Source organism: Onychomys torridus, chromosome 10, assembly GCF_903995425.1.
Source record: "Onychomys torridus chromosome 10, mOncTor1.1, whole genome shotgun sequence".
Lineage (NCBI taxonomy): Eukaryota > Metazoa > Chordata > Mammalia > Rodentia > Cricetidae > Onychomys > Onychomys torridus.
The window spans coordinates 27,733,884-27,798,274 of NC_050452.1; the positions used below are offsets into that span (position 1 = coordinate 27,733,884).

Here is a 64,391-nt window from a genome sequence, read left to right on the forward strand (position 1 = left end):
AGCCCAGATCTATCTTCCCTCTCTTACATGTGCGGGTCTGGTATTTCAGTCATGGTGACCAAGGTCTGACAAATACAGAAAATGTTGCCTGAGAGGTTCTTATAATAAACCCGACCACATGGTTCTTAGGCCTTTGGAAATGGCTTGTGGGAGGAATGTGGAAGCATTTGGCATGTGGGCTAGAGAAGACTGTGGATGCTACGAGCAGAAGCCAGTGGGCAATCCTGGTGGGAGCTCAGAGAAGAACACTGGCAGAAATGTGACCAGTGCATTCTGCACTCATGAGGCTTCTGATGGGGACAGGGACACTACCAGGAACCAGGCTGGAGGCCACTCCTGTTACACTCTGGCAAAGTTATGCTCTTGTCACCCACATCCTGAAATGCTGTGAGTCCAAAAGTGCCGGCTTCCTTATAGAGGAAGCGTCTGGGCAATGTGGCTCTCCAAGTGTGCCACACTTATTTCTGGACACCAGGTTCACAGAGAGAGTCAGGAAAAATCAGAGACTTGGAACTCTTGCAGTTTGGTCAGAAAAGTCTGTAGCAGTGAGGCTAAAGAAGGCACAGTCACCTTTTTTTTTCCGCATGAAAAACCCAAGTGCTGGGAATACAGCTCAGTGATAGAGCGCTTGCTTGCTGTAAACCCAATTCTCAGCATGGGGCATGGGGAGGAGCTAAAGGTTTTGCTTCAGGACAACAGGAAATACGCTTTGAGGGTATCTCAGGAACCAGGTAGAGACCCACTGCAGGCTCCACGGCAGAACATTATGAACTCATTTAAAAGGCTTTTCTTTGAGAAGAGAGCTACCCCCAGGACACCCCGTCACACAGGGAAGCCTGGGAAGTGTTTTCCCATTTCAGCCATCAGGCACTTAGAAATCACAAAAGCTATGGGTCTAAGGGGACCCAGCTCAGGCTGTCAGCAGACTCTGACATCACTCACATGATGCTGGGCCTGTGTACATGCAGACTGTAGGGGCTATGGGGTCACAGAGGCAATCAAGACAGTAGAATCTAGACACACACCTCTGCTCAGAGGGGCAAGAACAGAGGACACAGAGAGCTATGGGGTCTGCACACACAGTCAATTACTTGTGACAAGACATTAATGCTCTTTAATAGAGTAAGGATGGACTCTCCTCAGACCAGTGCTGCAGGAATCAGTTCATGATCTGCAGAGGATGAACATCAGTGCCTTTCCACGGCAACCGAATATGAACTCAGACCTCACTCCAAAAGCTTATGATTCTTCTGGAAATTTCTCAAAATGCCTCCATAGCTCTGGGTCATTCGCTGACTTGGTGAGTATCTTGGGCACATTGTGGCTGCAGATGTCTGTAGCTGCTTACATACCATGTACCACAGCTCTTTGCTGCCAGCGTTGTGCCGTCTGAGTGAAGTGTGGGAACGTCATCAGTGTCCCTTTGCCTGCCCCACTCCACGCAGATGTCTCAGCCTCTGTCAGGACTTGTGTGAAAGCACATCTGATTTTTGCCTCCAGTCCCATGCAGCCTCTAGACCAGCGGTTCTCAACCTTCCTAAGGCTGTGACCCTTTAATACAATTCCTCATGTTGTGGTGACCCCCAACCATAAAATTATTTTCATTGCTACTTTATAACTGTAATTTTGCTACTGTTAGGAATCATAAAGTGAGTATCTTGTGTTTTCCAATGGTCTTAGGCAACGGTCATTCAACTCCTGTGAAAAATGGTTCCCAAAGGGAGCAGCACAATTAGGAGGTGTGGCTTTGTTGGAGTGGGTGTGGCTTTATTAGAAGATGTGTGTCACTGTGGAGGCAGGCTTTGAGGTCTCATATATGCTCAAGCCACACTCATTGTCTCAGACCACTTCCATATTGCCTGCTGGGGTCAAGATGTAGGGCTCTCAGCTCCTGCTCCAGCACCATGTCTGCCTGCGTGTCACCATGTCCCACCATGATGATAGTGGGCTAAACCTCTAAAAATGTAAGTCACTCCATTTAAATGTTTTTTCTCTATAAGAGTTGCTGCAGTCATGGTGTCTGTTCACAGCTATAGAAACCCCAACTAAGACAACCCCTAAAAAGGCCAAGACCTTCATGTTGAGAACCTCTGCTCTAGAGTGCTCTCAAGGATGAAGAGGTCAAAGCATTCATCAATCACTGGCTCCTTCTCCACAGCCCAAGCTTCCTTCTCTTCTCACTCTTACCTCTTTCCAGGGACAGCATTAGCTGCTCTTCCAGATGGTCTGCCAGTCACCATCTCTTGGCTTCTTGTCACCTGGAATCATCTTGATATACTGAAAGATAGCATCATGAGATGTCAATTCCTGTAGATACACCCTTCCATCAGCATCATGGGATGTCACTTCCTGTATATATATCTTCCATCAGCATCATGGGATGTCACTTCCTGTAGATATATCTTCCATCAGCATCATGGGATGTCACTTCCTGTAGATACACCCTTCCATCATCATCATGGGATGTCACTTCCTGTAGATATATCTTCCATCAGCATCATGGGATGTCACTTCCTGTAGATATATCTTCCATCAGCATCATGGGATGTCACTTCCTGTAGATACACCCTTCCATCATCATCATGGGATGTCACTTCCTGTAGATATATCTTCCATCAGCATCATGGGATGTCACTTCCTGCAGATACACCCTTCCATCAGCATCATGGGATGTCACTTCCTGTAGATACACCCTTCCATCAGCATCATGGGATGTCACTTCCTGTAGATACACCCTTCCATCAGCATCATGGGATGTCACTTCCTGTAGATATATCTTCCATCAGCATCATGGGATGTCACTTCCTGTAGATACACCCTTCCATCAGCATCATGGGATGTCACTTCCTGTAGATACACCCTTCCATCAGCATCATGGGATGTCACTTCCTGTAGATACACCCTTCCATCATCATCATGGGATGTCACTTCCTGTAGATATATCTTCCATCAGCATCATGGGATGTCACTTCCTGTAGATACACCCTTCCATCAGCATCATGGGATGTCACTTCCTGCAGATACACCCTTCCATCAGCATCATGGGATGTCACTTCCTGCAGATACACCCTTCCATCAGCATCATGGGATGTCACTTCCTGTAGATATATCTTCCATCATCATCATGGGATGTCACTTCCTGTAGATATATCTTCCATCAGCATCATGGGATGTCACTTCCTGTAGATACACCCGTCCATCAGCATCATGGGATGTCACTTCCTGCAGATACACCCTTCCATCAGCATCATGGGATGTCACTTCCTGTAGATACACCCTTCCATCAGCATCATGGGATGTCACTTCCTGTAGATATATCTTCCATCAGCATCATGGGATGTCACTTCCTGCAGATATATCTTCCATCAGCATCATGGGATGTCACTTCCTGCAGATACACCCTTCCATCAGCATTGGAAACAGCAGATCTACAGGTCAAGGGTGTCTGCATCAGTGGAAACCTGTGTCAGGAAAGTTCTGTGCACACAACCTGTGTCACCTTGCCATGAGAAGGGCACATCCTCAGCAGAAACTGACTCCTGCAGCATCTGTTTGGCATGGAGTGGGCTGGTGAGCAGAATGACAGGGCACTGAGAAGGCAGAGGTCTATGCTACACAGCAGCAAGGTATTTGAAAAAATGCCCCGTGAGTTCCTTGGAAAGAAGATAAGAGCAAGCAAAGTCCTGAATGTAGGGGACAGAAGTGGAGCAGCCACCACCTTTGAGTGACAAGCACGGTAGCTGGAACCCTACTAGGGAGTTATCTTGCACTGAGCCAGGGCCTCCAAGTGCTGCCATTAACTGGTTAGACATGGAAGATGTTCACCCTAACATGGACTGGTGGGCAAAGAACAGTCAAGATCCAAGGGAAATCAGTCTAGAGAAATTCTGTACCCTCAATGCCTGTGAGGGGAGAAGGTTGATGTCCCAAATACCCTGGTCATAGAACTCAGGGGACCCTGGATACCCCGACTTTGTTTGGATTCTGGGCCAGAACTGGACAGTAAAGGTGGTACTCTGAGCCACTCCCTCAGAAGGGAGGACAGGAGGAAAGGCCCCTGGCCAGCCAGAAGTGGGCAGATGTTAGCCTCTGAGCAATAGATGTAGGTTGGAGTATGATCATGCTGTGAACCTGGCATGACCTAAGCTGTAGAGCTATAGGGTGGAAAGACTGCCTCCTGATCCCTGATAAGCATCTCCTCATGGAGCTGGGTAGACGACCTTGGACTTCACCCAGAGTAGCAACCCCTGAGCAACAGAGTGATAGCCCTTAAATCAGTAGTTCTCAACCTTCCTAATGCTACAGACTTTTAGTAGAGTTCCCTGTGTTATGGTGACCCCTCAACCATAAAATAACTGTAATTTTGCTACTGTTATGAATTGTAATATCTGTGTTTTCTGATGATCTTAGGTGACCCCCCCCAGGGGGTCTCAACCCACAGGTTGAGAACCACTGTCTTAAATGGATATACTAAAGACATGGTGATGTCTGTGAAACACCAGACATACAGATTAGAGCTGAAAACAAGAAGGGGACTGAGCACTATGCAGGCACCCAAACAGAGCAGGGTCCCCCTGGGCAGCAGGGAACTGGGGCTAGACACACTCGTGTACTCCCAGCTCCAGCAGCTTCTACAGCAAGTAGCTCATTGACATCAACCATTGCCTGCAGCTGCCAATGTAGGCAAGGGGTCACCATTCCACCCTGTTGTGGGTCAGGACAGAGAGAAGAGGCCTGTAGTGATGTGCAGTGGGAGGTGGGATAGGACCCAAGGCTCCATGGGATCAGCCCACACCAGTGGCCTAACCTTGCCTTTCTTGCCCTGATAGAACATGTTAGCCAAATAATGAATTTTGATTGTTGGACCTTGGTGTTATGTCTCAGGAATGAGTCAGTGGCCAAATAAGGGAATGGACCTTGGGGTCTAGCTTTAGGAATGTGTAACAGTTTTTAGCAAGAGGGAGGAAAAGGGATAAAACGGCAAAACCTGTCTGCAATGTTTGCCATGCTTGGGCCTGTGTTTGCCATATTCAGGCCCGCTAGAGCCCTTCACCACCTTCAATATTAGTGTCACAACACCATATCGCCATCAACACCACTAGTAAAACCGCAGCAATCCACCGACAACAAAATAATGCTAACAAAAACACCACCAACACTGTCACCAGTGCCCACACCACCAGCCCCTGGGCACACCAACAGGCCCTGCAGATGCCCCTGCATTGTGGATGTCTCACCACCCCATCTCTGGAGGCAATACTATTCCTCACTGTGCCCCCATATGAGGGATGGGCTCCAAACCCTGGCAGGCGCCTCAAGCCATGAATATACCAACCTGTACCCACCACTGAGAAACTGAGATAGCTAGTCCTGATGACAGGTGGTAACTAGGTAACTAGAGGGTGATGGCACATGTGGACATGGCAGGCAGAGGGCAGAGCCTCATTCAGGGTGAGAGGGCACAAGGCTGTGCAAGATCTCATCATGCCACTAGGGATGGGTCACAACTTAAATTAGGAATTGGTGCTTCCAGTGTAGTTTTGTTTTGTTTTGTTTTGTTTTTTCGAGACAGGTTTTCTCTGTGTAGCTTTGTGCCTTTCCTGGAACTCACTTTGGAGACCAGGCTAGCCTCAAACTCACAGAGATCCACCTCCCTCTGCCTCCCAAGTGCTGGGATTAAAGGCATGTGCCACCACTGCCCGGAATCAGTGTAATATTTTTGAATGGAAGGCAACCTCAGCTGCCACATCTGGCATGGATTGGTCCTGGAAACCTGACTAAGTGATGGAGGAATGAAGAATGAACAGGCACACAGACATATGTACGGAAAAACTGGGATCGAGAGAGATGCCTGCTCTCTGATGGAGACTTACCACCAACAACAGTAGCAACTGGGAAACTCAATGGATACATTTTATACAGCTGAATAGGGGAGGCGGTTTACTATATACAGCTGAACAAAGGAGGCGGGTTTAGCTAATCTCAGTAGGTGTTTTTGTAGTGGAGCAGTCTCAGGCTGCTATCATCCCAGAGGAGGTAGCTGTGGTTGGTAGTTCCTACACACACCGTCAACATTCCCACGCAGACAAGAGAAAGGCTTTGGCATCCCCCTGAACCTCGCCCAGGAAGGCTTGCCTCTCCCATGGGTCTGAGGCATCAGGGTCCTTGACATGACCTTGCCTGGGTCAAGCAATATTCACTCACAACCTCATCCTCTCACCACACTCAGGTCCAGAGGGTGGGTGGCAGACAAAGGTCCCTGCTGGACATTCTCACCTCCCTGTCCAGCCCCAGCTCTGTCAGCAGATCAGCCCATGTGACCGAGTTCATATGGGAAGAAGGCAGGGACAAGGACAAAGGAGTTCCATCCCTGGGAACAATGACATCTAGAACTGGCCTGAACAGATCTACCTTGACCAATGCCTCCTTGTGACCAGGCAGCCAGAGCAGCAGAGGCTGAGTGTACACAGCACAGGCTGTGTGCTTTGCCCAGCTGCCATTGATCCTCATCCTAAATCAAGCAGCAAGCATCATGTCTCACTGTTGTAGAGACAAAAAGCATAAGGTGCCACAGTAATACCCACGGCCATGCAGGTGCACAGTCGATCACGGGACTCCATGCCTCCATTCTGCCTTCAGTTCCCATGTTGGACGGTAGGAATGAAGCTGGTCCAGCTGCCCACCTGGTGTGACAGGACTTGGAGCATCTTCCTCAGGACACGACACTGGCTACAGACATTATTGTCACACTCCAAGTACGCCCCAGCTGCCATCACTGGCAGGTGCTCTGTGGGCCGCTTTCCTGGTGACAGCCTGGCTTTCCTGATGATACATCCTGGCCCTGCCCTCCACAGAAGAGGGTGCACCACGTGAATAGTAGCTATGAGGCTTGAGAGCCTGCAGTTCAACTGAACATTAGCAGGACAGGGGCATAGGCTAGGCAGTTCTCAGGGTCTATGTGGCTGCCTACCCTGAGACTGCCCATCTCCCCAGAGGCCTGGCCCACTCCTCTAAGTGTGGTGGCGGCTACACGGTGACCTTGTAGTAACCCAAGTGCCATCCGTCAGCAGCCGGCCGCCAGCCTCTGGAACGCTGCTGCAGCTCATCTGAATTCAAATTACCCTGGGAGCCGCACGCTGGTGCCAGCCATAACTCAGCACGAGGAGGAGCATGGCCGCCCCTGGATTGGACATCACCATACATTCCTGGGGCGTCGGACAGGGCTACTAATGAAAATATCAATCAAAAACTCGGCTGACTTAATGGTCAATTTAAATTAATTAATTGGGGAGGAGAAAAAAAAAAGTTGAGGAGGACAGCACTACTGGGCTCTGTCTAGTGGTAGTGAGAAGCACTGTAACCAGCTAAGCACGGCCCCCAGGCAGGACAGATGCCCCATCCCAAGGGACCCACAAGGCATATCCAAGAGTCCCAGTGCTAGCACTGCTGGTGAAGGGGTTCAGAACTCGGACTTCCTGTCTGTGCTTCCTGGCCAGCTGTGAGCAGCCTGTGCCGCTGCTGGGCTTTGCTGTTTGCAGGGATAGCCTGTGGCCCCCTGCTAGGTCCCCTCCCATCACCGAAGAACAGAAAACCCTGTGCCCAGCAAGACTGGGGAGAGGCTGGCATCAGGAGCACGGGACAAATGCCCCTGGCTCATGCCTCCTCCAGCTGCCTGGTCAGTTTTCTGGGCCCTGTCCCTTCATCTGGAATAAGATTGCCAGGACATTGCTGGCTGAGGGCTCACCAGGTACTCGGGGCCAGTCAGTAAACATTCTTCTACATATAAGAAGATAAATATCCAAAAGAGTGAGCCAGGATTGTAAGGTAGCCAGACCCTGGATGTATGGTATTCCTGAGGGTCCTGAGGTCGCTGTTTGCCCCCAGGCAAAGCAGTATTCCAGTGGGGAGATGCTTCCACACATCCAGAGCTTCAAGGATGATTAGTGTCCAAACACAACCAGCTCAGAAGAACTGAGAAAGTCATCCAGGGAAACCCCTGGATGTGGGAAGCTCACCCCAAACACACTGGGACATTATGCACCCACAAAAACAATGGCAGAGTCCTCCGTGAAAATGGAAAGGTGAGGAGACCCATGTATCCCTGCCACCCTGCAGGGCACAGATGAGCTGACACACCTGCCAGGAAAGATGTTGGACTCTGCTCTGGCCATTCACATTAAAAGTGACAGTAGCGATTTGACTCAGACACTTGGAATTGAGGGATTACCGCCACTGGTTACCAACCTTCATCACCCACCTGCAAGGGCAGGCTGGGCAGAAAGGGAAAGGCCTTATCTTGATGGGGAATGCATGGAAGGACTCAGGTCTATGGGGTAGGACTTCCAAGGCCCACAAAGATGACTGAGCCCTGGACTCACCAAGTCTTAACCACCAACCACTTCATTGAACATCCTACACGGGGAGAAGCTAGCTTTCTGCAAGTTAGGTACACCCCGGGGGTGGGGGTGATGTGACCCATCATTATTTTTTATTTTATTGTACTATTTTATTTATTTATTATGGTTTTTTGTTTTTGGCTTTTTGTTTTGTTTTGTTTTTTTGTTTTTGTTTTTGTTGTTGTTGTTTTGAGACAGGGTTTTTCTGTATTGCTCTGGCTGTCCTGGAACTCACTCTGTAGATCAGGCTGGCCTCAAACTCACTTGGATCCTCCTGCCTCTGCCTCCTGAGTCCTGGGATTAAAGGCATGCACCACCACCACTTGGTTGTGGATCATCTTTAAAGGGAAGGCCAAGGCCTTCAGTGCCCGTGAGAGACCAGACTTTGGTCTGAAGGCTTGTTCCAGGCTATCTGATCATCAGAGCCCCTACGCTGAGTTTTGTCCCTAGTCTTGACCATGTCTACACCCAGGAGCCTGATCAACTGGCCTTGTGCCTTCACACAACCGCCCTCACACTCAAGTCCCCAGCACGAGCACCCAGGGCTCTGTCCAGTTCAGTAGGTGGAGGGGATGCTACCTTTATGCTCTGACCCCAAGCACCTTGTCTGGTCTGGCAGGAACAAGGCCAGAGCAGCAGTCAGCTGCCACCTCTGACCGGTTCATGCCCTCGGGTAGCTGTGAGCTGTGAACTGCCCATGTACAGGCCAATCTCCTAGACCTTGTGTGCTGAGGTTGCCTCTCTAAGAACCTACAGTAGATGGATCACTCCAGGGGACTCAAACCAAAGTACCTGAGGTGCCTCTAGGCCCACCCAGTCATCACTTCCCATTGTATGCCAGCCCAGACAGCCCTCTAGCCCACATGGCCAGCTAAGACCTGGGTGTCCCCGGCCCTCTGTCCAGCCTGAGCGTGGTAGTATTCTCAGCACTTAGGCCAAATCCTTGAAGCCAGAGGCAGGGTCCACATAGATATAATGGCTCAGAGCACATCCATGGCCAGCCTGCGGGGAGGGAGTCATGGAAGAAGTCTAGGACCACCGACCTTCTCCCCTTGCCCACCATGTCTTTCACCCTCCCCTGGAGTCCCATTAGCGGCCACTAAAGTCTTCATTATGAGAAGTGGTACCTCCTAGGACATGCTGCACATCAGGGGGCCTGGACTTGCACTGAGGCTCCCCCACCTACCGTGAAATGACTCTGTCCTCTGCTTGTGTACATCAGGCAAGTGTCTCCTCGTCTCTGGGATCAGAGTCCAGAGCACCCAGCAATGAGGAGTAGGGATTCCTCAGTCCTGAGTTTATACCTGGTACCATGCACAAGAGTCCGCCCCCGAATTTATGACCAATCTTTGATGCCTTGGTTTCCATGGGGCATGGGCGGTGGTCTTCTCATCCACAACTCTATAGAACGCCCAGTGCTCTCTTCTGGGGGCAGCATTGATGTCCTCAGGGGACCCCAGGGCCTAGACCAAACTAAGAAGTAGGAGCACAAGATTGGTGGGATAGATATATCTTTCTCTCCACCATAAGAATCCAGAAGGTCAAAGCACCCACTTGGGCTCTGGTTCTGAGGCCTCTCAGGCTACTAGGCCAACTACAGCATGCCAACGACACAGCCACAGCCAGGGCTGATCTCTGCTGCCACCCAGTGGCTGCTGTGGGCAGAAGACTGGCCAAAGGAAGCAGAGCCACAAGGCCTCAGCCCCAGTGGTGGCCCAAGGTCAGTCCTGGGCCTGGCCAGGAGGGAGGCAGGAGCCGCGCAGGTCAGGTTGACTTCTGAGTATGGTCCCTCCATCTGTCTGGAGATCTTCCTGACCTCAGCGTCAGGTGTCCTAATGCTCATCTGCCATAGTTTCAGCGTCACAATGTCAACCTTGTCCCTTTGAGCAGCTCACACAAGACTCAAATTGCCACCAAGAGCCAGCCTCTCCTAATGACCTCAGGACTCCTTTGGCTCAAGGACAACACGGGCACTCGGGACCCCAAAACTCCCAACCCCCTTGGCCTTACACTTTCTGCCCAATGGGCCTTTTCTACATCTGGAACATACTGATCCAGTGTCCGACTCAGCACTACACAGCCACCCCCACCCAACCCATACCTCGCTAGCGAGGACCCGGCACATCTCAGGCCTGGAACCCACTTTCAAAGCACTAATGTGGAGACTGATGAGATGGCTGACTTGCTGCCAGCCTGTCGGCCGGAATTCAGTACTGGGGACCCACATGGTGGAAGGAGAGATCAACTCCCACAGGTTGTCCTCTGACCCCCACACACTACAATACTCATACCATGGCACAGGTGCACAACATACTCAATCAAACTTAAATGTTTTTAAATGAAAAACAAAACTAGAGGCAGAAGAGATGACTCAGTGGTTAAGAGCACTGGCTGCTCTTCCAGAGGACCCGGGTTCAATTCCCAGCACACATGGCATCTCAGGACTGTCTGCAACTCCAGTTCTAGGGGATCTGGCACCCTCACACAGACATACCTACAGACAAAACACCAATGAACATAAACTTTTCAAAAATTAAAAAAAAAACAACTAGCCAGTCGGTGGGGGTGTACTCCTTTAATCCCAGTGCTTGGGAGGCAGAGGCAGGTGGCTCTCTGTGCCTACAGAATGAGTTCCAGGACAGCCAGAGCTACACAGAGAAACTCTGTCTCAAAATAAATAAACAAACAAATAAATAAATAAATAAATGTTTTAAAATAAACTTTAAAAATCTGCAAATATGCACGGATACACAGGTGCAAGCTGAGCAATTCTGTTTTGAGGAAATTTCCAGATGGAAAGGGGCTGCTGGTCACCAGGGCTGAAGTAGGGTACTCAAGGGGACTTTATTTTAGGGTCTGCAGGGGTTTCATTCTAGGGCAAAATGTTTTGGAATGAACAAAAGTGATGTGTTCATAGTCTTATGAATTAAATGCTATGAAATTGAGCACTTAAAGTTAATTGATTAAATTAAAGTTACTAATTTAAGAAGACAGGTAGTTCACATATGTAGTAATGTATAAAATTATCATCCCAATTCAGGAAGTTTCATATATGTTAGCAAAAGGGCGCTCCTGGTAAGCCCTCCCAACTGTTCAAGATAGTATTTGTGGTAGGGGAGATGAACTTGACCCTTAACCTCAGTCTCATCCCTCCTAGCTCCCAGGATGCATCCCACCTGGGGAACAGCTGAGATGGGCAGGGTGTCACCTGAATCTCTGGAACTTCAGGAAACACCTCTGCCCAGGCCCCAACCTCTGCTGTGCACAGCAAGGGCAAAGGGGTTGAGAGGGGACTCGGGCTGGCATGAAGCCCAGGTACCACACATGTTCACCTGGCTCGCCTCCGTCATGCATCCCTGTGGCTTCAAGCTCTGTGAAGCACGTTCCTCTTGACCTCAGTGCTCCCAAATGGGAGGGTCACTTCTATGAACAGGATCAGCAGAAGTGACGGGTCACTGGGGGGAAGCAGGTGACAAAGGCTGGCTTTGTCACTTGCTTGTGAACTGTGCTGTCCTTATGGAGAGGCTGAGTGGTAAGGAGCTGAGGGTGACTGACCCTGGAGGAGACCGTCTGCAGTCCAAAGGGCAAAGAGGAGCTTGTCAAAGTGCGGAGCCCCTGAAAGTGGCCCTGGCTCATAGAACGGAGAAAACACACGGGAAGTCCAGGCCTGAAAGGGCTGCTGAGAGACTAACGGCTGGCCTATCAGATGGACCAAGTCTGGACTGCCCTGAGGACATCAGAGCCCCAGGCCCTGAGAAAGCGAAACCCTTGCAGTTTCTAGGGAAAGGGCTAACCAAGGCTGGAGCTCGTCAGCAACAGGTAGAGATGGAAGGCCCATAACAAGGCTACAGAAGCCACAGCAAAGGAACTGTGAAACTGCTCTGATCAGTTAAGGAGCTCCCTGTTCCTGAACCCTCGCCCCTGAGACATAGGAAGCTGGAGGCCAGAACTGAAGGACATGTGCTGCCACTTCTGCCCCAGGCTGGAGCACAGGACAGCAAGGCCAGTTCGCTGTGGGATCAAGGAACGCCTTGGAGAGTGGGGCCCAAGGGGAAGAGCTCCCAGCTGCAGCGCCTACCTAGCGGGGGCCCAGCCCAGAGACAGCAGGCATGGGGATTGACCAGGCCTGGCCAACAGCATGAACTACAAGTCCAGAGAGAAGGTGCTCTGACTGGCCAAAGCCACGGCCAAAGCCACTCCAAAAGCCACCCAGGGGAGTTCCCCACTGGGAGTCAATGAGAAGGCCACCAAGGACATCGGAAGCAGCGTGAAGCATCCAGAGAACCAGCGCAGAGCGCCTGTTAGAGAGCCTCACACACAAAGAAGCCGTGGTGAGGATGTGCTTGTAACTTACCAAGACTTTGCAAGCCAGACAATGGGAATGCGTCTTCGCAACCCAGAAAGGGCTGATGACCAGTAGATTCCATCCCCGGGACTCAGATGGCAGGAGATTAGAACAGACCCCACACACACACACACACACACAAACTGTATTCCTAAGTCTGTGTGTGTGCTGTGGCATGCATACCCCACAAGCACACAATACATAAGTGTAATTTTTTTAAAGTTCATGAAGAGACCAGCTCTATCTAGCAAACACCCTTCAAAAATGAGGCAAATAAAGGCATTTTCAGATCAGTGAGAGCAAGGCTGTTAGACCTAAGCACAGGATATTCTAAGAAGGTGATCAAGGCTGAAGAGACACAAGTGCAGAGGGACACTCAGGTCTACCGGAAAGAGTCAGAAGCAGGAAAATAGTAAGATTGTGCCAGGAAGGTTTTACCAGGAAGGTATACCTCTGGCAAAAGAAAATTTAGGTAAAAATTATTACCAGAGACAACAAAAGGTCAACCTAAAGTTTCAATCCATAGGAATGTATAATTCTAAACTTCTATGTACCAACAAACTGTGGGGGGAAATAGAGAAGTCCGCCAGTGAGGAACCTAACTCAGCAATCAGTGAGTAACAAATACATCAGGAGGTAGGCATAATGGAGCATGCCTGTTAGCCCAGTAAAAAGAAGAGTTGGAAGCCAGGTTGGGCTACATAGAGAGATCCTGACTGGAAAAAGAGAAGCATGGGGATCCAGGTTTGGTGGCACATGCATTTAGATCTGCACTCCAGAGGCCGAGGCAGGAGGATCTCTGTGAGTTCCAGGCCAGCCTGGTCTACAGAGTGAATTAAAGGACAGCCAAAACTATACAATGGAGAGATCTTGTCTCAAAAAAAAAATTACCACAAGAAAGCAGGGATATAGATTTGTACAATATTAGCTATTACAGAGGTACATAGAATGCTGGATGTGTCTTCAAAATACATACTTTCCGCTGGGCAGTGGTGGCACACGCCTTTAATCTCAGCACTCGGGAGGCAGAGGCAGGTGGATCTCTATGAGTTCGAGGCCAGCCTGGTCTACAGAGCGAGATCCAGGACAAGCACCAAAACTACACAGAGAAACCCTGTCTCAAAACAAAAGAAAACAAAACAATATGTTATATATATATATATATATATATACACACACACTTTGCCCTGGTCAGTTGTTGTCAACTTGACACAAACCTAGACATATCTCGTAAGAGGGACTCTAAGGAAGAAATTACCTCTGTCTGATTGACCAGTGGACATGTCTATGGGACATTTTCTCAGTTGCTGACTTCTTGAGAGGGCCCTGGTCATCAAGGGAGGTATAAGGAAGTTAGCTGAAGGTGAGCCTGGGAGCACGGTAAGCAACGTTCCTCTGTGATCTCTGCCTGAGTTCCTGCCTTGGCTTCCATCAGTGAGGAACTGTAAGCCAGATAAACACTTGGCTCCCCCAAGTTCCTTTTGGTCATGATGTTTATCAAAGCACCAGGGAGCACACTGAGACACTAAGTACATGCAGAATGTCCATAGAAATTGCCACATAACGTTGAAATCAATTTGCTGCTGTAATAAATGGAAGTTAGATATCAGCAGATCTTCACGGGCCTTGTGTGTGCACGTTAGGATGCCAAACATAAAACCAGAGCCATGAAGTACAGTGAGGATATGGCTAAGCCGGAGTCCTTGTGCCCTATGGTGGCACACACAGGGTACAGCCACCGTGGAAAACAGTTGGTGCCTTCAAACCTAAAAACTGTCATTGCCAATATAGTATTGGTTAGTCTTCTCCATGCTGTGACAAAGTACTTGTCAAAAGTGACTTAAAGAAGGAAGAATTTATTTGGTCTCCTGGTTGGAGGATACAGACCATCACCAAGCTGGTCACATTGCTGATCACATTGTGTCTACAGTCAGGAAGCAGAGCGATGAACGCCGGCACTTGGCTTGCTTTCTCTTTTTATTCAGTCCAGGACCCCAACCCATGATGACCTCACCTGCATTCAGAGTAGGTCTTCCTGCCTTGGTTAAAACTTTCTGCAAACACCTTCATGGACACAGTTGCATGGTTATTCCAAATCCAGTTGTTGTAACAGTGTTCTCCTGGGGTGGGTGACTAAGCAACACTGCCTTCCAGGCCCTTCTGTGGTTCACACTAAATCAGCCATACTAAATGTTCTGCACCTAGCATGGATGGTGACACTCCCACGGCTGTGCAGATGGACCTCCCCCACCCCACCCTGCCCAGTCTTCCCCAGCCTGTGTATACTGTGGCTCGCACGAGATAGCCAAGTGTAATTGGGCAGAACTGCACACGACTGGCTAGGAGGAGTGACTAAATAGGCAGGTGAGGTTACAACGACCCCCCATGCTCCTTCCGTCTGAGGAAATGTCAACAGGTAACAAGCCCAATTATGACGGCAGACACAGCTGGTCTTAGGATGGTGGTTCTGCTCAGAGGACAGAGCCGTACAGCACCAGCCAGGCTGCCGATGATGTAACCAGCATATGTGACCCAGAAACTTTACTTCTAGGTAGAGAGTGAAAGAATGAAGCAAAGTCTCAAGAAGATGCATGAACACCACTAGTTATAGATTCACAAGAACCCAAAAGAAGGTCCACTCAAGTGTCTGTCAACAGTGGGTAAGAAAACTGCGTTTGATGCAATATTACTCTGCTTCAAAAAGAAAGGAAAGTCAGACACCACCACAACATGGATAAACATTGAGAAATTATGTGGAATGAAGTGGGCCAGTCATAAGAATAACAAATACATGATGGACACAGAGTCAGGTACTGTGGGATATTTGTACACAATGTGAAGATATATTGCTGTGATTAGTTTATTAAAGAGCTGAAAAGTCAGCATGGTGGTGGCTCATGCCTTTAATCCCAGCACTCAGAAGGCACCAAAACAACACAGAGAAACCCTGTCTTGAAAAACAAAAATGCTGAAAAGCCAATAGCCAGGCAAGAGGTACAGGCAGAACTTCTAGGCAGAGAGAGAAGTAGGAGATGAATCTAGGTATGTGAAATATACCATGGAGCCACGGAACAAGCTGAACACACAGAACAGGAGAAAGGTAAAAGCCATATGGTAGAACACAGATTAATTTTTAAAATGGGTTAATTTAAGTTATAAGAGTTAGTGGGACAAGCCTAAGCTAAGGCTGAGCTTTCATAATTAATAATACGTCTCTGTGTCGTTATTTGGGAGCTAGCAGCCCAAAGAAAAATCTAACTACATTTGATGCCCAATGTAAAGCATTTAAATCTACATAGGGCCTAAGAAAGCTAAAAAAAAAAAAAAAAGTTCCCAGAAGGCTCAGTGCTTGTGGCATATGGTGAGGTGTGGCTTCTTTAAGAGGGCCTGCTACCGAGCACTTGGATGGGGTTTATGAGAAGTGGGCTGTATGGCACTTGGTCACACGAGACTAGGTACAAGCACCTACTTAGCAGTTTATGGTTTGGCTCACACAGTCAGAGAAGGTTACAAGCGTACAGTAAACTGGTCCAGACCAAGAAAACCTTTACACAGATACAGTTAAAAAATGGGCACAGACAGTCATAGAAAAACATAGTTTAAAATAATAAAGTCTTCAAAGAAATAGTAAAGTAATATAAAAAGAACAGGCCACATAAGGATGGGAAATACACAGGGCATCTGGATCCTGGATGGAGCTTTGTTAGTTTTAGATTTTCAAATGCTAATGAACAGAGAACAGCAGCTGCTGAGAGACACCGGGCTGTGGAAGGGACTGCTAAATTAAACCAACCGATATATTTTAAGAATGTCTTAACTTCAAATGGAAGCCAGAAAGTATGTTGTGTTGGGGGAAAGGTTACACCTTTGTTTCCACAAAAAGTTACGGTTCTCTTCAAAATTAATAAAGACCGGATTTGATTGGGGGAGACTTCCTGAAAATCTTGGCTACACACATGAAGAAATGAAGAAAGACTGCAGGAAAGGTGACAGGTATGCTGGTCCTTCTACTGTGTGAACAGCTCTAAGTCTGGATGAGGCGTGATAAATCTTGTTGGCTACAGAGTTCTCATGACTTATTATTACATGCCATCTTTTCATATGACATGGATGGGGATTTATAGTTTGGTTATACAGTCCAAACAAACTTATAAAGTTAACAGATGCCTTTTACATGCTCAAACATAAAACAAAAAAACCATCTTTAACTGACTTGTGCACACCACACATTCTATACTTGTGTTAATACATACATATATATATATATTTTATATATAATATATATATATATATGTTACCTTTAAAAGTTTATGTGTTTTCAGAACCAAAGAACCAGACACCTATGAAGACAGATGGCCCAGGTGATCCAGCTTCTCAGAATGCCTCTGTTGCGGTTTCCCCAAAATTCTGCATCCAGAACAACCTCAAAGCTGCTACCTAAGAAGGTCCAGCCTCACTGACGACTCTATGCAGATAAGCCCTGCACGTTCCCACCACACAGAGACTGGACAACAAACGATACAGCTGGTCTTCCCAGGACTTGACCATTATCTCAGTTTCCCCTATAGAGGCTGTCACCCTCAGACAACAGGAAGGAATTTTAAGAATATGATGCCCACATTCCCAAGAGGTGGGGCAGGTGGTTTTTGGTTGTTCAGTAGGTTTACAGATGTTTACCATTGTTTAGGAGGGCTGGTTATGAGTTGTTTCTGGTCATGGTCAGGAAGGAAACTAAACAAGGAAGGTTGGACTCAAAGATCTCTTTCTGAAAAGGAAAAGGATGGATATGGGAATAAATAAAAGGGTAGATTATTCAATCTACTTTTAGAAAAAAAACAACTACTAGTCTCAAATATTTTATATTGGTATGGATTTTTTTGAATATTGATACAAATTTAAGGTTATTTTTGTTATACTATATATATGTTCCCACTCTTGTTTAAGGTATTGTACCTGTGCAGCTCATTTAAAAATGTAATGTAAATTTCTAGTCCTTAAAGCTATTTAAGATAGTAAAGAAATACAGGTTAGGATAATAAAGAAATAGTAGTCATCTATAACAATCAAACTTGTAGTCATGTTAGGTATGTTCTGAATGTCAAACAGAGATATATTTTAAATAGATAGATGGCCTTCAAACACTTCAAAGACCTACAGAATATGGCATTTAAAATGTCTTAATAACATAAGGCTTTTCAAGACAGTGAGACATATCTGCTCCCAGCAGCACCAATTTACTTCAAAAACTTCCATATGGAGTTTGCTTTCAATGTGGCAAAGCTAGCCATTTGGGCAAGAAACTGCCTTTGCCTTGACTGCTGATAGTATGCTGTCTAAATCAGACAAGCAGGACACAAAAGAAAGTGACTGCAAAACTTTGCCAAGACAAAGTAGGACAGCCCTTCAAAATTCCTGCTTCACCAAAAAGTCTGTCAGATATTCTAGGACTATAGGCTGAAGACGGATGCCCCAACATTGCAGAGGAACCTTGGGTGACTGTCCAGGCATCCAGATGTCGCTGTCTCAGTTTTGGAAGTCTCTTGTTCTGCACTTCCTGTTTACTCAGATGTCTCTGATGTGGTTGAAGACTAGATAGTTATAGTTACAGTTTTCTTTGTTACCAAATTCAGAAAAGAAATTCACAAAGTGTAAAATATATAGGGTCGAGAGACATAAAAACTTAAGTTGTTTATCTAAGAAAATGATTTGAGATCTAAAAAGATAAGTTTTGGGTTGGTAATACAAGTTAGGATAAAAAGTAAATTAGGTACGAAACTTTGGTCTCACCAAGACAGGATAGATAATGGAGTATTTTCTTTGAATTTGCTGATACTAATGGACTGGACATTGTAAATGTAATGCTTACCTAATAATTGTTCATTTTTCTCTTTCTTTTTTTTTTTTTTTTTTTTTTTTGGTTTTTTGAGACAGGGTTTCTCCTGTAGCTTTGGAGCTTTTCCTGGAACTCACTCTGTAGCCTAGGCTGGCCTGATAGTTATTCTTTTTTTTTTACCCCACCCGTGATAATTATTCTTATTGTACATAGTTTTACTATGTTAGAGTTAAAACCTTTCCTTTATTATTTAGACAAAAAAAGGGGAAATGTTGTGCAGTATTTTGTACACTGTGAAGATATATTGCTGTGATTGGTTTACTAAAGAGTTGAATGGCCAATAGCTAGGCAAAAGGTATAGGCAGGACTTCTGGGCAGAGAGAGAAGAAGTAGGAGATGAATCTAGGCACACAAAAGACACCATGGAGCCACAGAATGAGCCAGACACACAGAATGGGAAAGAAGACAAAAGCCATAGGGTAGAATGTAGATTAATAAAACTATGGGCTAATTTAAGTTATGAGCTAGTGGGACAAGCCTAAGCTAAGGCTGAGCTTTCATAATTAATAATAAGTCTCTGTGCTGTTATTGGGAGCTGGCAGTCCACAGAAAAATCCAACTACAGTCAAGAGGTAGCATGGGGGTGCTAACAGCCGGGAAACAGGGAGCCAGTGTTTAATGGGCATAGTTTCAGTTTGGGAAGATGGAAAAAATGATGGCCACGGTTGTACAAGTTGTGTACTCATCACTACTGAATCGTACACTTAAAAATGGTTAAAGTGGCAAATTTTACCACTACTTTCCATGTCTTTGAAGAGATTATCAAAATTCAGCCTGGTTTGTGGTATTTTGTGATGGCAGACCAAGCTGCCACGTGGTCTTAGTGGATGAATAAAACACAAGTAAAATCCAAGCTCCACTCATAATTTTAATTAGTGAACTCAGGAGATACCAAAATGCTGTGTTTGAAAATCTCCCAGGGCACCTCCCCCGGGTTCTGTGACTTAACCACGTGAGGCCCTGCACAGGGAGGGAGAGCACAGGGCCCCATGACAAGCCCACCTCCACTACAATGTGCAAGAGACCCCACAGTCCTCAGGGTGAGCCCAGTGACCTCAAAGGTGTCTGTCTTCCATCTTGATTTTAGAGGGTTTCTGTTAGTCCCACCCTCAACCCTGATCATCATAGTGCCAGTGAGCCCAGATATGTGTTATAAACATGGGTGCAGACTCCAGCTCAACCTGGGAAGGCCAGTCTTCAGACCACCCTGAATGATGCATGGATTTCACCAGAGACCCTGAATCAAAAGAACTAAACTGGAGTGAGTCCTCTCACAGATGTCTGTATGTTCACAGATACCCCACAGATGGAATGTATACCCAAAACCACAGTTCATTCTGCACATATGCATACACATGTGCTTGGATATGGATGCAGACTGCACCTGAGTATATACACATCTACATACTAATATAGATGCACATAGTACACAGGTATACACAGAACATACACACATAGCTCCACATACAAATACACACAGGTACATGGACACCACATATCTGTGTACACACACACAAATAGGTTCATTTGAGTTTGTAGACCCCACACAGACAGAGGTAGGCACACATAGCCATCATGGCTAAGTATGTAGGGCTGTGCAATGTATACACATACATGCGCACAGAGGTACAAGGATGCACATACTTGTATGCACACATATATAATAGTGTGTGAGGGTACACTTTCATACATAGACACAGCTCTCTATAGATGTCATTATTTAAACCAACGCAAGAAACCTAAAAGTTCAAAAGAGGATCTTAAAACTAAGCCAGATGGTTTGGAAATTCGCAGATGCTCTCCTAAATTATTCCTAAGCCAGAGAGTTAATAAAATACGGTGACAGGAGATTTTACAATTATTCTGAAAGAGCAACTGCATGTCCATGGAGCAGCTTCAGGGAGTTGGCGGAGAATTCACAACCTTAAATGTTTTTATTACTGAGCAAGAGCGACTGAAAATAAATGAACTAAACATTCGACACAAGGAGGGAAAAACAGAACAATAAAGTAAATCCACAGGAGCAGGAGGGGGAAAGATAAAGGCGGATTAATGAATTGGAAACAAGAAAAATGGGAGTGCCTGTCAGTAAATCCAAGAGCTGGTTCCTCTAAATAAATAAATAAAATAAACAAACCTCGGGCCAGTCTAATCAGCAAAGAGAGACACACACAGAGCCCCACAAAGATGCAGAGAGGGGAGTCAGAACAGCAAAGGGGATTGAAAGTGACAAGTTAATACAGTTGATATTCTTGACAAAATTGACAATTTTAAGACAATATAAATTACCAAAATTAACTTAAAGGTATTTTTTTTAAAAAAGCCCAAGTCCATAACTGCAGAGCAATAGGAGAGGTGTGTTGTAAGGCAGACCAGCTTCCAGCCCAACACAACACAGGGGCAGGAACCCACGCCTCAGAACGACCTCTGCAGGACCTAGCACACCTCAAGGGGCAAAACCCAGCTGGGGACAGGGAGGGACTCTATGGCAGTGGGGTGGTGGGGTGAATGGCCGGTGGAACCAGCTCAGCCCCCTCTTGGGTCACTGGTTGGTGGCTACTGTGAGGGATGGGGCTTCTTTCTGGCTGTGCTGAGCTGGAGGTTGAGGACCTGAGGCCCTGGTGGACATCATCAGCCTGTGGTGTTGATTTGGGGGATGATGGGAGAGGCCTGAGTTTCTTTGTGCAACCAAAACCCCTTGTTGAGGTGAAGAGAGCAAGGTGCGCAGGAGAGGGCCTCTCATCCCAAGGACCAACCGACTCTAGCTATCCTCCGAGCTCTAGGAGCTCTAGTCATGGTCCCCACTGGACTTGAGTATGAGGCCACAGCCCCCCCCCCCCATACCATCAAGACATCAGGGAGCACAATGGAGAGGTCCAGCCCTCCGAGTCAGCTCACAGATTCTGTCCAGGTTTCACATGGAGATCACATGTGCTGTGTGCTATTCTTTGGGAAGGATCTTCTTTTTCTCTGTTCTCAGAAACTGTGAATCCTGTAATCCCAGCACTCTGGAGAAAGAGATTATGAATTCAAGGTCATTCTTGGCTACCAGTTGAGTTCAAGGCCAGCCTGGGTTACATAAGACCTGTGTTAAAAAAATGAGGGGTTGGGGATTTAGCTCAGTGGTAGAGCGCTTGCCTAGCAAGTGCAAGGCCCTGGGTTCGATCCTCCAGCTCCACAAAAAAAAAAAGAAAGAAAGAAAGAAAGAAAGAAAAAAACAGAGAAGAAAAATTGCAAATGATCAGAATTTCCTTGTTTTGTAGACCTGGCCCATAAAACTCACCCAGAGTCAGGTGGGTAAGATGGCTGAGCAGGAAAACATGCTAGCCTCCAGCCTGACAAACCAAGCCCAATTCTCAAACCCACAGGGTAGGAGGAGAGAACTGACTCTTATAAGTTGTCCTCTGACTTCCATATACCTATATGCACGTGTATGGATATGCACATGTGAACACACACAACACTTAAATGTAATTTTTAAAAAAGTATACATGGGTATTTTGTCTGAATGTATGTCTGTGCATTATGTGTATGTCTGGGACCTGCAGAGACCGGAAGAGAATGTTGGATACCCTGGAACTAGAGTTACAGATGGTTGTGAGCGGCTTATGTAGGTGCTGGAAATCAAACCCAGGTCCACTGCAAAAGCAGCAAGTGGTCTTAACTGCTAAGCCATTTCTCCACTCCATAAATGTAATTTTTAGGGTTTTTGTTTGTTTGTTTGTTTGTTTTCAATCATCCAGCCAGGTGATAGTAGTTCACACCTTTTAATCCCAGCATTCAAGAGGCAGAGGCAGGCAATTCTCTGTGAGTTCGAGGCCAGCCTGGTCTATGAAGCAAGTTCCAGGATCCAGGACAGCCAGTGCTGTTACACAGAGAAACTTCATCTCAAAATACAAACAAACAAAAAAGAAAAAAGAAAAAAAAAAAAGCAACCCCCCCCCAAAACAAAAACATAAAAAACAAACAACAAAAAACATCCAGAGCCATGCTTGTCTTTTGATTTATTTATTTACTTTATTATGTGAATGCTTTACTTGCACCAAGTACATGCCTGTCAGCCCCTGGAACCAAGGTTACAGATGGTTGTGAACCATCACAGGGTGCTGGGAATCAAGCCTTTGTCTCTGCAAGAGCAAGTGCTCTTAACTGCTGAGCTGTATCTCCAGTCCGCTGTATCTTTTTTCCTAAAAACACACAAGCAAGGTCTTACTCTGTAGCCCAGGCTAGCTTGGAACTCATGATTCTCCTGGCCCAGGATGAGTGCTGATATGAACAGGTGTACACTACCAAATTTAGCTCAGGTCAAGCATTCTTTGTAATAAGATTTCTAACTACCATACAGAGCTTATGGCCACAGGACTATCTGTGAGTTCTCTTTTTCTGGAGTCAGTTTCTGACAGTATCTTCTCAAAGATTTCTCCATCTCCTCTGAGCTGTCCCTGACATCTTCCCCTTTTCTTGTGGTCTACCTTTGTGCCACTGTCCCTTCTTCCGTTCCTAGAAGTGTTCATCATTTTCGAAACCTTGGTCAGTGTGATGGTTAGCTTGACACAAGCTAGAATCACCTGGAAAAGACAGTCTCAAGGAGGATTCAGACCAGGTTGGCCTGTGGGGGACTGTCTTGATTTTCTTACTGATTCAGGAAGAGCCAGTCAGTGTAGGTGGCATCACAGCCTGGCTTTGGGTCCTGAGATGTGTAAAGTGAGAGAAGCAGTAGATGTGCATGTATTAACATCTCTCTGCTCCTGGTGTGGAAGGAATGCAACCAGCTGTTTCTGATGCTTTGACTTCCCTGCTACAATGGACCACCATCTGAAACTGTGAGCTAAAATAAAATAAACCCTTTTTTCTCAAAGTTACATTTTACTCGTGGTATTTTATCACAGCCACAGAAACAAAATCAAGACAGTCTTGTTCATCCCCTAGGCATAAACTGAAGGTCAGTTTCACAGCTGCTTGGTGGTCAGTTTCTTGTATTTCTGCTCATTTTATTATTTCTTCTCTCCCCTTGAAGGTTTATTTCAATTTTGTGTGTATGGGTATTCTGCCTACATGCCTGTCTGTGCACCGCTTCTGGGCCCACAGAGGCCAGAAGAGGTACTGGGTCCTTTGGAACTGGAGTTACAGAAAGTTGTGAACTGCCATGTGGGTGCTGGTCACCAAACCCAGGACTTTGGAAGAGCAGCCAGTGCTCTTAATCACTTTGCCATCTCTCCAGCTCCTTCTCTTTCCATGATTTATTCTTCCTCCCTCATTAAGCAAATTAATAATAGTTAAGTGTCTCCTGGGTACAGATCAGGAGCTACAAATAGTTTTTATTTTTTGTTGCTTCTTTTCTAAAATGGGCTTTTACTGTACAGCTCAAGTTGACTTGAAACTCCTTGTGCAGCCAACTGGTGACAAGCCTGCCTCAGCCTCCCGAGAGCTCGGAGCATAAGCATGAGCGACTGTACTACCAAGTTTTCACATTTTGGAAGGGTTGAGGATGAGGAAGAAGAATATTCAGGAGGGCACCTACAGCTGGTAAAACCCAGAATACCTGATGCTTGAAAAGAACAAACTGTTCTGTTCTGTTTTCAGTTCTCGAACTGGAAGCTTAGGTCATTCATGCTCTGTTCTTGTTTTTTCCTAGTATCATCACCTAAGATTGTAAATTCCCTTCTATACACAACTTCATATACATCTAATGAGTTCTCGTGTGTAGCCTCTCTTCCAACACCTAGTCCTAAAGATTTTCCGGGGATTTTGGTGAGGGTTGTTATTTTGATTTTGGAAGTTTTTCTTGTTTTGCTTTTTAGTGCTATGGATGAACCCAGAGCCTCATGCAGGCCAGGCAAGTGCTCTGCTGCCAAGCCATGTCCCCCTCAGTGGTGGATTCTAGGCCAGGACTCAGTCACCAAGCCATACCTCCCAGTCTCTCACCAGTCGACTCTATTATCAGGCCATGCCCTCTGCCTCTTAGTGGTAGATTTCAGGTCAGAACTTCACTGTTAATGCCCAGTCCTTCATGGTGGATTCTAGGCAAGTACTCTGCTCTTCAGGTATGCCCAGGACCTCACAGTCATGGAGCCCAGTTAGTTCTAAGTGTTTTTTTTTCTAAATTTCTACTATTTCTTCTTTGACCTATGAGTTACATAAGTGCATTTCTTGTGATTTTTTTAGGATTTATGTGTGTGCATGTACACATTTGTATGACACTTGTGTGGTTTCCTATGGAGGCCAGAAGAGGGTGTTGGATGCTCAGGAGCCAGAGTTACAGGCAGTTGGTAGCCACCTGATATGATGCTGGGATTGAACTCAGGTCCTCTGGAAGAGCAGCAGGTGGTCTTCATGGCTAAGCCATCTCTCCAGTCCTCTTATCAACTTTTTAAAATGAAGTTTTCTTTGTTGTTATGGATAAATATCAATTTCTTGACATGTGATGATATATCCTCCTGACCTGTTCACGGTCACACTTTGACTAAGATTCCCCATGCCTGAAAGGCTGTGACTTCCCACTGTCAGGAGTATCAACTCAGTCTGTCCTTACTGCTCACCAGAATCCTCTCTGGGATAGGGAATTGGTGACTTTCTCCTTCAATCTGTCCAGTTTTGTCATGGCATGCAGCTTCTGAAAATAGCTGCATTTGTGGTTTCTTCCTATTTACAGGAGATTTTAGTCTGTTTTCACTTATATATTTGATTCAGGTTTACCATGCTATTGTGCCCCTGAACTCCTGTTCTCTCCTCTAAAGCCCAGGTCCCCTTGCTGCATCCAGCACCCCAAGCTTGTCCCTGCCCCAGGGCCTTTGCACCATCTGTTCTGCCTGAGCAGAACATGCTTCCTCAGATGCTCCCCCACAAGTCAAGAGCAGCACCCAATGCCAGGGACCAGCCAGGTAATAGTGCAGGGAACATGATGGATGCCTGAAATCGGGTTTTCTGGTGAGCCTGCAGAGGCAGCTGTGCTTGCCAGGCCTGGGTGAGGAGTCATGCCACAAGGCCACATTATATTAAAGATCCACTGCCATAGCTACACCAGCAGGACCTGCTCCATCTGAGTCCCACAGGGACAGGCACGAGTGTCTGGGCCCAGGAGAGGAAACTTCCTGTGAAGACGGCACTCAAGAGGTAGGAGCCAGCCAAGCAAGGGAGGCTGCCTGAGAGCCTGGGCAGGTCATCAGGGTCCACAGCAGGCTGGACAGAGCAGCTGCCAGGGTATGTCTCTGTCCCTCACAGCAGTAAGAGCCAACTCTATCTCAATGGATTCAAGACTAAGCAGGCCTTAGGCCACCCATCTAGTATGTCCTTGAAAAACCGTGAGTCTAACAGGCTCCAGCATCCAAGTGCCTCTGAGACATCACATAAATCAGACAAGATCCACATAATGCCACTGGTCAGGGACAAAGGTGGACTAGAGAGGTAGAGGGTGATAAATGGGGAAAAGGGGCTTCAGCTTCAAGATATGGAAAGGTCTGGGACTGGAGAGATGGTTCAGAGGTTAAGAGCACTGGCTGCTCTTGCAGTGGGATCTGAGTTCAGTTGCAAGAACCCACATGGTGGCTCACAACCCTCTGTATCTCTAGTCCTAGAAGACCTTGTTCTGACCTCCAAGGATACCAGGCATACACAGGTTGCACAAATACACACATAGGCAAAACACACATATACATTAAATAAGTAAATGATAATTTTAAAAAATAAAGAAGGCATGGAAAGTTCTGGAGATGGAAATCATGGGACTATCTTGATGTCACTGAACTGTGTACCTAAAGCAACACGACAGTTACCAAATGACAGCTCTGAGGATGGTGGGGAATCAGCCTCACTGAGGGGTCTGGAGGGTAGAGGCAGGGTTGTACTCCCACATAGATGCTAGCACAGGTACGGATGCAGGAGGAAGTCTGGCAGGGTTGTAGCCAACAGCAGCCTAGCTGCAGTCAAGGGGCAGGAAACAGGGCATCACTGGAGATTCAGAGGAGGGCCCCACCGAGGCTGAGGTGTTAGGGTGGGGCTCAAAGGTCCAGAGCAGGAAATAGGCAACTGAGAGGAGGCAGAAAGGGGAGGCAGAGGGCTTTGGGAACAGAAGAAATGGTAGGCAGGCCCAGTAGCCTCTGTGAGATCAGAGTTCTCTAAGAACTAAAGAAAAGACACAGAGCATATGACAAGCAGGCAGATGACAGGTGGCTCCAGCTGGGCTTAAGTAAGCAAGCAGCCACTCAGGCATGCAGACGGGGCATAAAGCAAACCTACTGTCCCTATAGTCCTCCATGAGAACAACCTTCCAGTAGGCCAAGTGGCTAAGAGGTCCTCGTTGGCATGGGGGACAATGAGCAGCCTTAGAGTAATGTCCTCAGGGTGACAGGCCAAGGAATGGGTGAGCTTGCACAGGAGTCTAGTGGTCCACAGGAAGGGAGCAAGGATACTCATTACAGAGCTGAGACCAGAAGCCAGAGAGGAGCAGTTCTCAGTGCTAGACCACAGCCTTGCAGGGTCTCTGTACCTCCTAATGCCGACACTCATCAGCCCTGATAATACCACACTGCCCAACTGGTTGCAGAATTATGAAATCATATCTTACAATCCTTGGCCTGAGTGAGACCTCTGAGTAACACACACACTGTGACGAGGGCCACTAACCAGACAAGGCTGACCTAGAACCAAACACTAGAAGCTTTGGTGTGGCCACCTGAACTAGCTGGGCCACTGCCTGCCGCACAGGGCTCTGCAGATGCAGCCCAGGTTCCAACAACAACAACAAAAAGCTCTGGGATATCAATGAAAAGGAAACCTTTAAAGCATATCACAGCTGTGTAAGTGAATGTGTAGACAAGTACCACTGAACACAGACTTACATGGGTGCCAGTGTCTGCTAATGGGGGGAGGCCTGCTGGCACACCATTAGTTTCCAGTCACAGGAAAGATAAGAGACTCGGAAAGCCAACCCCACTAACTTGATGTATGCTCCAGAACATCTGACAGGGAAGTGGGACTAATGCCAATCGCTTTTCATAAATTTTCTTGCAAGAGAAAAAAAAAAAGGCATTTTTCTCCAGAGATGATCATTTCCTCATAATGGTGCTCCCTCAATGGACATCTTAGGGATTAAAATCACTGAAGAAGTGCTGGCTACTGCTGCCAGCAGCAGCACTTTTGGGGACTGGTATTGGCCACTTCACATCCCAGAAGCCCAAAGCCACTGGGCTACAGAAAAGCAGACTTAGGACTCAGCAGTGGGATCTCACAGATCAGCCCAGCCAATACCTTACCACTGCCAGAAAATCAGGTGGCCCAAGACAGCGGATGGCCAACCGCAGATGCCAAGGGCCAACCAAGGGTGCAGAACACCCCAAGCACTCCAGGCCGCAATCTCTCCACAGGGAGCCTACAACCATCAGCCCAAGGTTGTCAAGCAAATCACACTCTTCTCACAGCAGACTTCTGACAGAAAGAGCAGAACTGGCCAGAATCCAGGCAGAACCATGTTTAATAGAATGCCCTCTGAAAACCCATTTCAAAATAGAGAAGCTCTCCCAAACTGTAGAAGCCATAAAAATGCAAAATACTTCTTTACGAAAAACTGAATCAAAATTACGCCTCAATTTTCAAAATAACACACAAGTTATTTCCACTGGTCAGGCACCAAGGTGACAGTCAGCTACCACTGCTCAGCCCAAAGTCAGTTGTTCTCAATCTGCTCCAGATCCAGGTCATTGTGGTCCAGTGGGAAGATGCCCTCCTCTTCTGCACTGTCCCAGTCACTGGGTTCCCCACTGCTCCCACCCTCTCCTGTACTGGCCTCTGGCTCCCCCGAAGCCCAGGCACTGGGACTGGTAGGGCCAGGCCTGGGAATCCTTGGGCTAGAGCCAGGTGTGATGATGCCCACAAGGCCCTGTGAGGTACATGGGGAGGACACAACAGTCTTCGCCTGGGTGTCATCCTCATCATCTTCATAGTCCAGGGAGCAAAGGCTCTTGGAGTTCTTTAAAGTCTGAAATAGAAAAGACAGAGCTGAAGGCATTTCTGATAGGTGTGCAAGACAACATTCTGCCTGCCTATGAGGGCACTGTGTGCTCAGGGTCTAGCTTATCCCAAACAGTCACCAAGCACAAGTTACCTTGGGCTGCTTCCTGCTCATCCCATCCCTGGCCTCATCAGAAAGCAGGGCCACAGAGTTCCTATAGTGCCTACTAGGCTGGTACTGGGAAGCCCAGCATGGACCCACCCAGACCAAAACCAGGTTTGTGAGTGCCTAATACCTGGGAAGCCCTAGACACCAGAGACCTCAGAGAGGGCTGCATCCCAGAGCCTGTCTTGCTTTCAGTAGACAGACTATCCAGGAAGATCCCCATGTACCCCATCTCCAACAACACCCAGTTGTTCCCAAGAGACCTCAGGCAAGATCAGCCAGTGGAACTCATCAGACCCCCCCACACCCATGATTCATTCTCAAATCTTAACTGCCTCAACCCTGCTTCTCACTTTCCTTCCTCGTCTTCTAATGGTTGACCTTCCTCAAACGCAACATGTATTTGAGCTTTATCATCCTAAAACATCTAAGACAAAAACACACATACACACAGAAGGGGCCTCTGACTATCCTTTTCCAGGCATGCACACTGAGCCCTGCCAGCATCTTAGGCTGCCTCCAGCATATACTACCCAAGGCATACCTAGGGCACAGAGCCGTAAGGGCCAGCTGAGAGGCTATGCTGTCTGCATGTGCTCTGTGAATTCAACTACCAGTCTCTGCTCCAAACAGAGTTCTCTCCCAATTCCAATAGTCCTTGCCTACTCAGAGGGCTTCTTAGACTGCTGCACATGCCTCTTAGAAGTCCTCAGATGCAAATAGGGCCACACCATACCTACTGCCTTTGACATGGCTAGGCCTCGTTGTGCTCCCTGCCACTTCCCTGGGGACCAGTGTTCCCCTTCCAGGAGGGCCCAGGCCCTTTCACGCGCCCTGTCTATGTGCTCCCTGCAATCTCCACCAGGCTCCTTTAAACTGGCCTCTGACAGGTGCCAGCACATGGCTGAAGACTCTAAAAGATATGTGGGTACCAGGACAGTGACACAGATAGCAGGACCCAGGCCATGAAGCCAGGCTGGTCGTCAGAACACTAGCTAATTGGTGCTACAAAACAAAAGAAATAACCTTCCTAAAATGCCTCTTGAATGAGACAGAGAGACACAGAGATAGAGACAGAGAGACACACAGAGAGAAACAAAGTAACCCAGGGTGGCTTCAACTTGCTATGTAGCTGAGAGTGATCCTCCTTCTGAATGCTGGGGTTTCAGGCATGTGCTACCACTCTTAGCAAAAATCTATTTTTTTTGACTAGAACATCCCTAGAAACAGTCTCATCACAAACAGACATAAACACATAAGCCCTAAGGCAGAACAGAGCTCCTTTCTCAGAGCAGTGCTTTTATGGGAATTAGTTGTCTCCACAAGACAAGCTGCAGTCTCTTTTGTTTTTATTGTTCAGCTATAAAAAGTGACTCCCTGCTGGGCATATGGCCCTTGACTATGTACACAGCTGTCATCCTAGTACTCAGGAGCTGGAGGGCAGGAGGATCTCAATTTCTAGGCTAAATGGGAAGATAAACAGAGAGACCCTGTCTCGAAAAACAGTAAACCAATTTGAGAAGTAATATTCTAAAGAGCAAATCCTCAAAAGATATAAGCAGCTAGGTTCTGGTCACAAAAATGAAAAGACATAATATATTTTTTACTCAAATCAAGATGTATTTGACTATCCATGTCATTGTACCAACTGGAGGATGCTGTGTCAGCTTGTTTCCTGTGGCCCTGCTAGACAGTGGCAATATCCAAGTGGCCCTGGGCACGTAGCAGCAGGCAGATCTCCTGTCCTGACAAGAGACATACTTGGGTCTGCAGTCAAAAGCCTGCGCCTAGGATTTACACAGTAGTCTAACAGATGTGTGAGAAAACCCTGCTGAGCCCCATTGTCCTCTAAGTCAGCTCAGCAGGGAGCAGCAGCCTCTGACGACTCCTCTATTCACAGAGAAATAACTGCCACTCAACAAAGAACCTGACACAAACCACCTAGAATACAGACAGAGGTCACAGCCTACACCTCTGCTGACTTGAACTGGCACCATCCCCAAAGGATGTCCCCAAGGGAGGACCCAGAACCTATTGCCACTCAATGATGATCTGCATCCAGGTAAACAAACCAACAAGACTGTTAAAAAATAAAGACCAGGGTGCTATACATGCCAGCCATCTTCTAAGTTGAGTGAAACTGACATTTTCTGTAGTATCCAGTTACCGTAGCAAACCTCCTCAGTCACGGTGAAGCCAGGGGGATTCTAGGAACACACACTCTCCTACAACCATGCTGCCATGCTTCCACAAGCATCCGAGGGTTTGCCTTTCCACCAGCACTGACCACATGCTGAGGAAGTCACATGGCAGGTAAAGACGCCTAAATCTGTGTTCACAAGCTCCACTTCCTGCCAGTAAAACTGCTGTACAGACCAAGGGAAAGCCGGAGTCGAAGCCAGATAGAGTAAGAGACACCTAGAGCCTAGCTCTGTGTGTCTGTGCCAGGCCAAGACCCCAGTACAACCATCAACAGACATTCATGCACATCCGGAGGGTGTACACATCCAGGAGGGTGTACACATCAGGAGGGTGTACACATCAGGAGAGTGTACACATCCAGGAGGGTGTACACATCCAGGAGAGCCTCCCTCAGGTGTCAGGGAGGGAAACATCAGCCTGTTCCAAGTTACAGAGGCCTGAGGAATACTGAACATCCATGCCTTGGCAGATAAAAGATAGCCAGAGCACACATGCACGCATGTGCATGTCCCATATATGTCATAGGGAGTCCCTCTTACCACCATGCAGTGCCTGCCCCCAGCTCTACTCAAGAAGAGAGGTCTATGCTCAGGAAAGAGTTAATTTCAAAAGTGGATAAGGGTTTTAGGAACAGTGGGGAAAGGGGGATTGAGTACACTCCTGTGCCCCAAATGCAGAGCTCCAGGCCTCCAGGAGGGTGCCATTCTTTCCAGAGACTCAGTCTCTAAAGAAATAGCCAGAAACACAGGAGTCCCAACACCAGTCTACTCCATAAAACTCAAAGCTGAGGTGTGCTCAGACCCATAACTCAAACAGGAGCAAACCAGAGAAAACATCTCACCTGAAGACAGACCAGAGTAAACATGGGTGGAAGCAAGCTGTAGGGACAGAAGCCAGAAAAAATTTCACCCTCTCTCAACAAGGTGCAGAATGTCCACAGAGGTAAGATACCCCTAGCCCTTCAAAACAAGAATCACTGGACTGGCGGAGAACCACCAAGGAGACAGGAATGGGTATGAGGGGCTCGGAGAAGCCCCAGTGCCTCAGCCCACTGAAGAAAAGAAATAGTAAGGTGTCCTGGTCATGAAGTCAGGATGGAAGAGTCTACAGACCGCGAGAGGAAACTCAAAGGATCATCCCCAGAAGTGGATGCCCAGTCAGCAGGCAAATGTCAGTCCAGCAGAAACACAAGTTGGTCAAGGTCCCAGGAAGTGTATGGAAGAATGGCCTGAAGGGGATGAAAGGGTGGTACTCCGAACTAGGTACACAGGGCAACTGATCATTCTGGACATAGTGATCCATAATGCCCCACCACGGACTGGGGAAAAGGCAAGCCTGGGGCTCTACCCACACCCCACAGACCTCAAGGAAGCTAGCTGGCCTCTGCAGGGAAGATGATGGAGCAGGACTGGAGGTCAGATTCAGGTCCTCATGCTTGTGTGGTAAACATTTTACTGACTGAGACATCTCCCCAGCCCCCACGCATTCTTTTTTGAAGGGCCTCCCTCACAAAGACTTTAATTTTTTTCTAGCCAGGTATGATGCAACATGCTTTTAATCCCAATACTGGGGTCACAGAGACAAGAAGGTCCCTGGGCCCCTGGTCACTTGGTCTAGCCAAATTGGTGAAGCCCATGTCCCACAGAGAAGCTTCCTTTCAATTTTTTAAAAAAAGTGGTTACTAAACTAGCTTAATCCCTAAGTGTATCATAAGTATTTGCATATTTGCCCTTCTACCTACAGGTAAGTGTAGTCCTCACCCTCATCAAAGAAATCTCTCTGCAACAGAGGAAGAACCACACCAATCAAAAATACTGAGTCATGGAGCCCAGCCCCGATGGACACATTTACAAAACAACGCTCTCACCTAAGGCTCAGGGAACATTGTAGAAGAGGGAGCAGAAAGCTTCTAAGAGCCAGAGGGCCACAGAGTTTGCTGTGAGACTGTGTTTCCTACTAATGTCAGAAGGCATAGTCTCACCAACATGACTGCCTAAACACGAGCTAAATAAGAACAGACAAGCCAAAGTGGACCAGAGAAAAGACCACAGGCCTCAACCCTACACAGAGAACTACAGGAATATGTATGAATATACAGATGTGCATATAACAAAAATTAATGAAAAAAAGAGGCCATGAATGTGAAGGAGAGCAAGGAGGGGTACATGGAAGGGTTTGAAGGGAGGAAAGGAAACAGGGAAATGATGTAATTATAATCTCAAAAATAAAAGAATTAATAAATTAAAAAATAAAAGTGGGTGACATGCCTGAGGACACCATCCAAGGTTGAACTCTAGATTACTGCACACATGAACACACACACCCACACATAAATATGCACACAAATCAAAGTAAAAACATATACAAAAGCCACAGTGCTATTCTCACCTGGCCTCCTAGACTACTCACCCTGTCCCTACAACACCATCTGTCTACACAATTCCAGGTGTTCTAGCCAGTGCCTGCTCAACACTCAGGACCTTCCTGCTCAGCTTCCTGTCCTATGACCTGAAGGTACGGTGAGACAGCACAGCTCAGATGCCTCCAGCTGAACTGGGCTCACCTGCTGCTACCCAGCAACAGCTAACTATACGGTGATGCTGGCCTTCGAGTTTAAGTCACAATGGGATGTGGGGACTAAGTGGAGGCTGACTAGAATAGGGTTCACACCAGGAACAGGGGGCATCTGAATCCTTAAGCAGACAACTGGGGTAGGGAAGGAGGAGGGAACCACTGCTCAGGAGGACTGAACAGTGGAGCAGGATGAGGTGGGGCCCATAAGACACCCCACCTCCACAATGAGCTCATCTATAATGTCCTAGCACCAGCACTGCCCTGGACAGATTTACCTTTCTTACCTCCTGTGGAGCCCCGAGTGTTCACAGCATCTCCAGAGCAGGATTATCCCTTGGTTATCAGTCTATCTTTGTTATAAGCTAACCTCTTCCCTAAAAGGTACCAAGCCAAGGACTCCTCTGCTGGCATACTCATTCTATGCCACTGTCCTCCTGGCATACACATGGTGATGCCACATACCACATCCAGAGCACTGGCTAGCAGGGGATTCTTGGGTACCCAGAACTTTTTGCCAGCTATCCACCAGCCAACATCACACTAAAGGCACCAATGCTTCCTATCAGCCCTCTACAGTCACACCAGGGAGACTGGGCTTTCAGCCCTCAGAGTCACCAGCTTCTGGAAAATCTGACTGTCAGACAGAGTCCACAGTCACATCAGCAGAATGTAAAATAGGCATCAACAGGAACTAAGCTACCTCCTCAAGATGGACTGTCAGACAGGCTTCTCCTAAACCCAGTGGCAGTCTGTCCTATCTGCACTGTCCCAGTATGGACTCAACAGACACACTAAAGCAGCTCCTTTCAGGACAGCCCTGGCACCACCCATAACACCCAGAGTTTGACATTCACTCACAGCGTGCCTACAGGAGGCAAATCAGACCTGAAGCCCTGGGACAGGTATGGATAATGGGGCAGTTGGGAACTGCCAGTCACCAAGAGAAGAGAGGCACAAAACCCTACCCAAACCCCAGATGCATCCAAGTAGACATGCCCTCCTAGCCACAGTGAGAGCCCATCCTCACTGTTCTCTTCTCCTTCTCCTCATTGCCAGCAGTGGGCACCTCTCTGGGATCACGTGACAGCAGGCAGTGGTCTACTGCACCCACTAAAATCCTCCCTCAAAACCAAACACTCTGCTGGGTGGTGGTGGTACACACCTTTAATTTCAGAACTCAGGAGGCAGAAGAGGCAGGTGAATCTCTGAGTTCAAGGCCAGCTCGGTCTATAGAGTGAGTTCCAGGACGGCCAGGGCTACACAGAGAAACCCTGTCTCAAAACAAAACAAAACACTCCCCCAGGATGTGAGAGCACAGCACATCTAGGTACCTGCTGGTCTCTGAATGAGGCACAGCCCAAGCCAGCAGCTCTGGCTCCTGTAGCCATCACAAGCCAAGGGTCTAGGCCTTCGGTGGTACCAAGCTCTGCCTCAACTTCCAAAAAAGGCTTCTCACTTTTTTTTTTTTAATATAAAATACTTCATATATACACTTTTTTTTCCTTTTTTTTTTTTTTTTTAAAGTTTCTTAAGACAGGGTTTCTCTATGTATCTGCCATGGCTGTCCTGGAACTAGCCCTGTAGACCAGGGCCTCAAACTCATGGAGATCCTCCTGCCACTGCCTCCCGAGAGCTGGGATTACAAGCATACGCCACCACCACCCAGTGGCTTCTCACTTTCTAAGTAACTGCCACCCTCAAAATGTAGTTAGGGTCCCCAAGAGATGAGGATGCACCAAATACAACAGCTTAGTTGAAAATCCACACTCTGCCCCTCCTTGCTTCCTGAGAGCCCAGGGTCCAAGGTCTAGATGTGGGGCTCTGCCTGTGGAGTATGACTGAAGTTTTGGGGGTCAGCTGGGATAGGCCAGCCCCCTACCAACCAAGCTATGCCATGTTCCCTGACAAGCTGGCCTTACACGGCATCTTGGTTCAGAAGAAAGTAGTCAAGAAAGATTAGAGGACTGCTGGCCATAACCACCCTTACCCAAGACCAACACAAGGCAAAGCATAGGCTTCCTAAGCAACCCAGAACAAAAATGTAGCCTCACCCGTGTCATTTTCAGAAAGTCCAAGGATGGGCGTGTCCACCTGGCATCCTCCTCCCGTCTCCGCTTGCGCCGGACCCTCCTCCCATCCAATACACAAGGCTGTGACCGGCACCGGAGCAGGCCATGGTGTCGACCTAGCTCAGGTGTGGATGTGGGGGTGCTGCTGGCTGAAGGCAGGCAAGTGCTTGCATCTACAAGGTGCTCTTGTGAGAGAGACAGTCGGCGCCTGGAGGAAAACGGACAGGGTCCTGCAGAAAGCCAAGGTGGACCTGAGCTTGTATTGCCCTCACTGCCATCCACAAAGCCACTGCTGGCTGAAGCTGGCCGGGGTGTCAGCGGTGAGGTAGGGCCAGCAGGTGATACAGGACTCCTGGGTAGGCCTGGGCCTAGACTTGCCTGCAGGGTAGGGTTCCCAGGGCCACCGCAGCTCTGCAGTGTGGCACTCCCACCACTGTTGCATCTCCTCTTAGAGATGGGAGTCCAAACCCTGGAGTTACCAGGGCGCCATGGGGAGCGGCATCGAGCCAGCTCCTCTGGTTCTGACAGCGACCGGCAGTGTCGTTTGGTCGGTGGTGCTGCTGGTGGCCCTGTGCTCTCACGGAAGTCCAAGAAGCTGCCCATTTCCATAGGCCCTGGAGATGCCAGCTGCCATTTGAGACCTTCGGCGTGAGACACACCAAGTGGGCCCAATGGGAAGGGGCCTGAGGCCGCCTGGCTTCCAATGGGCCATCCTCCATGTAAGGCCTTCCAGGGACTTTTGTCCACTAAGGAAACACAAAGTTGTGGGAAGAAACAGGTGAGCAATAGGAAGCCACACTGTTGAACCTCTCCCAGGCTCATGGACACATCTGAACAAAAACATCTCTGTTTACATGGTTGCTACTACCTGATCTTCAGTGGCCACTGGCATTTAAATCACCATGTTTCACCTGGTCTTTGTTTTTTTGTTTGTTTGTTTTTTTTTTTTTTGAGACAGAGTCTCTCTCTATAGCCCTGGTTGTACTAAAACTCACTCTGTAGACCAGGCTGATCCTGAAGTCACAGATCCACCTGCCTCTGCCTCCTGAGATTAAAGGTGTGCACCACCATGCCTGGCTTCACCTGGTCTTAAGGAGTTGTCTCTCCACCTGTGTTTCCTGAAAATAACCTGATTCCGATCTTACCTCCATTTCACTAATATATTGCGTCATAAAAATGCTTCACTCCTGTCCCTGGCTAGCCTCTAAAGGTGAACCTTTGTCAGACAGGAGCCAGACAAAGCTACTTCTTAGAAATTGTCACATTTCTCTTTTTTGTTTGTTTCTTTTTGTTTTGTTTTGTTTTGGAGACAGGGTTTCTCTGTGTAGCTTTGAAACATATCCTGGAACTGGCTCTGTAGAACAGGCTGGCCTCAAACTCACAGAGATCCTCCTGGCTTTGCCTCCAGAGTGCTGGAATTAAAGGCGGGTGCCACCACCGCCTGGCAAATTGCTACATTTCTTAATGGCCAAAGCGGACAGCCAGTCTCAAATCTTACAGATAGAGGCTTTGGCTGAAGCTGGGTATAGTGGTTCATTTTTGTGATCCCAATATTTGTGAGGCAAAGGCAGGATTGATGAGCATTTGAGTTTTACTTTGTGTCTGAGATATACAGTGAAACCCTGTCTCAAACAAAATAAGACTTGGCCTGGACATCTGCCTGCTGAACATTGTACAGGAGCCCCCACCCAACATCCTCAAGCCTCCATTTCTTCAGCCCTAAAGCAGGGTGCTGGCAATGGCCCCTTGGGGGCTGGTCATCCTGTAACACCATGTACCTAAGACATCATGGCTTAAATGCAACATCAAACCCCCTGAGGAAGATTCAGGAGTCCTTAAGACACCTGAGCCCAGACTGTAGCTCACAAGACTCAGTCAGGGATATGCCCACATGGCAGCTCTCCATACACGTGCCCAGACCAGTCTAGCTCTCCTCTGGTAAACTCAAGCACTCAGTACAACCTGGCACCCAGACTCTCCATGAGCCTCTAAGAGCTACCATGGCCCTAGGTCCTATTCCTCTTGTTGGCTGCAAAGGGCAGAAACCTGCTCCAGCCCTCACACAGAGAAGTGCAAAGTCAGGTATGTGGGCATCTTCATATAGAGTCAACACAGCTGTGAAGCCCAAATATCCAATGACCTGACCAGAGGATGCTCTGGACACTCTTAATGGGAGGGTATCCAATAGGTCACTCAGCCTTTCCCTGCTTCTTCTAACCACTGTCAAGCTAAAAGACATTGGAGTAGAGGCCACAGAGACCAATAGGAAAAACAGCCAGGGTCACCTCTAGGGAAAGATACATCAAGGGCCCTGGGTTGACCTGAGACAGCAAAGAAGCAAGAGAGGGGGCTGAGGGGAAAAGGGAAGAAAGGAGTGCATAAGAAGCCCTCAGAAACTCAGAGCAGGGACTGAGGTAGTTAACATGGCCCCACAGGCAAGATGGACTGGAGGAGCCAAAATCAAGTGGGAGTGAAGACACAGGCCAGGTGAGATGGGGGAATGGAGACGTCACATCCTCCAACTTTTCATGAAAAAGCAAATCAATCCCTCTACCTGTGTAATCAGCAAGGTGAATCTGACATGGTTCTACCATGTAAGCTGTTCCCACTGTCAAGACCAACATAGGGTGATTCTAATCCCAGGGTCTTTGCTTGGATTTATCAGAAGTGTGCTCCACACTTAGGGACCACTATCCTCTTGAAGCACTAAAGGGCAAAGTGTCAGGAAGTGAAGGCAAGCCTAGGCAGGTCCAGGAGAACTTGTTCAGCCAGTGTACCACAGCAGAATGGCAGCCAGAACCATATACCACCTGATTATCCTCCCGATTGCTGAAGGAAACCACAAAGTGTCTCACATAAAGGGGAAAGCAGTCCCTAGCTTCCTCCCACATCACCAGCAGCAGCAAAGAGAGGCCTTGCTGAGCCTTGACCCTGGCCCATCCTGCTCAGAGACCAGTTCTGACTCCTAGACCATGAGTGGGGGTGGGGGTAGGGGAGGGTGGCTCATGATCTTCCTGTCCCACATGTAGGTCACACAAAGGCCTCCCCAAATCTTGTTCTAAATATCTGACTCAGTCCAACTCCAAAATCCCCTCCTGGCCAAAGGTCCAACACCACCTTGCTCCATCATCAGTTACTTTAGCCCTAGAAAGAGCCCCACCTGGGCTTCTGAGACACTTACCGCCAATCTCCAAAGGGAACAAATGGCCACTTTTGTTCAGTTTCTCAGCAGAATACTAAAAGTGACAAGAGAGAAGTCTCAGTACTCATGTGCAAACTCCAGAGTTCACTGCAGTAATGCTATCTCTCCCTTACACCTCTGTTGGTGTTTAAAATAAAAAGCACTGACCTCTAGAAAATATCTTTTTCTTCATAAAAGGGTTGAGTTTTGGTTTTTTTTTTGTTTGTTTTTGTTTTTGTTTTTCGAGACAGGGTTTCTCTGTAGCTTTGGAGCCTGTCCTGGAGCTCTGTAGACCAGGCTGGCCTCGAACTCACAGAGATCCACCTGCCTCTGCCTCCCAAGTGCTGGGATTACAGGCGTGCGCCACCACCGCCCGGCTAGAGTTTTGTTTTTTTGGTTTTTTGGTTTTTTTTAACATTTATTCTCTGTATAGAGGGGCAGGTTGTACATGTGCTACAGTGCACATGTTAAAATGAGAAGTAACCTACGGGAGTCAGTTCTTTCCTTCCACCACATGGGTTCCAGGTCCAAACTCAGGTCATCAGGTTTGGCAACAAATACCTTTACTCACTGAGGCATTTCACTGGCCCAATGGAAGTTTTAACCTAACGAGATGTAGCTGAACAAACGACATCGTCTCGAACCACTACACACTTCCTCATACTTGCTTTTGAAGTTCTGGCCTTTACTTTTAGATGGTGTGTGCTAATGGTCTTTCAAACCTCACCACCTAGTTACTCTTCAGAAAGACCCTGAGAGGCTGGAAACAGTTCAGCAGTTAAGAGACAGCTCAGCATCGGCTGCTCTTTCAGGACCCCAGTTCAATTCCCAGCACCCACACAGAAGCTCACAACCATCTGTAACTCTAATTCCAGGGGAATCTGATGCCATCTTCTGGCCTCCTTGAGCACCAGGTACAGACATGGTGTACATACACTCAGGCTAAATACTAATACATGGAATATACAAAAAAATAAGTGCAAAAAAACACCCATACAGACAAAATTGAAGAATAAATAAATAAATAAATAAATAAATAGATAGATAAATAAATAAATAAGACTGAGCCAAGAACTAAGAACCCTTTACTGCTCATGATGGTACAAATCTAGGATCCATGCCTTAGCTTGATGGTCCCTGTCCTGAGAAGGGTTCAGACACCAGGATGACCCACAACAAGGCAGATAGATGATAAGCTACTGGAAGTCTCAGAGATTAGCAGGAAATGCTAGAGCAACTGCACCAGAAGTCTTGGGGAACTACTGTTGCTTCAGATAAAGAGAAAGCCAGGTGTTTGGTACACATTTATAAGCCCAACATTCAGGAAGGCCAAGGCAAGTGGAATACTCCAAGTTCCAGGCCAGTTTGAGCTACTTAGCAAGAGCTTGTTCAATCAATCAACCAATCAATAAGCAAGACAAGTGTAGTGTCACATGCCTGTAATCTAGCACTTGGGATTTCATAAAGATGGAAAAGAAGGATCAGGATTTTGGCAATATAGCAAGGTGGGCTAGGTAAAACTCCATTCTCAAAAAAAAAAAAAAAAAAAAGAAAGAAAAAGAAAAAGAAAGAAAAAAGAAAAGAAAAACAAATAAAAATAAAAGAAGTTGCCAGGTGGTGGTGGCACACACCCAGTACTAGGTAGGCAGAGCAAGGCGGATCTCTGTGAGTTTGAGGCCAGCCTGACCTACAGAGCAAAATCCAGGACAGGCACCAAAACAGAGAAACTTTGTAGGGGGGGGGGGGGCGTGGAGAACATACATAAAGGAAGGAAGGGAGGGAGGGAGGGAGGGAGGGAGGGAGGGAGGGAGGAAGGAAGGAAGGAAGAGAGGGAGGGAGGGAGGGAGGGAGGGAGGGAGAGAGAGAGAGAGAGAGAGAGAAAGAGAGAAAGAAAGAAAGAAAGAAAGAAAGAAAGAAAGAAAGAAAGAAAGAAAGAAAGAAAGAAAGAAAGAAAGAAAGAAAGATTGAATTTGGGTTTATGACTCAGAAAAGGTACCCTTTAACAACAGGTAGCCTGTCTACAGGCAGACAGATCTTCCTCTACAGTGCATTATGTTTCCCCAAGCACAGCTGAATGGAGGTGGTGAACACATGACCAGCCTGGTACTGTGGTCACTGGACCACCTCAGGCTAAGATGTAAAGAGAGAAAGCTACTTTACAGATACTGTAAATGGTGGAAGCTCTTAGCCACTGTGCATAATTAGTGGGCTGCCCACACCTTTCAAATAGCTACAAATGCCTCCAGCCTTGGGCCAGCATAATAGTTTCCCGTTCCACGAGGCTGATAGCCACTCCCCTAGCCAACAGTTCTCCTGCTGAGGTCCAACCACTTCCCCAGAGCAAGTACCTACTGTTTTCCTAGCCCACCTTCCCTGGGCCTGCATCCCCAGTGTGCATAAGAATACACCCACCACAATAACCCAATTGACTCCAGGCAGGACAAGCCTTTCTTAGCCAATAGAAATGATTACTGGGGTAGCTGAGGAGCTTTGGGCCTGTACCTAACCAGATGTATTGAGTGGACATTCAAGGACTGGTGCAGCACAGCCAGACACTTCACAGCAGGCAGCTACAAGGCTCTTTGAGAGATGGACAGAGAAAGAGGTGAACAGCCCAAGGACACGTACAGACACTCAGGACAGTGGGTCTAATGCAAGAGAGCAGAGTACTGATCATGTCCATTTGTAGGAACCAGCCTCTGTCTCATGCCACATCCAAGGGCCTTGAGACATGGCAGCTTCTGAACCTCCTTGGGAGAGATACTCAAGAAAGCAGATTTGCTGAGACAGCAGGCTCCCACTGGGCCAATCCAAGCCTGGCCCTGCCCAGGTTGGTGTCCTGGCTGGGGAACACACACAGGACACCAACCACCCATGATGAGCCTTCCATGCTTCCTGCTTCCCGCTCAGCCACATCACGCCTTCCTCTCGCCTCTTCCCCTGACATCTAGCTTTTATAGCCTTTTACTCTAGCTCTGCTACATCTGTCCTTTACCAATCTAATGGTGGTGGTCTTGGTTGGCCTTCCTCTCTGCTTCCGCTGGCCTCATTATCCTCTTCCCACAGCTAGAGGGTACTGCTGCCCTGACCTGAATCACAGCCCTTCTGCTTCAAGCCCTTGGCACCTAAGAGTCAAATCCCAGGACCAAAGCATATGTCTGAGTTAGGTTTCTACTGCTGTGATAAAGCACGACTAAAAATGACTTGGGAAGGGAAGGGTTTATTTGGCTTACATATCCCTAGTCACCGTCCACTGAGAGAAGCCAAGGCAAGAATTCAATCAAGGTATGAACCAGAGGCAGAAACTAAAGCAGAAGCCATGGAGGAATGCCGCTAACTGGCTTGCTCTGCACAGCTTGTTCAGCCTGCTTTCTTATACTATCCAGGACCAACAACCCAGGGGTGGTGCTATCCCTACTGAGCTGTGCCCTCACCATCAATCACTAGTCAAGAAAATGCCTATATTCTTATTTTCTCAATTAAGATGACCTTTTCCAAGATGTCAAGTTGACAAAAACCAACCAGCTTAGTATATGATCTTCACTGCTACCCTCAGCCAGAAAGCACTTCCTGCTAAAGTCACTGCCCACTTCCTCCAGTTACACTGGCTCCTGATCTCCTGCCTCTCTAGAGGCAAATAAACACTTTCCCAGCTCTGTATTAAAGCCTCAGTGCAGAACTGAAATGCACATGTGAAATTCAGGTACCAATGTCTCCTGATGTCTGAAAATACTCCTAAGCCCAAATACATGTGACAGCTGGGCCCAACTACCTGTCAATTGCTCCTTCCTTGTTGCCCCCAAATCCTTCAGTCTCCCTGCTAACAAAAAATTTCCAAATCTTTTTTTAAAAAGTGGGGGGTGGAGGGGGTGGCAGGGAGAGAGATAGCTCAGAGGTTAAGAGCACTCGGCTGCTCTTCCAGAGGTCCTAAGTTGGATGAATTCCCGGCAACCACATGGTGGTCCACATAATAAAGAAATCTTTATTAATACCAATTAAAAATAAAAACTTCTGCCATCTTCAATGTACACCCCAATCACACCCCAGATCCTCGTTGTTGCTCTGGCAGTGATACATGAGGCACTGCCTTCACCAATCCTCCACCTATGGTCACAACCATCTGTGCCTCTCCTCCCTTGAGGTAGCAATGAGTCAGATACAATCACTCATTTTTCTAGGTCTTTCTGTAACAGCTGGACTATTCACTATCCTCCAAGCGTGAAAAGGCAAAGTAAGAAAAATTGGGTGTGCCTCAGGTTCAGGGTATCTAAGTTGGGAAAAAAAAGGAGCCCAAATGACCAAATAAAATGAACCTAGATAGCAGAGATGGGAGGAGCCAGCCCTGCTGAATCAGGGGAGGACTAGAAGACACTGGCTTTAGAGGAGGACCATGGGTGCAGGATGAAGCACACACTGTGAGCCCATAATGACAGAGTCCATGGTGGCAGACGTCAGCTTCGGTCCCCAACAGAGCCCCAAGACTACGTCATGTCCCTTGCATTCTCCTCTAGCTCTGCTGCTCTTGAGCTTCAAAAGCTGCATCATTCTGGTGGCCCAAGTGCCACAACTGTGGCCACCACAAGTTGTCCCCACCCAGCACATCGGAACTCAAGCAGGCAGCCCAAACAACACAGACTAGCACCACAGTCATGGCAACAGAGACACTGAATGCTTAATGACTTTCAGTTTTATTAAAAATTTAATTATTTCAGGGGTTGGGGATTTAGCTCAGTGGTAGAGTGCTTGCCTAGCAAGCACAAGGCCCTGGGTTCGGTCCTCAGCTCTGGGGAAAAAAAAAAATTAATTATTTCAAATTTTACTTTTAAAATTGATATTCAGTTTTGTTATTAGAAAACTCCCAATGTGGGGCTGGAGAGATGGCTCAGAGGTTAAGAGCACTGACAGCTCTTCCAGAGGTCCTGAGTTCAATTCCCAGCAACCACATGGTGGCTCACAACCATCTGTAATGAGATCTGATGCCCTCTTCTGGCCTGCAGTCATACATGCTGTATACATAATAAATAAATAAATCTAAAAAAAAAAAAGAAAGAAAGAAAGAAAGAAGGAAGGAAGGAAAGAAGGAAGGAAAGAAGGAAAGAAAAAGAAAACTCCCAATGGGTGGTGGTGGCAGCAGCGCACGCCTTTAACCCAATACTTGGGAGGCAGAGGCAGGTGGATCTCTGTGAGTTCGAGGCCAGCCTGGTCTCTACAGAGCTAGTCCAAGACAGGCTCCAAAGCTACAGAGAAACCTTGTCTCGAAAAACCAAAAAAATAAATAAATAAACCTAATAAATTAATTATGAATTAATAAATAAATAAATGGCTTCATGGTTTAAAAAAAAAAAAAAAGGCCCAACTACCAAACTAAAGCAGGTGAATGAATCTGTGTTGATAAAATCTGAGACATCCCTGGAAAGGGGCAGCAGGACCACAGGATCACTTACCCTGGCAGATTTGGTAAGCAGGCCACAGAATTCTGTGTAGATCAGCTTTGCATTATTAGAAGTTGATTTGGTTTGTGGTGATGATTATGACAGACACTGGCTTCTGTCCAATGCCCCCACTCAGCTCTGCCTCCACCCTACAGTGTGCTGTCTCCATGTCTATGTCTCCACACAGTGGGCTGTGCCCACCTCTGACCCCCAAGCTGACTCACCGGGCCAGCCTCACGGGCCCTTCGGGTAAGGTCATCCAAACTCTGGTTCTGCAGCTTCTCTGTGATAAGAGTGACCATGGTCGGGGCTCTTCCTTGGTCCACATCTATGGGCACTGGATTTCCAGAACACTGGACATCAGCAGTCTCAAGCCATCAGATCTGAGCTAAAACACAAGATTATAGCTCTGACTTAATGATGCTGATCCATTTCCATGAATTCTTCAGGGCTATGTCTCTGCAAAGAGAAATTTCCACATGACCATATGTAGAATGCTTCAGTCCATATTTCTGTTATATACAACATCCTGTATACACAAAATGTTCCTAACATCCCTCTGACAAATACCTTCCTGATTGCAAGACAACCAAGCATGTTCCTTCCTAGAACCTCCAATAACATCTTTTAACCTCTGGTAACCTTCTAATAACATCTAGTGGGTTTCAATCTGTGGGTCACAACCCCTTGGGAGTGGCAGGGGGAGTGCTGAACAACCATTTCACAGGGTTGCCTAAGACCATCAGAAAACACAGATATTTACATTATGATTTATAACAGTAGCAAAATTACAGCTATGAAATAGCAAAGAGAATAACTTTATGGTTGGGAGCAACCACAACAGGAGTAACTGTATTAAAAGGGTCACAGCATTAGGAAGGTAGAGAACCACAGGTCTAGATGAAGGCCAGAGGGTGAAGTCCTTATTAGGACCAGCCTCCAGGGCTGGAGAGATGGCTCAGAGGTTAAGAGCATAGAGGTCCTAAGTTTAATTCCCAGCAACCACATGGTAGCTCCCAACCATCTGTAATGAGATCTGGCGCCCTCTTCTGGCCCTGCAGGCATACACACAGGCAGAACACTGTACATATAATAAATAAACTGTACAAAAAAAAGGACCCCCCCAAAATACATTTTTTTTTTTTTGGAGCTGAGCTCAAACCCTGGCCTTGCGCTTGCTAGGCAAGCACTCTACCACTGAGCTAAATCCCCAACCCCCCAAAATACATTTTAAAAAGTATGAGCATAATATAAAAATACAGGGGTCTTTAAAAAAGAACCAGCTCCAAGGCCTCTCCCAAAGCAGCAAGAAGGCCCATGGCAGGCTCTGTCCCCAAAGGGCAATGAATGCACAAGAAGAGACAACAGCGGCCACATCCACTGAGAACACCAGCAGTAAGCTACGGGCCATACCACAGAGACCTGTCAGCACGTACAGTTGACCACTCTGCCCCTGAAACTCCAGCCCCTGAAGCTGGGGTTCTCTTTACAAAAGATGAAGGGTGGGGTGCCAGAGGCAAGCACAGAGCTCTGGACCAGGTCCAGCCTTCAGCAAGGGACCAGGACAACTCTGTTAATGATGAAAAAGGGTGGTCATGGGCTCTTAGCTTTCGATCCCAGAATAAGCAGCTAAGAACATGCAAGAGGCCCTGCACCCTTTGCAGCTGTCACCCCACTGCCCACATACAACTCTAATTCTCAGTGTCTCACACCTGAATATGAGCAGGTGTGTCAGCCAAGGGCTACCAGCTCAGAAGGCAAAAGTAGCCAAAACAGAGGGCGGGGAAACGTGGCAAAATGGGATAATCAACAAGCAGGGCTGGGTGCAGTTCAGTGGCAAACACTTGCCTAGAGTGCAAAAAGACCTGGATTCTGTCACTGTTGTACGATATTATTTTAAGATGTATTACATTTGTTGATGCTGTGGAACATTTGTTTTAATGAGGCAAAGATGTGTTGTATTCTTTTTTTGGTTTTTTGTTTGTTTGTTTTTTGTTTTTCGAGACAGGGTTTCTTTGTATAGCTTTGCGCCTTTCCTGGAACTCGCTCTGTAGACCACCAGGCTGGCCTTGAACTCACAGAGATCCGCCTGCCTCTGCCTCCCGAGTGCTGGGATTAAAGGCATGTGTCACCGCTACCTAGCTTGTGTTGCGTTCTTTTATGTTGCATTTGTTTAACTCTGTGAAGCTGTGTTACTGTGCCTGTCTAAAACACCTGATGATCTAATAAAGAGCTGAATGGCCAATAGCAAGGCAGGAGAAAGGATAGGTGGGGCTGGCAGGCAGAGAGAATAAATAGAAGGAGAAATCTGAGAGGAGAAAGGAGGGACAAGAAAAGGAAGAGAGAAGGACTCAGGAGCCAGCCACCCAGCTTCACAACACAACAATGAAGAAAGAGAGAGAGAAATAGAGAAAGGTAAAAGCCCAGAGTCAAAAGGTTGAGAGATAGTTTAAGAAAAGCTGGCAGGCCCCTCAAAGAGTCAAAGAAAAAAAAGTTAAAAAACAAAACAAAAAAACAGCACTGCAAAAAAAGAGAAAACAAAGGATGAAGGTGAAGAGCTGGTAATCAGCCTTGCCCTCAGGGCCTTGACAAGACACAGTCCAACGAGAGATCAGAACAAGCATATTACTCAAAAGGGGAATGAAGGAAAAAAGAGAGCAGAGCTCCTAGAAGTTGAGTTAGCCCAGCACCACTTCAGGGCCTCTGCAGTAGGTATCCACAACCAACAAAGCACCAGAGGGCACAGGCCACCTCCTTCTACCACATAAGGCACTCCAAAGGAGAGCAACCCTTGGGAGTGTTTGCCCCAAGAGCAGAGGGTATGAGCCACAAGGTCCACACCTGCTGGAAGTACCATCACAGCCAGGTAGGGCTCAGGCTGGCAAACAAGATGTACCCAAGCCTAAACTCTGTCAACAGAAGAAGGGAACAGAATGAATGAGAAAATCATATGAACACTACTAGAAAGATCTCAAACAAGATCAAACACCCACTTTTCATTGTTGAAAATATATACACAAACTGTTAACAGAAGCCAACTAGCACTTCCTCTGTGACTTTGAAATGAGGCTCAAAAGCCAGCATGGAACTGAACAGGGCAAGGTCAGCATGTAGCAAGCATTAGGAACAGGGCCACTTCACCAACACCACACAGAGCACACACTGGCTAGCCTAGAGCCTGGCATGAGTTTCCATTAGCAGATACAGGAAACAGGTTGCCCAGCCCATGCATCTCTGAGCTCATTTCAATAAAGTGACATCAACACATGGATGCTGTTCTCAGCCAAGAATATACCACACCACTCACATACTATTCCTGTTTAGTTTGTCTGATCTGAAATCTCATGGCCAGGCGGTGGTGGTACACGCCGTTAGTCCCAGCAGTCAGGAGGCATCTCAGTGAGCTCGAGGCCAACCCTGTCTACAGAGTGAGTTCTAGGACAGACTCCAAAAGCTACAGAGAAACCCGTCTTGAGAAACAAACAAACAAACAAAAAAAAAAAAGGAAGGAAGGAAGGAAAAAAGAAAGCCCATTCACATAACTAAAAGCACAGCACTTGGTATACTCAGCCCCAGCAGAGTGACAACCATCTCCAACTTACAACAGAGAGGAACAACAGCCAGAGCAGGGCCAGCCTGTGGAGGAGACTAAATTAGAATCAGCTACATCACAGGAGCAGCACTGGTTCCCCAAAAGCCTAGCAGAGCCAGCAGGGACACAGAGCCATGGGCAGCCTGGCCTCACTGCTCATCTAAACCAAAAGCCCCTAAGTCCTCAACCTCTGAGCCACACGCAAACAAGACAGAGGCTTTGCAGGGTCTTCCATCAAGGAGAGTGATGATGACAAATGGTCATTCCTGGCCCATGGGCTGCCACAGTGGCTCTCACACACCTTGCTGTGACTTTTTATTTAATTTTTCAAGACTCAGCCTGCATGCCAGAAGAGAGCACAAGATCTCATTACAGATGGTTGTGAGCCACCATGTGGTTGTTGGGAACTGAACTCAGGACCTCTGGAAGAGCACCCAGTGCTCTTAACCTCTGAGCCATCTTTCCAGCCCACTGTTGTTACTTTCACAGATAGTTGTCAGATGCCATGTGAGTGCTGGGAATTAAACCCAGGTCCTCTGGAAGAGCAGCCAGTGCTCTTAACTGCTGAGCCATCTCTCCAGCTCTCACACACCTGTGGTAACCTCATCACAAAGGACACACATCAACCTAGAAAGGCCACAGAAGTACAATGCAACTTAAAAAAGAATTAACGGGCTGGAGAGATGGCTCAGAGGTTAAGAGCCACTGGCTTGCTATTCCAGAGGTCCTGAGTTCAATCCCCAGCAACCACATGGTGGCTCACAACCATCTATGATGAGATTTGGTGCCTACTTCTGGCATGTAGGTATACATGCCAGAACACTGTATACATAATAAATAAATAGTCTTAAAAAAATTAACAAAATCACTAGGATTTTATATCTTAAAATAAGCCACACAGTCATTAGAGAAACAGCTTGTTATAAAGCAGGAGCACCTGTAGTTTAAAAGGCAATGTATGACTCCAAGGAAGATGAAGGGCTCCTAAAGGAACAGGCACAGGACCACAGGAACAATCCAATCCACATGAGGTAGGAGTCCCAAATCCACATGAGTCAATATCTGAGAAAAAAAACAGCGAACAAAAGTGAAAGTTCTTCCTTAGAGCACAGTGACAATTACCAACAGAAAATTTAAAATCCACCACTTTACAATATCCTACAGAAGTTTCTGGCAAAGATCATCTCTGAATGTCAACCACAGTCAAAGGTAAATAGATTATTTAAGCCTCCAAGTTTCTTCCCACAAGACAATTACAAAGGAAAATAATGAAAACTAGCCTGAACCACAGGATCAAAGTGACCACAGCCATGGACAGGACATACAGACACCAAAAGACGAAGAGACACTAAGGAAATCACAGCCCACTGTGGGACTCCTCACAAAAACACAGAACTTTAACCTTTCTTTCGAGATAGGGTTTTTCTGCATACCCCTGGCTGTCCTGAAACTCGATCTGTAGACTAGGCTGGCCTTGAACTCACAGAGATCTGCCTGCCTCTGCCTCCAGAGTGCCTGGATTAAAGGTATGCACCATCACCACTCAACCAGAACCTCAATTTAATCAGGAGGAAATGTGAGGGGAACCTGGTGAGGCTATCAACAAAAATAACTGACAGATCGTTAGAAGTAGTAAATTGGGTTGGAAAGATGCTTCAGTGGTTCAGACACTGGCTGCTCTTCCAGAGGACCTGGACTCAATTCCTAGAACTTAAATGGTAGCCCACAACCATCTGTAGCTCCAGTCCCAGGGGAGCTGATGCTCTCTTTTGGTCTCTACAAGCAATGTATGCACATGGTGCACAGATATATGCAAGCAAAACACCCTAAAAAAATTTTTTAGGTTTATTTTTTTTTTAATGTATAGTGTTCTGCCTGCATGTATGTTTGCAGGCCAGAAGAGGGCACCAGATCTCATTATAGATGGTTGTGAGCCACCAGGTGGTTGCTAAGAATTAAACTCAGGACCTCTGGGAGAGCAGCCAGTGCTCCCAACTTCTGAGCTATCTTTCCAGCACCCCACCCCACCCCAACCAAATTGTTTAAAAATAATTGCTAGGTCATGAAAGAGCAGAGCAAGGCCCCACCCAGGCCAAAGAGAATCAAATACAATAATGATCCTCAAAGGGACAATATCCAAAGTCTGACTAGTTGCTGTTAAATAACACATTACTGACTTTAAATTTTCGAAATTTTATCGACATTCTGTGTGAGGTGAGGTGTGGATATTGGGAGGGTCTGCGTGCTGCTAAATAGGGGAGTGGTTAAATAAGTATGAACTGTCACCCTGTCATAACCACAGATGTTAAAACATGGAACAAAAAGCCTGTGGAAACTCTGCCGAAGGAGGCACTTATACAGCACTATTCACAAGGACAGGCAGCGCAAAAGCAGCTCATGGGATTAGGGTGTGGCTCAGTGGTAACACCTGTCCCTAGCTAATCAAGGCCCTGAGCTCCATCCCCAGCACTGCAAAACAAATAAAGCAGTTCACAGGAGGGGGAGCAGACAAGCCAGGTGCTAAAGAGCCTTTCCTGCAAAGACCCAGTTTCCAGATAAAGTCACTCCACAGATCTTGGGGTTAGAGCTTGAACATAGCTTTGGGGGATGCAATACAACCCATAATGCCAAGTGAACCTCCCCTTACAGGAACCTGGATGCACAAAATGAGACACAGCTCAAAAGACCTCCTTAGAGGGCAATCAGAGAAGCCTCTCCGAAGGGTGACTCCGGTGCTAAACAAGACTAACAGCTGAGCAAGAGCAGAGCGGACAAAGGCAGACGTAGGGAAAACACAGCTTAATCAGAGAAACCCGGCTCAAATGACAGAACTGACCAGCCCTGCCCAGGAGAGGCACAGGTACTCTGATGGGAGCTGAGAAAGGATTGCAAGCTCAGGCACTGGGGGAAATATAGGCAGTCCCACATCCAGCCCTCCTGAGTGTCAACTCCCCACATGGAGTGAACACACCACAAAGGACAGGCTATAGTCAGCTCACTACACCTCAAGTCACCAAAACTGTTTTGCAAGCAAGCCAGTAGCTTGGATAAACCTGGCCCCAGCTCCCTGCTGTTCCTCCCCACTCAGCCACACTTTCCAAGCCTTGCAACTGCTGACTCCTAAGGCAGACCCATGTGGCAGCCTAGAGCCTGGTCTCAGAAGGTGATGCCAGTGCTGCAGGCTCCTCAGTCACCCTTCCTGAGCTCCAGGACATAGAGAAAAGTCCTCACCCTAGCCCAAGGTCTTCTTCCTTTCCATCCCACACTGTTGCCTTGCCAGCACCCCAAGACTGGCACACCCTGAACAGATACTACACAAAGGCAGTACAGGAGTGCTCACCAACCTAGGGAATGATCCTCAAAAAAGGCATCAAAGACCAGGTGGCACACGCCTTTAACCCCAGCACTCGGGAGACAGAGTCAGGCGGATCTCTGTGAGTTCAGGGCCAGCCTGATCTACAGAGCAAGATCCTGAACAGGAACCAAAACTACCCTGTCTCGAAAAGCAAAAAAAAAGTCACACATAGATGTCATACTGCTTCTTGAAAAGCCTGGAACAAAGCCTTGTTTGAGTGCCACAAAGTTGGTACAAGTTTTTTTAAAAAGCCTTTTCAAAACAAAATGAGGAAAGTACAGCCGGGTGGTGGCGGCAGTGCATGCCTTTAATCCCAGCACTCAGGAGGCAGAGCCAGGCAGATCTCTGTGAGTTCGAGGCCAGCCTGGGCTACAGAGCAAGATCCAGGAAAGGCGCAAAACTACACAGAGAAACCCTGTCTCAAAAAACAAAAACAAAAAAAAATGAGGAAAGTACAAAACCTCCCTGACATAACTAATCAACATCTTGATAGTATTAAAATCCATAACTAGTTGATTTGGACAGTAGGATGTTTAATTTAAAAGTGCACAGCATAAAAGTCAATTCATATAATCCATCACACTGACAGGCTAAAAAAGAAAAAATCCTATTTTGGGATCAAAAGATGCCAAAAAGCATTTGATAAGATGCAACAAACAATCTATTTCTCTGTCTCTGTCTCTGTCTCTGTCTCTCTCTCTCTCACACACACACACACACACACACACACACACACACAGGAACAGAAGATGGGAGGATGGGCTAGGGAGGGCTAGGTGGCAAAACACATGTCTAGCATGCACAAGGATCTGGGTTCCACCCCGCAGGACCAGGAGAGAAAAAAGGGAAAGGTTGTTACTAATTATATGTTCCCCTCCATATCTCAGACCTTTCAGTGTTATTACATCCTGAGGGCTCTTCCCTAATGAGTGAAAGAGCTTGCTTCTACGGCTCAGCCTCTACCTTTCCAGTACAGGAGGAAACGCCTCCTCTCTTGGACCTCATACACAAGGCCACAGCCTTTCTTTCCCTTCTAACAGATGAGGACTGAACCCCTTCTACATCTTCCCTTCCTTCCCATCCTAGAGAACATGACCTTCCCCTCCTTTCCACAAGAGGACACAGCCTTCCCTTCTACCCCTGCCTTCTACCACATAAGGACATACCCCTCCTACATGAGGACATAGCCCTCCCTCCTTTCCACATGAGGACAGAGCCTTGTCCTTCTGTCCTTTGTTGCACCAGATAGATACTACCTTTCTCCCCCATCACACTACATGAGAAGATGGGCTCCTCTCTCACACGTGAAAGCATGGTTCCCTCCCTCCTTCCACCACATTAAGGCCTTCTCTTTTCCTTCTATCACATGAGATTACAGCCTCCTTTCTCCACTATGTGAAAACATGACCCCCTCTCTCATTCACGTGCCAAGAGTAAGGCACACCCTCCACAGGGGTGAAAAGTCCTGCATTCAGGGCACTTCCAGACATGACTGAATCTCTTCACCTGGCTGCTCTTTTGCATCCTTGTGGGGTGTAAGTACAGTGTGTCCCAACTACTATGAACAACTCTAGCAGATTAATCAAGTTTGAAGAGCCAGGTGTGAGAACCTCAGTTTATAGCCAGTCAATCAGAAGCTCCAGACATAGACTTACAACAGTCTGAGGTAGGGCAGTGTTGTATTCTAAAGACATGGGAAAGACACACACCATACAACAAGGCCCACTAGGGGGTTTACTGAGGGGACTGAGAAAGAGGAAGGAGATGGGAGGTGGGCAAGGCCGGCCTTTTATAAGGGAGTGCTCTTAGTGGCTGCAGTTGAGGTTATACCTTGTCAGGACCCTAAGGGCAGGCCAGTACAAAAGCCTAAATGCTAAGAGGCAGTCCTGGGGAAAGATCCCTCAACCTGTATGGACTGGTGTGGCCTCCATGTAGACAGTGGCAAACATTAATTAGATTAGGGGTAACCAACTGGTCTCTACTGAAGAACTTGATTGCTGGTGGAGGTCACATACAACTTTCATGTCAGCTGCTACAGTATGAGTATTGAAAAACTTCAAAAAGATTTTTTAAAAACACTAGTGTTAAATGTTTTTAGAACAGCAAAATAGGCCATGAAAAAAAAAATCCCTCAACTTGATAAATATCTACAAAAAAAAACAACAGCTGGCAAGGCAGTGGTGGCGCACACCTGTAATCCCAGCACTTGGGAGGCAGAGACAGGCGGATCTCTGTGAGTCTGAGGCCAGCCTGGGCTACAGAGAGAGTTCCAGGACAGCCAGGGTTACACAGAGAAACCCTGCCTTGGAGGGAAAACAAAAAACAAACAAGCAAACAAAAAACCCAACAACAACAACAACAACAACAACAAAAAACCAGCTGCCAGGACTGAAGTGATGCCTCAGTGGTTAAGAACACACATTGCTCTTGCAGAGGACCTGGGTTCAGTTCCCAGTACCCATATCAGACAGCTCATAACTTGTAATTTCAGTTCCAGGGGATCTAACATCCTTTTCTGGCCTCTGAGAGCACCTGTATGCACATGGTGCACATATAGACAAGTAGGCACACACACACACACACACACACACACACACACACACACACACAAATAAATTAATTAATGTTTAAAACTAATTTAAAAAAAACAGACATGGTAGTGCATGCCTTTAAAACCAGCACTTGGGAGGCAGTGACAGGTGGATCTCTGAGTTCAAGGCCATCCTGGACTACAGAGTGAGTTCTAGGCCAGCCAGGAATAGAGTGAGACCCTGATACAAATGAGACTCTGCCTAACAAAAAACCAGTCAACCAACAACAAAACAAAAGCTAACATTTGTAGTTGACAGCAAAAAAATTCAAATCACTAACTAAAGCAAAAATGTCCCCTCACCATCTTTTCTTAATATCATACTACAAGTCCTAGCTAATTCTTATAAGAAATAAAGGGAAATAAAGACAGGCAGTGGTGGTGCACACCTTTAATCCCAACACTCAGGAGGCAGAGGCAGGTGGATCTCTGTGAGTTCTAGGCCAGCCATGTCTACAGAGTGAGTTCTAGGACAGCCAGGGCTACACAGAGAGAAAGCCTGTTTGAAAAGCACCACCCACCCACCCCCCAAAAAAAAAGAAGAAAGAAAAAAAAAGGAAATTTTAAAAAGGCTGACAGCTTAGGAAGAAATAAAACTACGAAATCATCTATGTAGAAAATCTGAAAGAATTAACAAAGCAATGGAAAGATAAGCCATTATAGTTAAGATTGAGACTGTAGGAATTAACACAGAAAAAGCAATCTCAGCTGAGTTTGGTAGTCCACATCTTTAATCCCAGCAGAGGCAAGCAGATCACTGAGTTCAAAGCTAGTCTGGTCTACAAAACAAGTGCCAGCACCACCAGGGCTACACAGTGAGACCCAGTATCAAGGGGAAAAAATTCCTTTTACCATATATTAGCAATGAACAAGTGGAAACAAATTAAAAACCCAATGTCATTTATGTAAGCATCCCACAAAATTACTGCCATATAAATCTAACAAGCTATCTTCTACAACTATGAGTAAAACTATGACACTCTAATGGAACAAATCTAAACATGTCCATGCATAATGCTAACTTGACCTAATTTGATCTACACAGGCAATGCAATCCTAATTTTACTAGTCCATACGTAATATCATAGGGTTAAGAATACTTGTTGCTCTTGCAGAGGACCTGGGTTCAATTCCCAGCACCCACATGATAGTTCACAACTATCCATTACTCCAATGCAGGGGATACAATGCCCTCTCTGACCTCCACGGGCACCAAGCACATACATATTACACATATATACATGCAGGTAAAACATTCATACATAAAATTAAAAACCAGTAGGACAGAAGAGATAGCTCAGTGGTTAAGAGTGCTTGCTACCATTCCAGAAGACCCAAATTCCATTCCTAGCACTCATCAGGAAACTCACAACTGCTGGTAACTCCAGTTCCAGGAAATCTGATTCTCTTTTCTGGCCAATCTGGGCACTGGTACATACATGGCATATACTCACATACACATACATACACATAAATAAACTCCCAATGAAGCTGAGGCTGGATTTTAACATCTGCAACTTCTGTTTCCACCTTCTAAGAATACTGGGATTACAAGCATACCACTATGCTCAAATCTGATTCTAAAGTTTATGCAGAGATGCAAAACACTCAGACAATACATGCTAAAACAGAAGAATAAAATCAGTGAACTAACACTACTTGACGGGGATTTATTATAGAACTACTGCAATCAAGCTAGTGCACTATAAGCAAAAGAACAGACAGACAGAGCAAAGCCTAGAAACAGAAGTTCATTAATACATCAAATGACCTTCGGCAAAGCAGAAGACCTGATCAACAAACAGAGATGGGACAACTGGATATTTACATGCTAAATAAATAAATAATCTAGAGCTGGCATGGTAGGACACAATCCAAGCATTCAGGAGGCAGAGACAGGCGGATCTGAGGCCAGCCTAGTCTACAGAGCAAATTTCCAGACAGTTTTCTACTACACAGAGAAACCCTGTCTGGGGGGGTTGGGGGGGAGACAATCTAGACACAGACCTGATACCCTTCACAAAAAGTAACTCAAAGGATCATAGGCCTAAGTGTGGAGTTTAACACTCTAAAACACAGTGCTGGAGCAATGGCTCAGAGGTTAAGAGCACGAGCTGCTCTTCCAAAGGACCTGGGTTTGATCCCCAACATCCACATGGCAGTAACTGTCTATCACTTCAGTTTCAGGGGAGCCAATGCCTTCTTTGGCCTCCAAGGGCACTGCATTCACATGATGCACAGATATAAATGCAGGAAGCAAAACACCCATGCACACAAAATCATTTTTAAAAATCATTAAGACTATAAAACTCCTAGACCAGTGGTTTTCAACTTTCCTAATGCTGCAATCCTTTAATACAGTTCCTCAAGTTGTGATGACCCCAACCACAAAATTATTTTCATTGCTACTTCTTAACTATATTTTTGCTATTGTTATGAATCATAATGTAAATATCTGATATGCAGGATAACTGATATAACCCCTGTGAAGGGTCATTCGATGGCCAAAGCAGTCTCAACCCACAGGTTGAGAACCATGTCCTAGATGATAATATTCATGTCCTTAACTTTAGTAATGACTTTAAATGGGTACAATCAACCAGGCATGGTGGTACATGACTTTAATCCCAGCACTCAGGAGGCAGAGACCAGCTTCACCTACAGAGCAAGTTCCGGGACAGCCAGGGACTGTCCTGGTATGTAGACAGACAATCTACACAGAGAAACACTTAGGGGAAAAAATAACTACCCATTAGCAAGACCTCAAGGAGTTAAATAACACTTGTGATAGTATCCGAAACTCTATTACATGTTTAAATTACAGTCGCTCATGGAAGTTAATTTTCCTTTGAGAAACATCATTGTAGAATATACAGGAGTTTATTTTTTTCATTATTACTAATTTTTTTAAAGTTGTGAGCCACCACACTGAGCTTGATTATTTTTCCTTTTTGTGGTTTTGTTTTTGTTTTTCAAGACAGGGTTTCTCTGTAGCTTTGGAGCTTGTCCTGGAACTCACTTTATAGACCAGGCTGGCCTCGAACTCAGGGATTCACCTGTCTCTGCCTCCTAGAGGCGTGCGCCACTACCTCCCAGCTCACATTAATTTTTCAAGTAAGCATACAAAATAATGGCTTTTATTATGCCATAAAAGTGTTTTTGAGCTGAATATAGTGATAATTCCTTCAATTCTAGCATACAGGATGTGGAGGCTACAGGATCACAAGTTGGAAGCTAGCCTGAGTCACATAATGAGAGCTTGTCTCAAAAGCTAAAATAAAGTGTTTCTTTAATTAAAAAATTTTTTCAGTGTTCCAAAGCACCAATGTAAAATAACTAAGGATTTTCTTGATTCTTGTCTCTACCAGTAAAATCATGTTCTCTCTCTGATTACAGCTCCTTGATATTCCTAGTCCCTGAGCACGTTTACGTGTGTGTTCACAAAAATATCTGTAGCTATTAAATCTGCAAGTTTAAAAAGTAAAAAAAAAAAAAGGGGGGTCAGGGGTTGGAGATTTAGCTCAGTGGTAGAGTGCTTGCCTAGCAAGCGCAAGGCCCTGGGTTCGGTCCTCAACCCTGGAAAAAAAAAAAAAGTAAAAAAAGATGCTAGGAAGTGGTGGTGCATGCCTTTAATCCTAGCACTCTGGAGAAGGCAGAGGCAGGTGAATCTTTGAGTTCAAGACAGCCAGGGCTACATAAAGAAACCCTGTCTGGGGATGAGGATTTAGCTCAGTGGTAGAGCGCTTGCCTAGCAAGTACAAGGCCTTAGGTTCGGTTCTCAGCTCAAAAAAACCCTGTCTGGGGGTGGGGGTAGATTGCTTGGGCTTGAGGAATAGATAATTCAGTGGTTAAGATCATTGGCTGTTCTTGCAGAGGACCTGTGTTGGATCCCCAGCAACAACATGGTGTCCCCACATCCTGTAACTCCAGTTTCTTGGGACCAACACCCTCTTCTCGCCTCCAGGGGCACCAAGCATTCACGTGATGCAGACACACAATCAGGCAAAACACTCACCCATACACAGAAAATAAATGTTTTAATTAAAAATAACAAAACAAAACACTGTTTGGCATTTTCTCTGTCTCGGAGTAGCAACTACAACTGTCTCTTCAATGGTTGTCAAATTCAACCTAAATGAAGAAAAACTAAAAGGCCATGTAAATTAGTATGGCTCCAGTCCAAGCCACAAACTCCTATACCAGAAGGAAAAGTTCCAGAACCAAGATCTAAGTTCCAGGAACAGCTAGCAGAATCATTTATCAAACCACAGGTAGGGACTAGGCCTTCTCTACCCAATACCCAAAGAGGTGTAAGGAGGGAACTAGGTGCCAGATCCAGGAGAGAGTCTGAAAGAACTTCCACATACAAGCCTGCACTGACCAAATCCGTGTTAAAAAAAAAAAAAAAAATCCCAGTTTCTAAACAATTCCAATTTCCATTTTGGAGTAATATTCAGAATTTCAAAAGAAAACCATCCTCAGTCCTACCCTTCAAAGACCCTCTTTCGCCTCGGTGGTGGCGCACGCCTTTAATCCCAGCACTCGGGAGGCAGAGCCAGGCGGATCTCTGTGAGTTCGAGCCCAGCCTGGGCTACAGAGTGAGTTCCAGGAAAGCAGCAAAGCTACACAGGGAAACACTGTCTGGGGGAGGGTGGGGGGGAGAGACCCACTTTCATCAGAAACACAAGGTTACCAAATACATATTTGAAGAAGCAGCGTCAGGAAGCACCAGTCAAATTTCTTAATGTAAAAACAAAGCCAGAGGTGGTGGTGCTTGCCATGCACTCGGGAGGCAGAAGCAGGTGAATCTCTGTGAGTTCGAGGCCAGCCTGGTCAACAGAGTGAGATCCAGAACAGCCAGGCTACACAGAGAAACCCTGTCTCGAAATGAGAAAAACTAAAAGCACACTCTTAAAGTCAAACGAATTCATCTTTAAAATTCTCAGAATTGAGGGGTTGGGGGTTTAGCTCAATAGTAGAGCGCTTGCCTAGCAAGCACAAGGCCCTGGGTTCGGTCCTCAGCTCAAAAAAAAAACAAAACAAAACAAAACAAAAACAAAAACAGAATTGAGACATTATTATAAACTAAGTAATGGTCGGGAGGTGTAAGTATGCCAGGCTCAGGGATAAAGTCCCAACGCCAGAAAGAACATAGAGGCTTAGGTTCATACTTAAAAGATATATCCAATAATGAAATACTCTGAGGTGCAATTTAAATTGGCGTGATATATTTCATATCCGTACTTAAGACTAAAGGAAAATAAAATCCAACCTACAAAGTAAGGCAACAGCCAATCAGGAGCGGCAAAATACACTGTATACATCTCACATTCCATCCTCCACTCACAGGAAGTCTTAAAGGGACTTACACACCCTTCAGTCTCCGCAGAAAATTGGCTTCGGAATACACTTCCAAGTCACCTTCCACAGGTCCGTGGGGAGTATCTGCTCTTAGGATTCCCTTAAGGGACCATCGTATCTCGTCAAACTTCCTGCTTCCTGGGTACAGAATAACAATCACTGAGTCTCAGAAACAGTGGGCTCAGGGGCCCACAGGCTCAGCACGGCGACAAGAGGTCTCAAAGTCGACACGAGAAGTGATTCAACAAGTGGCAGCGCGCCCCAGGCGCAGCGGGCAAGGCCTTACCGCCCGGCGTGCAGGAGCGCGCACAACAGGAGTGCTTGGGGCCTGGCCTGCTAGGAGGGGTCCCGGGACGCGCGACGACTTTGGAGAGCTGGGGCCCTGGGGGCTCTGGGGAGCTGAGGCCCGGGGGTCTTTGAGGTGCTGGGTCCCCGGGGACCTGGGGGTGTCGGGGCCGCGGGACACGAGGACCGTGCTGGGCCAGGGGCGCGCGGGGACCTTAAGGTGCCGAGGACGCCTGCCGGCCCGAGGGGCTGGTGTTCCGCGCGCTGCGGCGATGCACCGGGCTCTCGACCTGCGGCTGCGCGGCGCCGGCCGACGTGCGGAGACTCCGGACTGACAGCACAAGGACACGGCGTTCTGGCGGCCGGAGTTGGTGGCGGCGCTCGGGCGAACGACGGCCCGGAGCACTCTCCGCGAGGCCGGCGAGCGCCGGGCTCCGTAGATGGGGCGGGGCGCCGGCCGCGCAGGCTGCGCTCCGCGCATGAGGACGACGCGCCTCAGCCACCGCGGAACAAAACCGCAGCCGACGCCCCGCCCCCTCCGGCCGCCCTCATTGGCCGCCGCGCCGCCACCGCCGCCGCGAGCCGCCAGCGGCCCGCTCGCGCAAGGGCGCGAGGAAGCCGCCGCAAGCAGTGGATTCTCAGCCGCGCCGCCGGGCGGGGCGACGATGGCGCCCGCCTTGTTGTGGGCGTGGCCTCCCGACTTCCCGCCCTCCGTTTCCTCTCACTGCCCTCCCGCGAGCAATGTGCGCCGCCGCTGACCCCGCCCCCGGCAGGAGCACCGCCCCCTCGTGTGCGCCGGCGCGGACAGGGTATGACATTGACCTCTCCAGGTCTTGGCAGGGTGGCAAAGGCGGGCAGCAGCGACCTGAGGCTACCGGCAGGGCCTCAGTGGCTCCGGATTCCAAAGCTTGCTGTAGCTGCCTTTCTTCCTCTTTCTGGTTTTCTTTCTTTTCTTTTCTTTTTTTGAGACGAAGTCTCACCATGGAGCTCTGACTGTTCTGGAACTCAGTATGTAGATCAGGCTGGCCTCGAACTCAGAGAGATCCCTCTGCCTCTGCCTTCCGAATGCTGGGATTAAAGGCGTGCGCCACCACCACCCAGCTCTCCCAGCCTTTCTGGTTAATGTGTCTTTGGGGAAATCCATGCCCTCTGGGTCTCACTACTGGACCTATAGTGTGTGGCTGGAGGCAGGTGCACATTGGTACTATATCCACATTGGTGCAAGCAGAGAAGGCTGTTCTACAGATGAGTGTGACTGAGGAACACTTACCAGAGTGCTGGAGGCCAGGCACAGCAAAAAGAAAATGCATGTTTACTTGGCTAGGACTTGACGACTCCCATCTGTAATGGCAGATGCCTGTAATCCATAGACACCCTTGTCCCTAAACGACAAAAAGTCAGAAAGGTTGCTACTTGAGATAGAAAATGGAGTAGTTCTGAAAGTATTTGGAGTAAGACCTAAAAATAAATACATTAGAGAGCCACTGGGTATTCCTGGGGCTGAGGACTAGGAACACCAGATGTCAGGCCAGGCCTCCACAGGTGGACGAGATTCTGTAAGACCAGGCTGGCCTCGAACTCACAGAGATCCGCCTGGTTCTGCCTCCCGAGTGCTGGGATTAAAGGTGTGCGCCACCACTGCCCTGCAAGTGTAATTAATATCTTCAATGTAATTCATGCCACTGAATTGTGAACTTAAAAATGGTTACAATTGCAAATATTATGTTCATTAAAAGAATAAGATGGAGTGTAATCACCATACATTATATGTGTCTATGAAAATGAAGACAACGATGTTCTAAAACAGGAAGTGGTGATGGTGTCATGGGCCTATGAGGATGCTGGACTAAAGTCTATCAAATTGTACAAACAGGCAAAGTGTATACTATGTGAATTATTTGTCAATAAAGATTTTATAAAACGTAAAAAAAAAAGAAAGAAAATGTGTGAACTGTCCTAACTTGAAGGCTCTGTGTATCCCTTGAACTTGCCTTTATAACCCCTGCCTGACCTATCTCTCCTGGATTTTCTTGATATCCAGAATTTTAGTTAAATGCTAAAAGATATTCAAAAGTCTCTGAATCTTGTGACTGAGTCCTTATTTGGTGTGTTACTTCTCTGGTCATTGTGACAAAATAACCTGACAGAACCAATCTAAAAGAGGAGAGATGGGGGTTGGGGATTTAGCTCAGTGGTGGAGTGCTTGCCTAGTAAGCGCCAGGCCCTGGGTTCGGTCCTCAGCTCCAGAAAAAAAGGGGAGAGATGGCTCAATGGTTTAGAACACTGGCTGCTCGACCAGAGAACTGGAGTTCAATTCCCAGCACCCACATGGCGGCTCATAACTGTTTATAATTGTTGTATTAGTCAGGGTTCTCTAGAGGAACAGAACTGATAGAATGAATCTCTCTCTCTCTCTCTCTCTCTCTCTCTCTCTCTCTCTCTCTCTCCTGTCTATCTATCTATCTATCTATCTATCTATCCATCCATCCATCCATCCATCCATCCATCCATCCATCCATCTAACCATCATTCATCTACCTATCTGGGGTTTATTAGAATGGCTTACAGGCTGTGGTCTAGCTAGTCCAAAAATGGCTGTTTATCAGTGAAAGGTCCAAGAATCCAGTAGTTGTTCAGTCCACGAGGCTGGATGTCTCAGCTGGTCTTCAGTATACACCAGAATCCTGATGAAGTAGGCTCTAATACCAGTGAAGGAATGGACTTGCCACTGAGAACAAGTAGGCAAAGAGAGCAAGTTTCCTTCTTCCATGTCCTTTATGTAGGCTACCAGCAGAAGGTGTGGCCTAGATTAATGGTGGCTCTTCCCATCTCCAAAGATCTTAATTAAAAGTGGGTCTTCCCGCTGGGCAGTAGTAGAGCATGCCTTTAATCCCAGCACTTGGGAGGCAGAGGCAGGTGGATCTCTGTGAGTTTGAGGCCAGCCTGGTGTAGAGAGCGAGATCCAGCACAGGCACCAAAACTACACAGAGAACCCTATCTTGAAAAACAAAACAAACAAAAATTTAAATACCCCAAAAAGTAAAAAATCAATACCAAGGAGAAGGAACAGAGTCACAGAGGAGAGGAGCCAGAGATTGGAGTGTGACATGGACACAAGTCTCTGGAAAGGCAGAAGGACCCTCCCCAGAACCTTTGGAGGGAGTGCAGCCCTATGGCACCTGCATCTCACGATCCTGGCCTCACAATTTCAGGAGAATAGGTTTCTGGAAGTTTTGTAGTTTTTATTTTATTTTATTTTATTTTGAGACAGGGTTTCTCTGTGTAGCTTTGCTTCTTTTTCCTGGAACTCACTTGGTAGCCCAGGCTGACCTCGAACTTACAGAGATCTACCTGGCTCTGCCTCCCGAGTGCTGGGATTAAAGGCGTGCGCCACCACCGCCTGGCAGTTTTTAATTTTTTGAGATTAGATCTTGTTCCATTGCTAAGGCTGGCCTTGAACAGCTTTCCTCAGCCTCCAGAATGCGGGAGTCCAAGCACCATCACATTTGATGATTGTTTCTGTTGTTGAGAGATGCCTTTTTGTGGCAAACACAGAAAAATAATAATAGTTATGGTCATGTATATAAATATTTAGCATTTTTGGACAGGAGTCTGTATGGGGTCTCTGTGACTGGAGCTGGTTTGGCTCAGAGATGTCATGCATTTGGGGTACCTGTCAGCTCACTAACACCCGCTCTGGTCTGACCAGCGTTGGATAGGATAGGAGGCACTGAGAGCAATGTCCAGCAGCCTGAGACCTTTCTTCAGACTACCCTCCTTATCCTAAGCACTGTGGCATCTAGACTCTGTGCTGTGCTTAAGTGTGGTGGGGTGATTTGAGATGTCCTGGCAGATGTCAGGGTGTGTTTGATATGCTGGGACATATTAAGATGTCTAATGTGTTGGGAATGCTGAGGTATCCTGGGGTGAGCTAAGGTAGACACCAAGGTGAGCTAGGGTATTTTGTGGTGAGCTAAGGTGGGCTATAATCCAGGTATGCTCCTCTGGCATCTGTCCTCCCTTGAAGCTGTGCCAGCGAACCTATGGACTGCAATGGTCTGGGCTGTCCCAATGCTCTAGTAGTAGTATACCATTGCGAGTGGAGGTATGAGGTTAGGGCAGCTCTTTCCTTCCCCTCAGCAGGGCTTCAACCTAGGTAGCATGGCCCAGATAGGACTCGGCTTCTTCCAGATTGCTGCATGTAACATTCTCAGAGGGAGTTGGAGGCAGGCACTGAGGAGACAGGCTCGTGACATTGCTACTTGATGTCATGGGAGGGGACAAAGCCCCTTGGTGGAGCAGCAGCTTCCTTACCTGTCAACCAAGGATGATTTTAGTACCTTCCCTTGGCTGGTCACCTTTGGCGCTTGACAAACACCGTGATGCTGGCACCTGCCTTCAGCATCACCAGGGTGGCCCAAGTGGGACCATCACACATTGCGTGAGACCACACTGCTGGCCTGCAAACCATTCCTTGCAATCTGATTTGCAGGTTTGAAATACTTTTTGGTTTTATGTGAATTCACCAACTCAATGAATATTACCCTAAAAGGGCACAGACTTTCAGTCCCTGAGAGCCTTTAGTAATTATTCAAATACAGCTGAGCTGTGTGGTGTATGTAATTTAATCAGCCACAGGGCTTGGGAAACACAAGGTGACCATGGTGATTTGAGAAGGCCACCATGGGTCCAGATCTGCCCAGAGGAGAGTGGGGATGAGGACTGTTCTGGGCAGAGTTCCTCTTAGGCACAGGTGCCTGCCAGATTGTGTGTGTGTGTGTGTGTGTGTGTGTGTGTGTGTGTGTGTGTGTGTGTGTGTGTGTGTTTCAGCTGCCTGCCTGCTGTGATCCAGGTCACAAGCCCCCTGTCCTTATCCTCCAGAAACCTGGAGGAGGGAATTAAAGGCCTGTAGCTAGTTATGTGGCAGGTGAGGACATTCTTTCTAGTTGATCCTGGCCCCAGTTGGCTGGGCCTCTGAGCCTGTACAGGACTGGACTTACTGGGT

The 64,391-nt window shown here is 47.1% G+C and overlaps 1 protein-coding gene across 7 annotated transcripts; it reads right to left on the reverse strand.

Moving 5' to 3' along the window:
- Positions 1–28,085: 28,085 nt before the first annotated feature.
- Positions 28,086–59,901, reverse strand: Fam53a (family with sequence similarity 53 member A). Of its 7 annotated transcripts, none has more exons than XM_036201517.1 (7): positions 59,601–59,901; positions 59,114–59,239; positions 48,733–48,857; positions 44,428–44,662; positions 38,772–38,826; positions 35,573–36,336; positions 28,086–28,607 (listed from the first exon to the last, which is right to left on the reverse strand). In XM_036201517.1, the coding sequence occupies exons 4-7, from the start codon at positions 44,503–44,505 to the stop codon at positions 28,296–28,298; spliced, it is 1,209 nt and encodes a 402-aa protein (XP_036057410.1). In that variant the 5' UTR covers positions 44,506–44,662; positions 48,733–48,857; positions 59,114–59,239; positions 59,601–59,901; the 3' UTR covers positions 28,086–28,295. The 7 variants fall into 7 exon arrangements, with proteins under 7 accessions (XP_036057410.1, XP_036057412.1, XP_036057415.1 ...); XM_036201519.1 differs by having other exon boundaries at positions 59,388–59,901; XM_036201522.1 differs by lacking the exon at positions 48,733–48,857.
- Positions 59,902–64,391: the final 4,490 nt, after the last annotated feature.

What these genes read in the sequence shown, in the direction of transcription:
- Fam53a (XM_036201522.1), bottom strand. Translation starts at nt 44,505, where the DNA reads ATGGTCACTCTTATCACAGAGAAGCTGCAGAACCAGAGTTTGGATGAC. An exon ending in GGGCCCGTGAGGCTGGCCCG is followed by an intron (nt 38,827 to 44,427) that starts GTGAGTCAGCTT and finishes TGTCACTTTTAG; the next exon opens with TATTCTGCTGAGAAACTGAA. An exon ending in ACTTTCTGAAAATGACACGG is followed by an intron (nt 28,608 to 35,572) that starts GTGAGGCTACAT and finishes TTTCTATTTCAG; the next exon opens with ACTTTAAAGAACTCCAAGAG.